The sequence below is a fragment of the Pan troglodytes genome, chromosome X (assembly GCF_028858775.2).
Source record: "Pan troglodytes isolate AG18354 chromosome X, NHGRI_mPanTro3-v2.0_pri, whole genome shotgun sequence".
Taxonomy (NCBI): domain Eukaryota; kingdom Metazoa; phylum Chordata; class Mammalia; order Primates; family Hominidae; genus Pan; species Pan troglodytes.
The window spans coordinates 153385593-153457037 of record NC_072421.2 but is presented as its reverse complement, the minus strand read 5'-3'; the positions used below and the strand labels follow the sequence as shown (position 1 = coordinate 153457037).

General features: G+C 46.1%; 2 protein-coding genes and 1 long non-coding RNA gene across 7 annotated transcripts in view; 1 reads left to right on the top strand and 2 right to left on the bottom strand.

The window, feature by feature from the left end:
* LOC129138842 (histone-lysine N-methyltransferase PRDM7-like) overlaps positions 1–1575 on the top strand; it is a 16877-nt gene extending 15302 nt beyond the window's left edge. The window contains exons 2-4 of the mRNA XM_054676893.2: positions 1–81; positions 483–550; positions 1379–1575. The exon at positions 1–81 is cut by the window's left edge and continues 191 nt beyond it. Of these exons, the coding sequence (XP_054532868.1) occupies positions 1–81; positions 483–550; positions 1379–1511 (282 nt within the window). The 3' untranslated portion in view covers positions 1512–1575. The remainder of the gene's footprint in view (positions 82–482; positions 551–1378) is intronic.
* A 41872-nt stretch (positions 1576–43447) lies between these two features.
* LOC129138843 (uncharacterized) lies at positions 43448–50213 on the bottom strand. 5 transcript variants are annotated; one of them, XR_010154854.1, is made up of 7 exons: positions 49033–50213; positions 47969–48116; positions 46411–46475; positions 46148–46320; positions 45194–46022; positions 44926–44994; positions 43448–43758 (listed from the first exon to the last, which is right to left on the bottom strand). It is a non-coding gene; the product is annotated as an uncharacterized LOC129138843 (long non-coding RNA). The 5 variants fall into 5 exon arrangements; XR_010154853.1 differs by lacking the exon at positions 49033–50213 and having other exon boundaries at positions 46148–46323; positions 47969–48294; XR_008542056.2 differs by lacking the exon at positions 49033–50213 and having other exon boundaries at positions 47969–48294.
* A 1302-nt stretch (positions 50214–51515) lies between these two features.
* IL9R (interleukin 9 receptor) lies at positions 51516–71164 on the bottom strand. The gene is made up of 10 exons (XM_063804777.1): positions 69434–71164; positions 65370–65470; positions 63840–63977; positions 63299–63410; positions 63004–63182; positions 62294–62439; positions 61396–61597; positions 60734–60839; positions 58990–59074; positions 51516–57301 (listed from the first exon to the last, which is right to left on the bottom strand). The coding sequence occupies exons 1-10, from the start codon at positions 69475–69477 to the stop codon at positions 56702–56704; spliced, it is 1713 nt and encodes a 570-aa protein (XP_063660847.1). The 5' UTR covers positions 69478–71164; the 3' UTR covers positions 51516–56701.
* Positions 71165–71445: the final 281 nt, after the last annotated feature.

Genomic DNA, 71445 nt, shown 5'->3' with positions numbered 1-71445 from the left:
CCACTGGGTCTGCACTCTGGCCCCTATGAGGGCCGAATTACAGAAGACGAAGAGGCAGCCAACAGTGGATATTCCTGGCTAGTAAGAAGAGCCTGCTGTTTCCCCTGTTCTGTCTTCCCACATCCCTTCTGTGCCTTTGGTGGGACATCACCTTCTACATGTTAGGATATAGGTAGGGATAACATGGTTAGCTCTGTGTACTCAAGGGTCTTTGCATGAACATGGAACTCCTATTTAGAGATCACAGGGTACGTGGGAGCAGAGTGGTACAAAGACAAAGAAGTGCATCCTCCCTTTTGGAGCTTCTGCTCTGATTGGACAAACCAACTCAGATGTGTAGATGATGACTAAGGTGCATGCCATGTGGTCTCAGTTGGCAGTTGAAGCTCTGCAGGTCCAAAGGCCATTGATGACCGTGGAGTAAAATAATTCTTCAGATTTTTACCCTCTAAAAAGTCTTTACCTTATTTTTTGAAACTCAGATCACCAAGGGGAGAAACTGCTATGAGTATGTGGATGGAAAAGATAAATCCTGGGCCAACTGGATGAGGTAAGGCCACTAGCTCTCTTAGTTTCAGAGAGAACCTCCATCTCTCACAAACCCAGACTTCCTTCCTTCTCATTATGCCTCCCTCAATGATTTTCACATCCCCTATTTCTATTTTTCTCCATACAATGCTGTTTTATACCATCAACTTTTAGAAATAAAAAATAAAAATATAGATATTATGATTTATTGGTATCAAAACACAAATATGTATGCTAGACAAAATTGAGGCACCAAGATAAACCTTGACAAGGTTAATTCATGCTTTAATTTATGTAATCCACATTTGTTAAACACTTAGTATGTTCCAGGTTAGAAAGTGAAGTTCACTACTTGAACAGAAGTGAGCTGCAGGATGACCCAGCCCCTTTCCACAATGGGCTGTCATTCTATCAGAGAATAGAAAAATGAATCAACTATTACTGTTCTATGTTATTGGGCCAAGAGAAAGAGACTTCTGAGTTTCTCTAGGAATCTGAAGAAGTCAGGTGAATGGCAGCTGAGTGAACTGTAGGGTGATTAGAGGAAGGCCTGTCAAAGAAAGATGGACTTGAGCTGAGTGTAGAATGATGTGAGCTAATCTAGAAGCAGAGCACGTGATCAAGCACCAAGTTCTGTGGTATAAAACAGAATTAATTTAGAGTTTAGAGAAGCTAGAGGTCAATGTGTTTTATGGCCAATCAAGGTGGAGGTAAGTCTGGAGTTGGGCTTTGAAAAAATGGCTGATTAGGCACAGCAGGGAAGCATTCTAGGCAGGATGAGCACTGTAGTCATCCTGCCTAGAGGGAACTCACTGCCTCTTTTCTTTCCCTTTGCCTGCCTTGACCCCAGGTATGAGAACTGTGCCCGGGATGATGAAGAGCAGAACCTGGTGGCCTTCCAGTACCACAGGCAGAGCTTCTATAGAACCTGCCGAGTCATTAGGCCAGGCTGTGAACTGCTGGTCTGGTATGGGGATGAGTAGGGCCAGGAACTGGGCATCAAGTGGGGCAGCAAGTGGAAGAAAGAGCTCATGGCAGGGAGAGGTAGGCATCACTATTACTCTTTTAAAAGGACAGGAAAGAAAGAATTATCCTAGAGAATTTTCATGATTGAACTCTTAAGTAGAGTAAAATGCCGTCTAAAGTCAGTAAAATTTTACATCAGTGGCTTCCAAAATTAAAGATTCATGTTATAAGCCTTTGCCTCTTTGGGACAGTTTTTATATTTTTAAATCTTTGTTCCGATTTTATATTCAAAGTACTTCATGCACAAAGTATATAACAGCATACAGTGCTCAAAGACTTAAAGACAAAAATCAAGTTCTCAAACACCTACCAGCTCTCCCAACAAGGTAGTTTCTTCTGGCATTTCCTTGATATTTCTTAATGATATGCATATGTTGTTATTCTTTCATTCATTATCTCAATTAGCTGTCGAGTTCCTACTCTGTGCCAGACGATGTTGCAGGAAGTGTAAATACAGACTGATCAAGACAATCAAAAAAACTGCTCTTGAACAGATGACTTGTGAATTAGGGAACCATATGAATACACACAGACATATGTGTAATATCAGACGGCGATTAGTGCTTTGAAGAAAATGAATCCAGAAAGAATACCTGGGATCAGTGTGAGACCTGGGATCAGTGTGAGAGCTGAGGTCAGTGTGAGACCTGAGGTCAGTGTGAGACCTGGGGGTCAGTGTGAGGTGAGAGTAGAGTGTTGCAGGGGATTGTCAGGGAAGGTTTCTCTTAGGAGACAGCATTTGAGAAGTGCAAGTGCCTGTGGGCCAAGGATTCCAGGCACAGGGTGCAGCTAGTGCAATGGTCCTGAGGCCAGAAAGAGTTCAGCTTTGGTTCATTTTTGGAAAATAGGCTGCCATGGGTCATCCCTTCAGAGCTGCTCCAGTTTCCAAGTGAGAGAAAACGGTGGGCAGGATGAAGGTGGGGAGCATGGAGGTAAGCCTGAGTAGGGATATATTTTGAAACAAGACTTCCTATTATATTTAAAATGGGTTCAGACTGAATTAAATAACTCAAACATGAATACTTGATGTGCAGCCTGACAAAGAGCATATTCTCATTGTATGATTTGTGGAATCTGAAACAGAAGCAGTCCATGCACCTAGTTGGCGCAGCAGGACCCACAGTCCTTTAGTCAGTGGGACCTGGACCACTCTGTGTTGGCCAACCTGAATCACACTTCCTGATGGAGAACCAGGCACATAACAGTCCTCAATTAAATATGTCCTTTTGAATGAGGATACTCAAATTCAGCCTAGCCTAGCCTGTCACTCACACACATGTACAGATCCCAGGGTCCACACAGATACAGATCCCAGAGTCCACATCTATCACATATATGAACATTATCACACAGACCCCTGCAGACACATCTGTGAGGCATATGCATTCCCAAACACACAGACAGACTCATGATAAATTTGTTCCTACCCAGCCGTGACTTCTAAATGCTTGGGGAAACCAAGACATAGTAGAAAGGAGTGTGCAATTATCATTTCCCATGATGCCGTTACTTAAGAACTCTTTGTGTCCGTCCTTCTAATGGCACCAATGCCTCCCATCAAGCCTTAAACCTCACCTAAATTATGTCATTGGGCTTTTTCATCCATAAATGAGCATATCAGGTGCCAAGGGAATCAATATGCCCTTTCACATGCCTTAGACCAGTGTCCAAAGAAAGATAAAATGTTATTCTATAAAAGCTTTCTCCCAGCATTTCTATTCCTTTACATTTTGTGCCATATACAACTATGGTTTTCTAATGATCTTATTTCTGACAGCTGTTTTTCTTCAGAACATCAACAGCTTCTTTCCTAAATTAGTTTTAGTATGAGTTCCATTTCTAATTAGCTCAAATTAAAGTCCTAGAGAGCAGCGAGGTAATATTTAAACCCTCAGGCTAAAATTTCGGAGTAGGCGCAGAATGTTGACTCTAAATGAGTTTTTCCTGTGACATAACACGCATGAAAGCAGGATTTCTTTCATGTGTGAAATGTCTTAAATCAGACTTACCCTTTGTGATTCTCTTTTAGCTTTAAATGTCATTTAAGAAAAAAAAAAAAGAAAAGAAAATTAAGCATGACATTCCCCAATATCCTCTGCTCACTGTGTTATAATCCCTATCACTCCCCAAGTGAATTGGAGAGAGTGAAGACACAATGAACAGAAACTTCCCTGATGCTTCACAGAGGAAGTGTTCTCCAGGACCACACAGCCTCCACCATGTCCATCTATGAAGGGCTGTGGCAAGCCATATATACAAAGATGCCTGTTTCCTGTCTTCTCGGTTAAAAACAAAAACAAAACACTGGAAGGAACCCCAAAGCCAAGCTGCCATGGGTTGCAGAGTGCCAGCCCTTAAGTAGTGTTGTCCATGGGTAAACAGGAGACGGAAAAGGGCAATTTCAAGAAATAACAAACTCAAGGCATGAATATGGTTATCCAAACATCAAGGGACTCCTTCATTTGCATTTGGATAATTGTGCAGTTATATGATTTGTTACATGGAGACCAGATGGAAGTAAGAGAGCTCATCCTCAACTTCCTGTACCTCTGGAAGTCTTTACACACATGCTGGAGAGATAGATGAGAGTTCATTAGCATCAAACCACCATGGATTTCATAATCAATTCCTAATATCTGAATAAGTGCAGAAAAGTCACAGGCATCTAGAAGTGTGGCCCAAGTCCTGTTCTTCAATTGGCCCACCCATTTCTCAAGATTTCATTGAGAAGATCAAGAAATCTAATCTTCCTTGGATGCAAAATGGAGGTGGTGAAAATTGGAAGTATGTCCTTCCTGGTAATGAGGCAATTTCAGTACATAGGAAGTGCTCTGAAATCTTTAAGGTATACAGTCTGACTCACTAGAACAAGAAAGGGCCCCCCACTTGTTGCCATTTTATGAGGTGACCACCCCAGCTGGATAAGAACTACAAGTGTCCATTGGGTCTACCTGGGTGTGGGTCAAGAAAGCAGAGTTGAATGCCCTGAGGTAAGCTGAGATTTTGGTGTTCAATGGGAAAGAATGTAAGAATTGACTTTGCCACCTACTGCCTGAGTGACTTTGTGCAAGATCCCAAATCCCTATGTATCTCGATTTTGTTATCTAAAAGATCACATGATGGAGGATGTAAGCAAGTAACACAGCCAGGACCCAGTTTACAGTGTCTAGCACCTAACAGACTCTTGACACGTTTCACTTGCCCTTGAGTCAATCTTTCCATGTCACTGAATATTCTTCCACAACACGATTTTAATGGATATAGTCGTCCATTGTTTAAATGTACCATTATTGACCAATGTAAAAATGTTCTTTTATCTCAAATTTTTATATGTAAAACAAAAACATGTTTGAGGGCTAAACCCACACTGTAGTATAAATTAAACTGGATGTAGGCCAGGCATGGTGAGTCACACCTATAGTCCCAGCACTTTGGGAAACCAAGACAGGAGGATGGCTTGAAGCCAGGAGCTCAAGAGCAGCCTGGGCAATACAGCAAGACCTCATCTCTACAAAAAAATAAGAAAAATTAGCTGGCCATGGTGGCGTGCACCTGTAGTCCCAGCTTCTTGGGAGGCTGAGGTGGGAGGATCCACTGAGCCCAGGAGTTTAAGGCTGCAGTGAGCTTGGATAACGACTGCACTCCAGCCTGGATGACAGAACAAGAACCTGTTTCAAAAAAGAAAAAAGAAAAAAAACCCTAAAAACTGAAAACTGGATGTAGTTTGCTAATAACTAAACAGCAAATTAATTGTAACATGCTTACATATCAACGATGTCTTTCTTCTTTAATCATAAACCTGCTCACTAAGAAGCTGCTGAAGTCCATGGTAGTGACAGGTACATGTCTGCATCCTTGTCCTGACCTGCATCTTCTTTGATTGTCCCCATCTGTGTCTCCTACTGGCACTGCCGAACCGGCTTGCTACCTGATCAATGTTGTACTGAACCGGACTGCTAACTGATCAATGTTGTTGAGCTCACTGCACAAAGCTGTTCTTACAAGGTAGATTTCTGCCTGGAATAGTCATACTTACACTGTTTATATTCCTTACTCCTGACCCATCCAACGCAGCACAAGTTCTATTTATTGCCATAGAAACATAGGTCATTTGGAAACACCTCCTTCATTTCTATGGAATGTTCAAACATTTCTGACATTTTGGACTCTGTTCTAGCCTCTTGTTAAATATATCCAGAAAAGAGACAAAGCTTTATGGGGGGGCTATATGCACACATATGCTATAGAATAAACTATCTAAATGCTTAAAAATACTTTCCATCTGGCACCGCACCTTAATAGGTAGACAGAAATTAAGTATGTGTATATCTATCTGTATAGATACGTATAAATATATATCCCCAAAACAAAAACTCAGTCTCTTACTTATACATAGGTAGAATATAAGTGAATATACATATACATTTATAGGTAGAACAAAAAAACCCCTCAGCCTCTTTAGGGCCATGTGTTTTCTCTGAGTAATTGTCACAATTAATTAAAATACGTGTGTATGCCTTTTTAGATAAATTCCATCAGACCAGTTTCTGTCTGGTTGGAAAATAATAACTGCCTATTTGCTAAGTGCCCCTGCCCCCATACTATGTTCCAGTGAACTAAAGACCTCTGGCAATCATAGATTTACAGCTCAGCAAGATTAAACAATTTATTGTTATTTATGACATCCAAGCTGGATCTTCTGTATTATATTCCACATTAGCATCTCTCACATTACATTTGGGAGATCCTGTCCAAAAAAAGATTATGCCTCCTAACCAAACATTCAGCAGGGCTGCAGGAACAGGCCCCCTGAACAAACATCCTGCCAAAGTACTTTAAAGCACCGTGAGCTCCCACAGCTGTGCATTTTCAGATGACTCAGCAGATTAGCGTGGAGTCTCTTAGCCTCTGCTTGGTCTGTTCCTTTCAGTGATCTCTCACATGGCCCAGTCCATTCGGTTTGAAAATCCTCATGAAATGAGCAGATTAAGATCTGGCTTCAGTAGAGGGCCATGGGGTGCGCATGGAGGGGAGAAGGTTTGCTCTTAACACAGCCTGAGCCTCAGAAAGGTTTCAGATGGAAAAGCATGGCACTGACTCAGCTCATGCTTAACAGGAAATAATGCACAGACCACACCAAAAAAGTCCTTTATGTTGTGTGAAAGTCTATGCCGGAGCAGCTGCTGCCACCTCATGTACTGGGATAGAGTATGCATGTGTGTGTTTGTGTGTGCATGAGTGTGAGTACGCACACAAATGTGTGCTGGGAGGGGGAGGAGATCACATCTTCCACAGTCGCCACCTCAGCCTTAGCTAGCAGCATGGAGAAATGCCAAAAGTCAAGAGGAAGCTGCACCAAAGCAACTGTGATCACCACATCAGCAGGCGCTTTCTGGTTAGTAAAGCTACTGGGACAAAAACACACACGATCTCGTCCTTCTTTTATTTTAATCAGAGCAAAATATTTTTATAATAATTGTGTTACATGAATAAATAATTCATAATGCTGTAACCCATGATCACATTCAATCCTCCCAACAACCCTAGAAGATATGTAGACAAGTATTATTACTTTCCCTATTTTTATAAATGAGGAAATAAACCCCAGGAGGCTAGGTGACTTCCCCACGGTCATATAAGTTGCAAACAGTAGTATCATGATTCAAATCCAAAGCTTCTCCTTTTGTCTTTATCATTTTAATTTTGAAGGTAATGCATATGCATGTATGATCTTTTAAATCCAGAGATGTATATGGAATAGATAGGAAAAGGGACTCTCCTTCCCCATTATACAGCCCCTCCACCCAAGCTATATACACTGTTGACTAGAGTATGTCCTTTCAATCCTATTTTCTATGCCTACATTATATACAGAAAAGCAGGATTACGTTACACACAATATTCCAGTCATTGCTGTTTTTCACCAACAAGCTATCATTCACATCTTTTTCATACTACATATAAATTTATATCCTCTATTTTAGTGGTGTATATTGTGCAGTTGTGTCATAAATTATGTACCTGTTCTCTGTTGAACATATAGATTTTTTCTGAGTTTTTCCTTAGCAAAATGCTGCAGTGAGTACCCTTGTACATAGATGTTTGTACATTTGTTCTAGAAAAATCTACAGTAAAGATTCTTAGATTAAGAGATTCCCAGGTTATTAGAAAACTACTCTATTAATTTAGATATATACTTCCAAATTGCCTGACCAAAAAGTTATGTCAATCTAACTTCTATGAACAGTATACAAACATGACAATTTTCCATCACCTACACCAACTCTGGGTAATTTCATCTTTTTTACAAGTTGATGGATTGTTTTAATTTATATTTCTCTGGTTATTAATAAGGTTGGCCACCTGTTCATGTGTTATTATTGATGATATTTGTATTGAATTGTTTGAATTTTCTTGATTTTGAAAACCTTTTTACATGTCATAGATATTAAATATTTGTTGTAAAACTCTCCTTCCAGTATTTTGTATGTGTTTGGTCAAGTAGAATAAACTCTCGTCCTCTGATTTCAGATTCCTTTGTCTTTCCATTAGAAATCCCTAAATGTAAAACTACATATTGATAGCTAAAAACCAGGATGTTTACTAGAGAAAAAGAATACAAAGGCAATAATTAAATATTATATTTATACAAAATACCTACTAGTACAAACTTAAAAAGAGAAAGTAAAAGTCAAATGCTTCTATGACTTCAGACTAAGAAAAAGAACTTTTGAGGTTGAATGTTCCTGAAATTTTTCTTTTCATACAACTACGGACATGACTTCAAAAGTTGATGTTACTAAAAATGTAAGATATGAAAGATATTTGAAGACTCAGAGAAGGTGGATTTTCATTTTAACAAGTCACATATATATTCTAGATATCCTCTTATTCGTAACTAAGAGAGTCAAATCAGATGAAAGAATCTAAAAATTTCCCTTTGACTGTGTTAAGTAGAAGTAGTAGAGGCATATTGGCCAATCTTGAGTGTTTGCAAATTGACTCTTAAGGCTATAGGCTGGCACAGGTCATTGAAGCCCTAGCTTTTTATCTTTAATTTTAAAATCCCCAAACAATTTATACTAATTTTTCTTGTCCATTATTTCCAAATAATCTTGTTTAAATGTTATTACAGTGCTTGCTCATGTTACTGTTGTCTAACAGAGGGTATCTGGGGCCTTAAAACTGAGAGGGTTAGGATTAATGATTCCAATACCTATGCTTGGACATCTCCAAAAGTGGGTTCCAGCTTCTTGTCCTCAAGTCTGTATAGAAACTAGCAAACTTCCAGAGTTCACAAAAGGCTCAAAGAGAACAGATGTTTTATAGAAAATTCTTAGAGCAAGTTTCACGCATAATGTTGCTGATGTGTGTCTGCCTTTTCAATAAACATCACTATGCTTTATCACAAGATTTAATAAAGCAGCTTAGTTAAAAATGCCATCTGGGTCTCTGGACACATTAAACAAAGCTTAAAATAACCACCCCAGCAACTGGGAGGACCCAGCTGTTCTCATAATCTGTCCCACTCCTTTTACTTCCCCATAAAAAGAGTGAATGAAGACCACAGACTAAAAGCATCCAGAATGAACTGACACAAACAGGGAGATAGATGGAGCCAAGGGCTCCTGTAAGTTTGCTATTGCTCACATAATAGATTTGCTAATTCCACAACCTGCGGATGGTGATTCAGAAAGGGAAGCAGAAAGAGGGAAGAGAGAATCATAGAAGGACTCATTCAAGTTTTCTAATGTATCACAAACCTGTCCTCCCTAATGTCTGGATCATAGCAGCCCATTCCATTCACCTATTCTGTAGTGAACTCCAGTAGAAAATACAAAGCCATCACCACCCAGTTCTTTCTCCCTTCTAGAGATGAGATATTAGCCACCCAATCCCAGATTCTCAGATCCATTCCGGGAAAGAAGCCCTAGGTATTGAAGCACAGCTTTCCCTCCCTCCCTTCTTTCTTCCACCCCAAGATTTGTTCCCCAGATAGTTCTAGTAAATGCAAAACCAAGTATATTCTCATTCTTTAGAGCAACCAGCTTTTCATGGCCAACTGGAATCAAATACAACCTGCACAAACATCTATCTGGAGGACACTCCCAAGGCTCCTACTGAGCCAGCCTTCTGCATACCACTGCATTTCAGCTTCCTAGTTCACAAGACACTGAGACATTCTTGAATTCTGCAAGGTGCACTGTGTGTTAATATCATTGCTGCTCATCATGTGGCCAATAAAGGGCATGACTAGTCAACAAATAAATTTTCTTTTGGCTACAACTTGCAACAAAACTGTAAGTTGTTTACCAAGGGGCCCACTACAGGTTATATTCAATACATACAATCAAATCATAATTATCTGAGATATATTCAGTTGACCATACACCTTTATATTTCAGTAAAAGGTCTTTACATTTCCCAGTGCTATCGATGTTACAAAGTGCTTTCATATGCAGTGCTTCATCTGATTTCCAGGATAATTAAATGATCCTGTCATACCTGATTTTTAGATGAGGAAACAAGTGGTTTCTGGGTATTTCAAGAGGCTAATGCATCTGCCCTCCAACTTGTATGTGAAAACCAAAAACAAAATTCCAAGGCCCCTCAACCATCTGAATGGACTTTGACTCTTTTGGTCAATATATGGCAGAGCTAGGAAAAGAAGGTGAGTCTTCCAGCTGCTGATACAGGGTTTTTTCTGCCATACTCCATTACCTCCAAGGCTAAAGTGAAAAGAGGGTGTGGTTATCACATGAAAAAATCTGGTTTGGATTTCCCAAATGTGTATGTAGTATTTGGTGATTTACCTTAATTTAACCTACAGTTCTTTTGGGTTGTAACAGTCTGACTCCATTTTTGAAAACAAAACAAAATCGATTTTAAATGCTGAATTATAGATCTTTGCTGTCCAGTACGGTAGCTACTAACCACTTATGGTTATTTGCATTTCTATTTTAATTAATTAAAATTAAGTAAAATGCAAAATTCAGTTCTTCAGTTGCTCTAGCCATATTTCAAGTGTTCAGTAGTCACATATGGCTAGTGGCTGGGACAATGCAGATTATAGAACAGTTCCATCATCAAAGAAACTTCTATTGAACAGTGCTATTATATAATGTCATCTCCAGAGAAAGAAGACTTTAGAAAAAGTCAGAAACGGCCGGGCGCAGCGGCTCACACGTGTAATCCCAGCACTTTGGGAGGCCAAGGCAGGCAGATCCCTTGAGGTCAGGAGTTCAAGACCAGCCTGGCCAACATGGTGAAACCCCGTCTCTAGTAAAAATACAAAAAATTAGCTAGGCGTGGTGGTGCATGCCTGTAACCCCAGCTACTCAGGAGGCTGAGTTGGGAGAATCACTGGAACCAAGGAGGCAGAAGTTGTAGTGAGCCAAGATTGTGCCACTGCACTCTAGCCTGGGTGACAAAGCAAGACTCCATCTCAAAAAAAAAAAAAAAAAAAGAAAAAGAAAAAGTCAGAAACATCTTGAGGCAGGCATAGTGCTGTCATCTGTCCAATATTGAAGATGATTTAAGAATAAGAAAGAAGAAGAGAAAAAGAAGTTGCCTTAGGTGTACCTACCCAGAAAAGGACAAAGGCATTCTTGTAGTCATTGTGTTGTATTTTAGCTCTTAAACTTTTTAAGAGATTAGAATAATTTGACACATAGAAGATCTAAACCACTGAAGAGGCTCTGAAGCAGATAAAAGTAGAAAGAAAATAAAAAACTAATTAGTTACAAACTAAGCTTAACCACAATTCGTTTAAACGATACTATTTACTCTTCACATGATTGGTTTTTCTTTTGCTTTATAGTATGACATAGTTTATATCTTTAAAGGGGAATTAAAATATTTCTGGGAATTTTTAAATGTAAGTTCACACAGCCACATAAAAACTACAGAAACAGATAAAACCTATCTTCTCATTTATTCCCTAATCCATTCAAATTAAATATAAAAATCCAAGCAGCCACAGTGATATTCAAAAAAGCAAAAGTGAGACAAAACAAAATTCATTTGTCACCTGTGGAGGTAGTTAACTCACCTAATCTTCACTCCAAACACCAGTAATTTTTAAAAGACAGAAATAAACATATGTTCTGCCTTCCCGGAAGGAACTATGTTTCAGGGTAGCCAAATAACCCAGTTGTGAAGAAAATGGTCTGCTTATAGAAAAATGCCAGCTAAAACATGTCGATAGAATTAGAGAATTAGAAATTCACCATTTTGAAACCCCTAATGAAATAATCAACTCAAGCAAGGATCATTAATAAATGCTAAAACAATCAAGTAACTATTGATACAGAATATAACTGAATATACACATGGTACAAAGTTCACGTCACAGACTACTGGCTTGACCCAAGGGGGAATATAACAGAGGAGATAGGCAGTGATCGCCCTAACCTTGCGATCATCTCACCATCACTAATGATGGGATGTGAATACACATTATTGCCTATGAAATAGTCTTTAAAAAAAGAAGTTGAACCTGAATCTAACTAAACCTTGCAATGGGCTGAACGTGTATGTCTTCCCAAAATTAATATGTTGACATCCTAACCCCAAAGGTGCTGGTATTAAAAGGTGGGGCCTTTAGGGGGTCATTAGATCATAAGGACAGAGCCCTCATGATTGGAATTAGTGCCCTTATAAAAGAGGCCCCAGAGAGCTAGCTAGTCTCTCCCACTATGTGAGGGCCCAGCAAGAAGGCCAATCTATGAACCAGAAAGTTGGTCCTAACCAGATATCAAAACCGCATGCTCCTTGATCTTAAACTTGCTAGTCTCTAGAACTGTGAGAAATAAATTTCTGTTCTTTATAAGTCATCCAGTTTTTGGTATTTTGTTATACCAGGCCTAAAAGCCTTTAGAACTAACTTCCAGTTAACCAGGAAAAAACAGAGTGAAAAGTTAAATGACACCATAAAAAGCAACCAGAAAATTCCAGAAGGGGAAATATTCTACAGGACCACTGACTAGTTTTTCAACAAGTCAATTTCATTAAATAAATACATAAAGAGTGAGGGTATTTTCCAGGTTAAAAAAGTCTTGAGCTAAATAATCAAATGCAATGTGTGTCCCTTGATTAGAAGAAACTAATTTGAACAAACCAGCCACAAAAGATATTTCAGGGAGACCAAGCTGGAAGGATCACTTGAGGCCAGGAGTTTGAGACCAGCCTGGGCAACGTAGTAAGACCTCCATCTCTACAAAAACAATAAATTAGCTGGGCATGGTGGTGTGCACCTATAGTCCTAGCTACTCAGGAAGCTGAGGCAGGAAGATCACTTGAGCCCAGGAGTTTGAGGCTGCAATGAGCTATGATTGTTTCACTGCACTTCAGGCTGTGTGAAAGAGCAAGACTTTGTCTCAAAAAATAAAAGGACATTTCATAATAATTGAGGAAATCTGAATGTGGACTGGGTAATAAATGATATAAAAAAACTATTTTTTATTTTGTTTGAAAAGATGATTTTGTAACTATACAGGAAAATGTTCTTATTTTTTAGAAATCTGCACTAAAGAATTTAGGGGTAAAATATCATTTTCTTTAATATACTTTCAAACACAAGCAAAAAATAATCATGACACAAATATAGCAAAATGTTTACAATCTATGTTCTATGTTTGCCTATGAGTGCCATTAATCTCATCTCTCTGCTTTTCTGAAAGTTTGAAAATTTCAAAGTTTTATAATAAATTTTTTTACATCCCATAATTTTATAATAAATTTTTTAAAGTTTGAAGCAAATCAACAACTATAGCTTCAAAAATATCCTGACCCACAATAAACATTGAACAGGGTATATTTCTCCCATTTCCTAAAAAAGTTGGCCCAGGAAGAAGTATGAGAGCTGCCATAGCTCTCCCAAGGCTCACTATTCTCCATCACTCCATGGGAAATCCCAAAATAAATTTTTTAAAAAGTTGTTTAAATTTATGTTTTTGATTCTATAATAATTTTATAATAAAATAATTTTATAATGTTTTTGATTTTATATTTTTAATTTATAAAAATTTTTATACATGTTTATGTTTGAAATGTCTATTTCAAACTTTATGAGATATTAAAATATAAGTAATATAGTTCATCATTTTAGAAATGCCATGCTTTTCTTCTCCAGCAATTACATAATCAAAGAGTAACTGTAGTTTTTCCTAGAACATTGCTTTGTAGGCTGGGCATGGTGGTTCATGACACTTTAGGAGGCCAAGGCAGGCAGATCTCTTGAGATCAGGAGTTTGAGACTAGACTGGGCAACACAGAGAAACCCTATGAGTAGTAAAAACACAAAAATCAGCTGTGCGTAGTGGCGTGCACCTATAGCCCCAGCTACTCAGGAGGCTGAGGTGGGAAGATCACCTGAATCTGGGGAGGTCAAGGCTACAGTGAGCCAAGACTGTGCCATTGCACTCCAGCCTGGGCAACAAAGTGAGACCCTGTCTCAAAAAAAAAATGAAATTTAATTTAAAAAAAGAAAATTGCTTTGTAAAATTAACTTTTTCAATCAAAACCAAGATTTTTCAGATATAGAGAATGCAGCCCACTGGTCAGATTTGTCAGTTCAAAGAGAATAAATTCTAGTTTCCTATTTTTCTAGCCTGCTTATGATTATCCAATAGGATATCAAAAAAGACCAAAGCCTTTGGGATCCAAGTTCAGTATTCCTGAGTTTAACTCAGGATGCCAAATCAGGAGACAAGCACATTCTCATCAATTTTCAATCATTCAAGACCAATTTTGCTTATAATTATCCAGTTCTTTTAGACCGCCTTTCTCCTGAAGCCAGCCTTATGGCTATTCACTTCACTTTAGCATAAGCCCCCAAGAAGGTGAACAAAATGAGGAAAAGATTGGTTAAAGTTGGCTGTTTGAAATTCTGAAACATGTCCACCATTCCCTTCACCCATGCCCGCCCCTCTTAGAAGTAGTCCTTTCAGATTATTTAAGAGTCGATGCTTCTATGTGGATTTTGTCATCTGTCCTTTATAACAGCTAGTAGGTTTACTTTGACTCTATTTTAAGCATATATTGACCTATGCTAATTATCTGTTAAAATAAATTCCACTCTTAGAGTTAATAAAGTGTGTTTGTCATGGAAGACCCATTGAAGTAAGAAGCTGAGGAGCCCTTATGGTAAAGTGGGACAAGAAATAATAAGACATAATAATTTTCCCATGCAAATCAACAACCATAGCTTCAAAAATATCCTGACCCACAACAAGTATTGGACAGGCAATGTTTCTCTCACTCCCTAAAAAATTGGCTCGGGAAGGAGTATGAGAGCTCCCATAGCTCTCCCAAGGCTCATTATTCTCCATCACTCCACAGGAACAGCCTGTCAGAGAAGAGTGAAAGACCATTTGTCAACCTCTCTTCAACTCCCTGATTCTAGCCAAACTTCATCAATCCCAAGTGAGGAGCCAGAGAGAAATCAAACCCCATATATCCAGCACCATTGTCTACTGGAGTCAAAAATCACAATTCCACTACCCACCCCAACACCACTGGCCCTGTTTCTCCCAATTGCTTTTTATTGTGTTTTTTAAAAAATCCTCTTTCCCCATCCCTGCAACACCGAGAAGGAGGAATTATAGTAGATAAATATGAAGCATGGAGATCCTTTAAAAATGTTTTTAATAATAAATGAGAAAATGAAAAGGAGAGGGTTGGGAAGGAAGGAGGGAATTCAAATGCCAGGGAATTGTTCAGTTTCGCTTTTAAAGATGTTAACACTCATTTATACATCTGCAAGACACTCCCCTTAAAGAAAAGTTCTATGAGTGTGGGTCTGGTTGCATGAATAAGGATAAAATTACTTTTTTAGACGATGTTTCCCACATATCATTCGGAGACCCCTGTAATTAGGTATCCCTCTTGTAGATGTCCTTGAGATGCTGCTGGACCTGGGAAAGAGGAAACTGGGATACGGGTCTATGCCAAAAGGTGCTTCTAGTTATAGGACAGAGAGGAAAGGGGCAGAGGGAGAAAAACCCGAAGTCTGAGAATCTGGATTGCAGAAGACTACCGAGGTCGTGGGAGAAGGGAGAGAAAACAAGGATGAAAAGCGAAAGGGGAAGAGGCATGAAATGTTGTCAAATGTCAAAAGGCATTTGGAGAGAAGTTGGGAATTGCATTAAGAAAACCACTGCAAATCTCATTTCAGACCATTTAGAGATATGCCCCCTGGGAACTGCGAGCTCAGGCTGTTTAGCATCAAACAAATGGATCCACTCCATCCCTACCCTAACTAAATAAATCATTCAGTAATTCCACTGGGTTAAAGAACCAAAATATTAAAAACCTTCAGGGCCTACTCTTGCCAAATATGTCAGGGATCGTGTGTGCGTGTGTGTGTGTGTGTGTGTGTGTGTGTGTGTGTGTGTGTTCTGAGACACCACTACTGTTAAATAGGCAGAGCTAAGACTTAGGGGACTGGCAGATTATTGCAAAAAGGGCACGGGGCAGAGGGACTATGTTGTGAGCCTGCGAAAGAAGTTTTTGTGGGGACTGTGGGCAGTGAACGCGTTGGGAACAGTATGGAAAACTGGGAGCTGCCTTGGAATCTACAGGGCCGGGTAAGAGAATGTCCGAAAGAAAAATGAGCAGGTGCGGGATGTGCGCAGAGTCGGAGAAGAGTCCAGGGCGCCCGGAGTGGCTCCAGGAACGACGGACACCCCTCAAGGCTTTTGGGGGTGGTGGGTACTAATAGAACCCAGTGTCCGGGGTGCACCGGGGAGGCTGCGAGCGCGGCGGGAGTGGGGCGCTGGAGGGTGAGGACGCGGGAGTGAGGAAGCAAAGCCGGGGCCGGGCAGGGGCCTCCCAGCTGGGCCCGGAGGCAGCAGGGGGACAAGGGCTAGGAGAGGGCGTGGCGGCGGCGCGGCGGGAAGCGAGGGGCATCCGGACACTCACCCCGTTGGCCGCGGCCATCTGCCCCACGATCTCGATGGCCGTCCTGCTAAAGTACCTGCCGTCGCTGCCCACCACCATGGTGCAGCCCTGACCGTCGCGCAGGTCGATGGACGATAGCACGCTCTGGATGAAGTTGGGCAGGTAGTTGCGCTGGCCCTCGAAGAGGCCGGTAGGTCGCCACAGACCCCCGCCGCCGGCCGGCCGCTGGTCCTCGTAGGGCGCGGTGGGCACTGTCAGCACCGGGATGGGGCTCCCCTCCGTGGCGCCTCCTGGCCGGTCCTGCTGCGGCTCCCGGGGCCGGAGGGAATCTGCAGCCTGCCGGGGGCCTCCGCCAGCCTGGCCGCGCGCCAGGACTCCGCCTGCGCCCGGGCCCCCTCTCCAGCAGGGCCGCGCCCTGCGCCCTGCGCCCGCCCGCCTGGGGACCGCCCGCCCCTCCTCTCCGCGCGGCCGCTCGCTGACTCCCTCGGCGGAGATTGCTTCTGCCTTCCTGTAAAGTTTTCTCCCGCCCACCTTCTCCGCGGCCAGACCGCCCGAGGTGCCCTCAGTTTCTCCCCAAGTTGGACTCACTTTCGGGGTGTCCCAAAAGCCTGATTCCAGGGCCTGCTAGCCCGACCCTGGTGACGCCTCCACCCGCGCCTGGCCCCAGCCTTCACTCGCGATCGCCGCCCTCCGGGGCACACCCTCCGCCAGAAAACAGCCGGCGGGCGGCGAGACTTTGGGCAGAGTCCGGGTTCCTCTCCGGCGCCAGGCCCGTCTCCCTGTCTCCCTGGGAGTGCGCAGCCTACACGCACCAGTTTCTCTTTAGAACAAGCATGGGGAGGGATTTGGGAGGGGGCTGAAACCTTTTGCCATCAGCGAACAGCCTCAGCCAAAAATAACCCTGGAAAGGCGAGCTAAGAATGGTAATCTCCTGCCAGCGCTGAAATCGGAGGCTGGGCGCTGCGTGTGGGGTGTGTGTGTGTGTGTGTGTGTCTGTGTGTGTGTGTACCCTCCCACCCCGACCATTTGTTGAAGGGAATCACCACTGTCAGACTTCAATCCAACAGGACCCACTCGAGCCATCCACACTTTCCCCAGCCTCCTCCAAAACAGCACACTTTCCGGTATGGACAATTCTTTTTTTTTTTTTTCACTTGTTTGTTTGTTGTGGTGGTTGCAACAGCAGCAACACAGACGACACATATTTCCCTATTCTTCTCGCCCTTCTCACCCTCCCTACCCAGCTCCTGCCTTAGAAACAGGCTTGGCCTACACTGTATCTGTCCACACTGCCTGAACTCTTCCCTGAATTAATCGTTTTCAATAGGAGGGGGCTAAATCCCTTATTAATGCCCTACCAGGAGTGAATGAATAAAGCCAAGTTAAAGGGGAACTGGGTACCACATACTGTGCTAGGTTCCTTTGCATGTATCCTTTCATTCTGCTGGAGCTAAAGATTTTCTGCCTCCTCTCCAGAAAACACACCCAAACTCCAAAACCAGGAAATTCTCCATAGAAAATAGGAGTGAAGAGAGAAAAGATTAACAGGATAAAACCCAAAGCAGGAAGAAAGTTCTGTCTCCCATTTCTCTCAAGAAATTTTTGGACCCACCAAGGCTACTGTCCTGAAATATCCTGCTGCTTCTCCTTCCCCAAATATTGTCCACTTCCTGAGAGTAAGGCTGACTTGCCACAGGCTTATAAAGTGTTTGGTCACAGTAAGACAACTGTGAGTAATAACACACATTGTATACTGTTTTGCAATTGATAAAAGGCTTTGCATCTGTTTTTTCTTTGGAGGCTGAAGAAAAGAAGAATGGTATTCAGGCAGTTCCCATTTTACAGATGAAAACAAGAGGACTTTTTCTGCGAAGTCAAGAAAGTGGTTGCAATGGTACTTTCAGCCTGTCCGAATTATGTATTGCCCCTCCCCTTTTTATTAATAACATTGAAGTGTGATGGGAAAACCACTGAAGCCGTCAGTTGAGACCTGCTGGGACTTTTTAGCCATTCTCTTCAACATAAAGAATGGGTGTTTTTGGAGGGGGTGAGAGGAATGGGGAAATGTTGTCAAAGAGTACAATGTTTTAGTTGAGACAGGAAGAATACATTTTGTTGAGATCTACAGCACAGCATGGTGACTGTAGTTAACAATGAAGTATTGTGTATTTCAAAATTGTTAAGACAATAAATTTCAAATGTTCTCACCACAAAAAAGATAGGTTTTGAGGTGATGAATCTATTAATTCTCTGGATTTAATTATTCCACAATGTATACATATATCATAACATCACATTATACCTCCGTAAATACATAGAATTTTAATGTGTCAATTAACATTTTTTTAAAAGAATAGTGTGGCCAGTCGGGGAGGTAGTTTTTTTTTTTTTTTTCCTCTAGTCTCTACTCAGTCTCCCAGATCCCATTCCCCATAAAGTTCCTGTCACCCAGGTGGAGTGCAGTGGCACAATCATGGCTCACTGCACCCTCTCCCTCTTGGGCTCAAGCGATCCTCCCGCCTACAGGTACATGCCACCACACCCAGCTAATTTTTGTAGTTTTTGTAGACATGGGGTTTCACCATGTTGCCTAGGCTGGTCTCGAACTCCTCAGCTCAATCAATCTGCCCACTTTAGCCTCCCACAGTGCTGGGATTACAGGTGGGAGCCACCAAGCCCAACCCGTAAAGTTCCTAACTTTTTATCTCCCTGGGAGTGCACAGCCTACACACACCAGTTTCTCTTTAGAACATACTTAAGAGTCTTGGCTTAGCATCCAACAGACAGAACTTTAACACTTCTACGGATCTGTGCACCTGTCTATGGTGTGGGGTTTTTAAGATCTCTTTCTAATGACACTTTATTTTGCAAAGCAGGACAGTTTCATTCCCAGAAGAGCAGGTATGGTAAATCCTTTGTTCCAGTAACGAAGACAATGATCCAAACCCTAAGCCTCAGAGAAGCCCAGAAACCCTCCAGGCCTCCATCTCTCTTCTCCTAGCACCTGCCTCTCTCTTGACATCAACATCATTCTCCCCTCTCACAGCCCAGCTCCTTCCACAGACCCAGGGATTAGGCACCAGCACCTCAGACTAGATTTTAGAGAATTACCATTCAAGAGGCAATCCTCTTCCCTTGGTTCCAATTTCAAGGTTCTCAAAGACTGGAACAGGGCTAGTTTGAGGCAATGTGCCCTACCACATAGCCAGAAAGAACCTTACAGTGAAAAGGAAAACAATTCTTCCAAAGTAAGGGGGTGCTGATCCCCAGAGGGAGGACAGATGGGCAACCAAACAGTAACTGGGCCACCACGTGCTTCACACTCACTGATCAAGGATTTCTAAAACCACTTTTCTTTTCTCTGAATTTATATAGGACTTTGTATCACTCATAAAGGAATGTCTTATAGGCTGATAACACCTTTCTATTCATGCTTATCCTTAACATTTAGGCTAGGATAATTTCCTAACCTCAGTGTCCTCACTATAAGATGGGAAGTATTATAATCCCTACCTCATAAATTGTTGGGACGATTAAAATACTTAGTAAAGTGCCTGACTAATAGAAAGGCATTCAATAAATGTTAGTTATTCATGGTGTCATCATCATTATATTTACCATTATTACTAATCTCCTGTATTGCAAGAATTACAGTTTATATTTTTGTAGACCATCACTGTAGCTAAAGGGTCTTTGGGCCATAGGTGATATTCCATAAAGGTTGGTTAAATTGATCTGTGGTTTTTGACTATGGAAACTCAGAACTCCCTCAAAATGTACAAAACAGATTTACCTGCTAAATAAATCTCTTCAAAGCTGACCCCAGGTTTAATTGAATTAATTCCAATGAATTTGTCACAATGATGGAGAAAGGAAACTTAGAGGGCCCCACAGTTGTTTGCTGGTAAAATGAGAAGTTTCGATTAGATCAATGTTTCCCAAAATATTTTCCTCAGAATGTTAGTGCCCCTCGAATCCTGCACAAAGCAAGAGTTTCATGACCAAGTAGCTTTTAAAACTCCTGTACACTCTACTCCCATTCTTCACAATGCACACTTTCATATTAAAAGTTCTGAGAGATCCTCAACAGAAGACATCACTTAACTTTTTTTTTTTTTTAAGACAGATTCTCACTCTGTCACCCAGGCTGGAGTACAGTGGCCACCACTCCTGGCCTAAAAATTTTTTAACCTGGTGCTTCCCAATCTAAACTCACAGGGACCAGTTTTCTTAATGAAAGAGAATCAGACTAGCTTGTAACCATAGCTGGTGACACTCCCCTGCCCCATTCCTTGTATGTCCTCAGTGGACTAGGTCAGGAATAAATAAATTTTCCTGATTCTCAAGGGCTGGTCACTCCTTTGCACTGAGCTCAAAGCTTCTCTGTAGCATGGGTCACAATGAATGGTAGCCCTGATAGCCTAGAGTAGCCTTTCAGCCTTCTCTGAGCCTCTAAAGACTGAGGATCCTTGGCATGAAATAGGAGCAACTGATAGACCCTTGCTTCCCCTGGGGACTCTCTTGCTCTCAAAAAGGCATCAGCCATCATCTCCATCTAGAGAATATACTAGCTGACTCAGCTTGACCAGCCTGTCCCAAAATGAGAATCTGGGTAAAATAAGTATTGAAACACTTCACTCCTTGTAGATTCACAAAACACATTAGCATATTAAAGACTATGAAGTTCTGCAGGAAAAAAAACCTATTTAACTTTAATCCAACATTGCCAAGTTTTATTTGACCATGGAAGATTTTTCCAAAACACTTACAAACAGATCAAGGACATTAATCTTTCATGAAACACTTTAGATCCCCAGGGTCCTCTCCAGCTACATCATTCTGTGATTTTCTTTTTTATTTATGATGCATTAAAAGATTAATCTCTATCAGACTTCCATTTAGAAATTCACCAGAATGTGCAAAGGCAGCAGGTAAAATTGCCGAAGGGTATTATACAAATACCCTCCAGTGATTTTTGAAACTTAAACTGAAATATTTATATAACTATATATTTCAGTTTGTATATTATATATATATGTATATACACACATATATATGTGTGTATATATATTTGTGTATGTATATCTATATCTATGTATATATGGCATTATATCCATTTTACAGATGCAGAAACAGAGCTTTAGAGGGGGTGAGCAATTGGTCCAAAGCCACACAGCACACAGGTAGTCATTGATAAAGGTAAAAACAAGAGTCGAAGCCTGAGGTGTAAGGACACAGAGACAAGTACACAAATGTTTACAAGTTACACATATGACACGTGCCTTTAACATGAATTTCTTGAACATTCATTTAGAGGCCTTACAATGAAGACATCAGAGTGGCAGCAAGTTCTGTTGGAATCAGGGGAGCGTGTTCTTCTATAATCCCCTGGCTGACAGGAAAGCACACTGATTTGGCCCATGGTAGTTATACACTCCCATTGAGTCAGGGGCCACTTCTATGCACACAGGAGGTGCTAAAAATATGCTGTTGACTCATTGCCTCTAAGAGCAGAAGAAATGCCAAAAGTATAGGACAAGAGGCAGAAAAGCACACGGAAAAATGTCATAGGGCAGTCCTCTAAGGAAATGTTAGATCCCTTTGAAATCTGTCCAAACACTTTCTTGTGCTGGGGAAAGTCAATTACATATTTCAAGCAACCCCACATGTCATACGAGTATCTTGTACATGTTTGCGTACTCGTGTCTGTGAACTTACATCTCAGACTTCAACTTCTCGCTTCCCACCCTTATCAATGACTGCCTGCATGGCCTTGGGCAAGTTGCTTTCCCTCTTCAAAGCTCAGTTTCTGCATCTATAAAATGGACATAATGCTACCTACCTCATGGGGTTAGTGATCACATTTAAGGAGCTAATATGTGGAAATTGCTTACACAGTACCTGTCACATAATAAGGGTTTAATAAGTGTTTGATGTAATTGTTTTGATTATTACTACTATTACTAAAATAATAATTACTACAATAATAATGATTCTTATTCTCTATATTAGTATTATCTTTGAAAATGGGCATGGATTATGTCTATGTAACCGTTTTGGCACAATATCTAGCATTATATCACATACAAATTAGAGAATTCATGTTATTAAGGATGAAAAAATATTTTTACTGACCCTTAAATTCTTCGTAAGTAACTGCAAAAGAAGCCATTATCCCAACACATGAAATAAAAAAAAAATTCAGTTCCTCTGGAGTTTGTTTTTGGAGGTAGCCACAGGATACCTAAATTTTTTTTTCTTTTCAGAGAGACCGAGGGGCTCACTAGGTTGACCAGGCTGGTCTTGAACTCCTGGCCTCAAGCCATCCTCCCACCTCAGCCTCCCAAAGTGCTGGGATTACATGCATGAGCCACCACATCCAGCCTACCTAAAATATTGAATGCTGTTAATAAATCTCCTGAGGCCAGCATAAGAAGGTGATGGGCAAAACTAATGCAGGTATGTTTTTCTGGCTTTTTCATGTATTGGGCCCAACTTTGAAAAGCACTTACTATTAATGGCTAACTTGCAAAATTTGTGATTTATTAAAAGCAGATTTTAATTGTTTTACCTAAAAATAATAGGCCTCTGATCTGCCAAAGATGAAGATTTAATTTCTAGGTGTTCCCCACAATACCTAGAAACATCAGTGTAATCGATTATTAAACACTTTAGAACTATTCTCATCAAAGTTCTTTATTATATAATACAGCAAAAGAAAAGTTTCTTTTCTAAAGGCTTCTCTATACTTTTTTTAATAGTTGAATTTCATTTCTGAAGGCTCCTAAAAAGAATATAATTTAGATCTTTATTAAAGAGGAAATATATTTTCCATGTTTAATTTAAATTACATTCCATCAGTCATTTGCAATCTTAGCCTACACGGAATTTTTTTTTTTTGGTAGTTTTTATGTTTGGGCTTTAGGAGGGGATTCCCAATAATCTCTATATAAATATTTCTAATCTCTATATAAATATTTTAACATTTCAATGTAAATTAGTTTTTTAAAGCTATTTTACCCATAAAAATAATGAATTTGCATGGCTGAGGGTGAAATAATGTGTTACCAGGACCCCTCAGTTTTGGGGGTTGTGAGTAGATCCCATCTTCATGTTCCTCCAGCCCAGCCCAAGCCTGGCTCAGGTCCTCCTCCCCCTTTTGTCAGGAACCACCATCCCCAGGGATTCTATGTGCCGTGCCTGACCAGTGTTCTCCATCAGAGTTTACCAATCTTTTGTTCATTCCCTCAGGGCACAGCTAAGCAAGAGTACACTAATTTGAAAATTAACTCAAGCAAATAGAGGAACAATATCCCCAACACACTGCATTTTAACATAGGGTTTCCTGGACACACTGTTTCAACCCAAGAGTTGGGCTAATAGTAGGAGTTCCATCTGCTAAAATACGGCTGTCAGCTTCAGAGGGAAATTCATGAACGTCTTCGTAGTTTGTTTTTACATTTCACTTGGCACTGTTTCTAAAATTTCCTCTGAAGCCAAAAAATAAGTTATTTCCCAGTACACTGGTCACTTTTCATTTATCATTGGATTGATTTTTCTAACTTGCAGTAGGAGCTAAATCGACCAGGGGGTTCTTATCCAACAGACAGCAGCAAAACTCTTTGTGTATCTGCCTTCCTTTCAACAAGTGTGACTTCCTCAATGGCATCATTCGTGAGCGTAACACAGAGCTCAGCAATAACGTTTCTTCACTAACCCTACCAGGTATCCAACATAGGATGTTACTTCCTTTCACTGTTTTCCAACTCCTGGCAGATATTAATCATTGGGATTTGGGAACAAGGAAATAGAATTTCTGAGAATGCTTGGGAATTCCCAAATTCATATGATTTTCATAACACTTCACTTACAAGTTTTTGAAAAATAATAAGTGACTATAATAACAAGCAAATAGTCGTTTTTTTCTGTAACAGGATTATATGAAAAGTTTTAGTAGTCTTCTGTTTTAAAAAGATATGATAACAAATGATGATTTATTATTATTATGAGCCAACATATTGTAACAAGATTATAAAATCCAATAGCATTAATAGAGAAAACATTAAAAAGAAATGAATATTATCACAAAATAAATGCTAAAGAAAAGTCCTTTAAAGATTGAAAGGTAACACCACAAATACTTAATGCTTTAATCATTGTTTACATGACATTGTTAAACAAGGCATCAATCATCCCCTCCAATACCATTTAAATAACATAACATTCTGATCTCCTGGCAAGATGAATAGCACTAGAAAGAAGCAACTGTCAAAATTGCCGATTTAAGGGCATATTTTGTTTCTAAAACTTGGCATTTCTTAGAAAACCTCTCATAGGATTTGTAAAACATATACTATGCCTATGAACACATTAATATTTATTTGCAGAAATGGTTCACTGTTAGCAGTGGACAAGGCCATGAACACACACTTGTAACACAGCAACAGATACAAGAAAGTCTGACTGAGGCTCCTTTACTGCTCCTGTCCTGTTCACCTTAACTTTCATCTCCACATGTCAGTGCTTCCTCATCTTGCTTGACTTGAAGTCAGTGCATTTCTTCAAGCCAGTAAGTTCTCTATACTGACTATTAAGCTGTAATTTTCACAGGAAAATTAGAATGTTCCTTCCCATTTTCCTAATTTCTCAACTGATTTTTCTCAGAATTCAGAATCCATAAATATTGAAATGCCAGGAGAGAATTTCCAAATGGAAATGCTATTCCCTTCGTCCATTTTCAGAAGAAACTGTAGCATAGTGTTATCCTTCTCTTCTCCAATTTTTTTTTTCCTGCAAACTTATGGTTATCACCTCTTTAAGTGCGTAGCTCACAATTTTGCCTCCCCTGCAAATGGTCCCAAAACAGTGAAGTGGGTCCTCTTTAGCTGTGTCTTTAGTACATAATCCTGCATTTCTGACCATATGCAGGGAGTGTGACCCAGGGAAGGATCCCTGACTCAATGGGATTTCTCTTGCTGTCTCTAGAATATGAACACCGGAACCCAGACGTACAGAGGCTGGGAGCCATTGTGGTGTGCTATATTGATGACGGCAGCAGTGGGTGGTGTGGAGGCAGTTAATTGACAGCTACCTGTTGCTGACATCCCAGGAACTGCCTGAACCTCCTCTTTCCCAGTCATAAGATATCTAAGATTCTGCAGTATTCTTCATTAAATCCTAGCATGGTTTAAGCTAGCCAGAATTAGGTTCTATTGCTTTCAATCAACAGAACCTTAGCTAATACATTGTTATTTCCTGGTCTTTGTTCCTTTAATTTTCCAGGAAAAGAAGGGAAAATGGCTTACTGGTTTTAAAAAGAGACAAGGGACAACATACCATTTATGCAAAATTTAGAAGCACTCAAAGGAAACTCTGGAAAGTTCCTGAGACATATATAGGTAGGATCAGCATAAAACTTGAACAGTGTATCTAGATCATGGTTGCCATGGTTGCCTTGACACAATGAACATCTGTATCAAGATCATATTTTCTTGGTGGGACAGAGAGAAGCACAAGGCGGGACTCACATTTACAGTAATCCTTATTTTCCAGGGACCATACAACCCAGTTTGTCCAGAGCTGTTCATCTTAAGTTTGTTATCCCACCATAATTATAAATAGAACCTCCTTTTTCTCTCAAGAATATCCCACTTTGGATGATAATTTCTGTGACTACCCATTAAGAATATTTAATAACTATAGAAAGCTGCTTCTCTATATTTTTTGTATGTTTGAAACATTTTATAACAAAAATATCTTTAAAGTTATCACCTACACAGAATATAGCTGCCAAATGCTCCTACTCTGCTATTCTAACCATGAATCCCTCTGGGGCCCCTTCCTCCTACGGCACTTGTGAGGATGAAATGAAATAAACTCTATGAAGTGCCAAACAGTGACCAACACTGAATAAAATACAGCCACCATAGGCGGCCTTCCCTTATGTTCACCAAACTCCTGATAAGTTATTCGGTGATGTTTTAATCTTAATATTTTATGTAGATTATACATTCATCTGATTCAAAATGCAAAAGGTACAAAAGCATATACAGTTAAAAGTTTCCCAACCCACTACCATTTATCTCCCTGGAGGCAACTGTTTCCAGATTTTTGAATATCCTTAAAGAATATCATATGTATGGAAAAGAAAGATTATATATTTTTACACATCTGTGTATGCATTTTCCTATGAGAGGCTCACAAAGTCTCCTTGAAGAGATATCATTATTACAAATACCCCTCAATTTACAATGGGGTTATATTCCAATAAACTTATGAAAATATTGTAAGCTGAAAATGCATTTAATACACTTAACCTACTAAACATCATAGCTTAGCTTGGCCTACCTTAAACACTCACATTAACCTATGGTTAGGCAAAATCATCTAACAGAAAGCCCATTTTATAATAAAGTGGGCTTTGAATATCTCATGTAATATAATGAATACTGTACTGAAAGTGGAAAACAGAATGGTTGTATGGGTACTCAAAGTACAGCTTCTGCTGAATGTGTATTGCTTTCAAACTATCTGAAAGTTGAAAAATCATAAGTCAAAATATTCTAAGTCAGGGATTGTTTGTACTTCTACTTTACATGATGAAATTGAGCCTTGAAAAGATTAAGTGACTCACCCAAGGTCACACTGGCAGTTAAATAGTGAAACTTGGATCCAAATTGTTCAGTCACTACATGTATTGTCTTGAAATTTGAAAAAGAGGAAGAGGAATTAAACTACTAAATTGAAGGAATATTTTAGGCATAGAAGAAGCAGATGCCTTCATGTCCAAGTGATTGTGAAAAGCCCACTTGCCCCAAAATATGTCTCCTGGTCATATGAAATTCCACCATTTCAGATTTTTACCTGGGGATTTAGAGTAATCTGCTGTTTTCCTAGAGCTCCCCTAAAATAGAAATAGAAAATTTTGGAAGGCTAAATATATGCTAACATTGGAAAACTCATTTTCTCCCCTTTGTAAGGCAAGGTACTGAAGGAGGGGGCCCTACGGGCTGTGCAGGGACATCCTGGAGGCATGGGGAGAAGAAACTGAAAGGCAAGGTTGTATGGAACAAAGAATACCGATCTCAGGATTCTCCCTTGAACCTGCCCTAACTTTGTTCAAATAGACTTAGCCACTGACCTGCTGTCAAAAGACCACAGCCAATCTGACTTGTTTTCAATATAATGATGAATATTGATTTGGTCCCTTCATCCAACATTCTCAGCTGGATCTTTTTTTGACCAAGGATATACATTACTAGGTGAGTACAGGCAGTTAATTCTTCCACACGGGACTTCGGAGTTTCTGAGTTAACCAGAATCGCCCACCTTAACATCTGCCAGTTTATACCCCAAGTCCTGACCAGTGCCCCCTACCTGCTATGCCTCATGTTTTCAATATAGCATAAAATCAGAAATGAAAGATGAAACATCATAGCCAATATCACAGAAATACAAAGGATCCTAAGAAACTGCTAGGTATAATTACACACTAATTGGACCATCTAGAAGAAATGGATAAATTCCCAGACACATAAAACCTACCAAGATTGACTCATGAAGAAATTAAAAAATCTGAACAGACTAATAGCAAGCAAGGAGGTTGAATCAGTAAGAAAATGTCTCCTATCAATGAAAAACCCAAAACCAGATGGCTTCCCAGATTAATTCTACCAAATATTTTAAGAAGAACTAATACCAGTCCTTCTCAAACTCTTCCAAAAGCTGAAGTGGAGGGAATACTTCCAAACTCATCTTACAGGGCCAGCATTACCCTGATTCCAAAGCCAGACAAGAACACTACAAGAAAGGAAAATGACAGGCCAATATCCTTGATCTACATAGATGCAAAAATCCTCAACAAAATCCTAGCAAACCAAATTCAATAGCACATTGAAAGAATCATTCACCATGATCATGTCATGGGTCAACATAAGCAAATCAATACATATAATATACCATATTAGAAAAATAAAGGATAGAAACTATATGGCCATCTCAATAGATATAGAAAAAGCTTTTGACAAAATTCGAAACCCTTTCATGGTTAAAAAAAAAAAACACCCAACAGATCACGTATTGAGGGACTGTATCCCAACAAAATAAAGGCCATATATGACAAACCCATAGCTAACACCATAATCAGTGGTGAAAAGTTGAAACTTTTCCTCTACCATCAGGAACAAGACAAGGATGCCCACGGACACCACTTCTCAGGGTAATTAGGCAAAAGAAAGAAATAAAAGGCATCCTAATAGGAAAGGAAGAAGTGAAATTGTCTCTACTGACAGCATGATCTTGTTATATATAGAAAACCCTACAAACTTCACTAAAAAAAGGTTAGAACTCAACACAAAGAAGGGAACAATAGACACTGGGGGACTCCAAAGGTGGGAGGGAAGGATGGTGGGAGCAAGGGTTGAAAAACTACCTATCGATTACTATGCTCACTGCTTGGGTGGTGGGATCATTAGAAGCCCAAACCTCAGCACCATGCAATATACCTGTGTAAGAAACCTGTACATCTACCCGCCTGACTCTAAAATGAAACATACAATATTTAAAAAAACAAAAACAAATAAATAAAATTTGAAAACTGTTAGAACTGAACTGATAGGTGAAATCAGTAAAGTTGTAGGATACAAAATCAACATATAGAGCCTTGAACACAGCAACATCCAGCTGTCTGACACGAAAGTCTCAGGGGCAAGAAAACCTCTATATGAACTCAGAAACAATGAGCTAAGTTGTGTTTATGTCTGAAAGGATGTTAAGAACTGCATTCATGTTACATCAGAGCCAAGAGAAAGAACCAACAGGAAACCTGTACCCAACAAACAGAAATGACAAGATGAAGGGAAAGCAGAGGTAAGGGCTTACCTTAGAAAGGGCAAGTGATTAGCTCAATATGCAATACAATGTTTGCTCCTGAGCCAAAAATTTGTACAATAATTTGGATATTACTTGCACAACCAGAAAAATCAGCCACTCATTAGGAAAATGTGTTTCTGTATAAGTCTTAGGACTCAGCTATCTATAATAACATGAAAAGACAATATTTTCATCCAAAATGAGCATTTTTGTTTGTCTTGGCTTGTTATTCTAACGTCAACAGCCTCTAAATAAACTGTTGAAGTACATGATATAACCACCTCTTTCTCCATCTTTCCCATTGCTCCCATAGGGTTTCAGTTGTGCAATTTCACCATTAGCAAAGCTTTTTGCTGAAATCTGGCTTTTCAAAGGGAGAGTATCCAGAAACAGAAGATGCTGATCTGGGAGGCTCTTCCTAATAGAACTGCTGCTTCAGTTTAGCTTGAAAAAGCCCACACCCAGTTCCTAATGACAAATATCTGAACACCGGGTCTTCCCATGAGCAAGACCATGCTATGCCTCCTGCTCGCTCTGTTCTATAAGCAACCCACAGATTGCTCCCTGTGAAGAGGAGCCTGCCAGGGGAGCAGCATTCCACCAGACCCTGATTTAGCAAGATATTTCCGTATCATTCCCCCAACCAGCTGGAAGTCCTCCACTGCTCTTGTGTAAAAATCTAACTCATCTCGCTGAATTTCCTGATTTAAAAGTCTAATTCATTTCACCAAAAGTGTGACAGAAGGAAACTAAGTACACCATCTCTCTCTTACCAAACCAAAGCTATTGCATGTGCATTCTGGGGGAAAAATATGGTCCAAATATGTTATGGAGGGGGTGCCAGCCCAGTGTCATCCTCTTACTATTGCCATAGGATCTTGGCTGATGGCATCAGAGGAAAAACAAGTTTATCGATTACTTTCAACCATTAAGCTCACTCCTCCATGAAAAATAAGTCACAAGTCCAATGTCTCTTATTAAAATAAGCACTGCAAAATATAAAGGAGTCACAGTTTTAAAATGGGACACACGTTCTCTAAGCGGTGAACCACGTTAGAGGTGCACTGTTTACATTGTATAAAGTCCCCTGGAGCCAGGGTTAGGAAGCGCATCTGTTCTTTGGTGTTCTGGGATGAAGGAGAAAGGAAAATGTGCTGCCAGAAGTGAGTGGGAAGGAGCCCATGAGATAAAGGAAGTAAATCCATTTGCTGATTGCAATAATAATGGTAATACACGAAGCTATACATACATACATACATACATACATGCAAACTTTCACATTTTTTACAAAAAAGAACTTAAGGCTTCCACACATGTAATCAGCCTTTATGAACTCTCCTGATTAGCTGCAAGGAAAATCTTCCTTTCTCCTTTTTCCTGCACCATCCTGGGCTCCCTTTTGACTTGTTTTTTTTTTTTTTTTTAACTTATAAACGATCAGCTCATATTCTGAAGTTTGTAGTCCCCTCCCGCCCCCTCTCTCTCTATACGGCTCATTTACATTGGCAGCTGTCGTGCTGCTAGGCATCCTCAAACCCACCAGTTTCCCTTTTATGTTTGAGCAGACAAACATGATCATGCACTAGGCATCACTGTGCCACTCAAAATGCTTTTTTGTTTTTTTTATTGCATCTGAGAGAAATCTCAAGGTTGCAAACCTGGAGTCAGAATTGTCTCCATGTGTCTCAGTGGGAAGAGTATCGTGTGAAGAAACAAGTTGATTCTACTAATCAAAAGGAATTTTTTTTGATATCAGGTCATCCTCCGAATGAATTTATATTACCGAGTGGAGGGTCACATGAAGAAAATGGTCAAACAGCACCACCTACAGCAAGAGCTGAGAAGTGCAGCGGAGCCGGGCTGAGTCAGGAAAGAAAAGCAAGCTGGGGCCTGGCTCAGCGCTCTCCCCTCTGCTCCTGTCTGCACGGAAAGATTAGGATGACCGTGGCAGGAAGCCTGTGCACCTAGTATGCATCACTTGAAGGGAACACACAGATTCCAGTAAACAGTTGGAAGGAAATGTTAATACCAGGCTCTGCTAAACAATATGAAATGACTCCTAGATGAGACAAGCGACTTTCATCAAAGTTTCCTGATACCTGAAAAGACAGCCCGGGGGATCCTGCACTACATGTGGTGTATGTAAATTAAGCGGGTTTTTTTCCCCTTTGTAATCAAGGCTCATACACAAACAAAATCACACTTTAGAAACGGCCTATTTCAACTTGTAACTAGCTTGCTTTCAGGGGCTCCAGGTCAAAAAGAAATAGAGCACAAAGACGCTTTCTCCTTAGGGATCATACACAAATTCACTCTGTCCGTTTCTTTCCCACATGGAGCAACAAAGCCATCAGACCTCTCCATCCACCCATCGGGTCCTTCCTGATTAAAGTGAGATAAATCACAGCCCTCTCTCTCCAGATGGCAGGTGACAAGAGGGGGATGCTTGCCTCAAGAAGTCCTCCCCATCCCTCTGCATTCATGCAAGCCCGAGCGGAGAGATGCAAGAAATTACGGATGCATTTTAATTCCCCAGACCCTGCAATTAAAAATGGAAATTTTTTGGCCACGCGTGTTGGCTCACGCCTGTAATCCCAGCACTTTCGGAGGCCGAGGTCGGCGGATCACCTGGGGTCAGGAGTTCGAGACCAGCCTGGCCAACATGGTGAAACCCTGTCTCTACTAAAAATACAAAAATTAGCTAGGAATGGTGGTGGGCGCCTGTAGTCCCAGCTACTCGGGAGGATGAGGCAGGAGAATCACTTGAACCCGGGAGGCAAAGTTTGCAGTGAGCCAAGATCGCACCACTGCACTCCACTCTGGGTGACAAAGCAAGACTTCATCTCAAAAAATGTTTTTAAAAAATGGAAGTGTTGTTCTTTCATTTGTAAATGTGTTTTGGTAAAAGAGGGGCAGTTTAAGCAACCCTTTTTATTGTCTACATTGTTAAAATTCATCAGACATGGACTCTTGACTCCGTTTTGCCTGGGCAGACCCAATTCAAGCATTTACAACAGCTATAACCTCCTCAAATCAAAAAGAGGAATCAGCATTATTGCTAAGTTCAAATAAGGTCTTGTTTTATTTCATTTTTATTTTTGAATGCAGCCATTCCTCCAGGTGCTATCATCAGGTAAGATTGTCAGTCCCGATTAGGTAAAGGTATTATTACAAAATGCAATTCTTAAAAATTCAGTGTCTAACTACACTTTTAATAAGCCTTTCCCCCTCCCCTGTGTATTCTCCCTTAGACACCCCTTCTCAAATTTAAAATCACAGAAACTAAAATATGATGCCTAAAGAGAGCCTAGCGACTGCCCAGTCCTCTAATTTGATGAGTGGGAGTACTGAAGCCCAGAGGAGGTCAAGTAATTTGTTCCCAATGTCTTAGATAAGAAGAAAATGACCAGCTGGGAAATCCCACTCATGTCAAGGCAGAGGCACAGGGCCACAGACTGTGGTTGAATTGTGCCACACTCCTACATCCTTCTTTAGGAATCACAGAACATTCCTGTGTTGAGTCGGAGTCACTGACTTCCTTTTCAGGCTGATTGAGTTCTGTCCTTACAGGCTGCGACAAGAAGTTTTGGTATTATGCTACACCAAGACCATTTATCTAGTTCAAGAAATGAGCACAGTCCTTAGAGCCCAGCAACTTTCCCCATTCCCCATGTCCAGTAAATGTAGCTTCTCCATTAGAAGCTGTCAGAATGGAGCCTTCTGGCTCATCTTGATTTTGATTTGTGCAAGAATGAATGGTTGTGCTAAGACAGCTTTCCTAGCTGATAGTGAGCAAAACTTTTTTCTCATAATCTATAAAAAAATTAAATTACAACTTTTTTCTCATAATCTGTAAAAAAATATTAAATTAAATCTGGCTCGTCTTGATTTTGATTTGTGCAAGAATGAATGGTTGTGCTAAGACAGCTTTCCTAGCTGATAGTGAGCAAAACTTTTTTCTCATAATCTATAAAAAAAATTAAATTAGAAGCACAGAGTTTATTTCATGACTTTTATCTTCCTGCAATTTTCTTGTGGGCATAAATGATTTGTTTTTATCCTGCCTGCCCCCCCAATCCGTTTTCCAAGAGACTAAAAGAGTATCTAGTGCAAAGTAGAGACTCAAATATTTTTTAATAAACAGTGATCCCAGCCACCCAGTGCATGTTGCCAAATGCCAACCCCATAAATGATCAAACACATCATCTCATTCAGCCAATCAAAATCAAGTGCTACCTATTTTTTTAAGTTTTCATAGCCCTTGGGCATCTGCTTTCTCAGCATTTCCCAAACTTGAGTCATTCTCATCCTGCCTTCATAATTTTGCTCTGTCAATTACCTCTACTATTATTTATTTCACATATTTTTAAATAGCCCCACTTTTGAAACTTAAATACATGCCTTTTAAAAGGAAGCTTTCTTACTACTATACATCAAAAGCCATTATTACTTGTTCTAAGTACTCATAACAACATGTTCACAACTATTAAAATTTAGTAATGTGCATCCACATACTCTCTAAATTCATGGAGCATCTGCACACACTTTAAGAAACAATTCTGCATTACTCACTCAATTTTCTTGACATCCTTCTGAGGCAGGACAAACCTTGGGCCCAAAGAATTGAGGTAGGAGTCCAAGCAAGTTGCCAGCCACATAAAGGCAAACCTTGGCTCGGAAGTCAGGACTACCAGCCCCTAGGTTATGGTTCATGCTCTTTCCTCTGCTCTCCAGAACCTCCTATCTCCAAGTGTAGTTAGCAGCCCAGATGCAGCAGCATCCTCTAGAGACTTGTTAAAAATGCAGAAGCTCAGGCTCCACCCCAGGCCTATGCAGACTGAATCTGCATTTTAACAAGGTCCAGGTAATTCACGTGCACATTAAGTTTGAAAAGGCCTGGTCTAGATCAGCGGTTCTCTAACTTAGCAGCACATTAGAACCATCTGTAGAGACTTTAAAAATACCAGTGCCTGGGCTTCACCTCCCAGAGAATCTGATTTAAGTGTCTGGGGCTTGCCCTGAGTCTAGGTATTTTTAAAAACTCCTCAGCTTATACAAAGCTGGCAGGGCTGGGCACAGTGGCTCATGCCTATAATCCCAGCACTTCGTGAGGCCAAAGTGGGCAGATTGCTTGAGTCCAGGAGTTTGAGACTAGCCTGGGCTAAAACCCCATCCCTACAAAAAAAAAAAAATACAAAAAGTAGTTGGGCATGGTGGTGGCACATACCTGTAGTCCCGGCTACTCAGGAGGCTGAGTCCTCGCTTGAACCCAGGAGGTCACGGTCTGGTCAACAGAGCAAGACCCTGTATCAAAACAAACAAACAAACAAACAAAAAATGCTAGCATCTTACCAGCTAGGGAGGCCTGTACAGCCAAGTTTTCCAAATGGGGCTACATTAGTTGTTCCAGAACTTTAGCTGCATCAAAACCACCTGGATGGCTTGTTCAGCTACAGAGGGTCTGGCCATGCCCCTAGAGTTTCCAGCTGAGGGTCTGGAATGAGGCCCGATGATTTGCATTTCTAACAATCTCCAGGCGATGCTGATGCTGTGGGTCCAGGGACCACATTTTGAGAATCTATGCTAAATGAACCGGACAAGATCAAAGCTCAAACTTATTCCAAGAACTTTTCAAGGCCCACCTGCAAGTTGTAGTGGAAGTAAGCATCTAACGGTGCAAAAAAGTTTCACTGTAGACTAAGGCCTTTTACCTGAGCTCTCAAATGTTCACATTTCTCTTATCAACCTAAATAACAAACAGAGAGAGGCTCTCCACAAGAAAAAGATATTCGTTTGGAAACAGAGCCTTGCAATAGAAATAGGCAAGCCAGAGTAAACTATATGCATATTCACGGAGGTAAAGGAAGACAAAAGAAAAAATGAGGAAGATTATATGATCATTTGGAAATGATTATCCTTGGCTACAAAGATCAATAACAAAGGTGATGCCAGGCCCAGGTTGGACAGGCAGTTGTTGGGCAAATATCCTTCAGAAGCATTGTTGTGTGCAAAGTTGCAATGGGCTTTGTGCAAGATTGTGTTTTTTGCAGTCTTCTGTGATAAGTTTTTGTTATCAGGCATACAAGCCCAAGAATCCTTTTTTGCATGGCCTTCCCTGGCTCTATTTGTCAGGGTTTTGGTTAGGGGAGGGGTATTTTTAACACTCTCAACGTAAAAAATGCCATAAGGTAGGTACCCCAATTGCTTGTTTCGTCTTCATAAAATAACTTTTCCACCCGAACAAAGTCTACACATAAATTGTAAAAATACCCTGGCATGCAGTCCCTGGAAAAGTCTGGAGTCATTCTCGGGGTTCCCACCCAGGTGGGCAAGCGTAGCCACCACAGATAAACACAAAGTAGGGGTACCCGCTGGGGTTTGGCGGCAGGCAGTGGCCCTGGTTCTGATATTTGGCTGAAAACACAGCTCCTCTTTGTCACCCTCAGGAAGCCATCCCAAACCGCCCAAGGAGTCCTTGAAGCCAATGTTACCACTAGGACAGCAAGTTTGCCTGAAAGCTATTTGCCTTTGCAGCAGATTCATTAAGCCGGAACAAAGAGAAGACCAATGACTAAAAGATTTCTCTCCTTTTAAAAATCATGCTCTTTAACTCATAGCACATTTTCATTGTCCATCTGGGCAAAGCCGCTGTCTCATTTTGCTTTTTCCCTCGTCTGTGATGCTCACACTCATCCTCCCTATCCCATCAGCAACCTCTCTAGTATGTTTGATATGTGTCCTTAAACTTTCTATCTTGGCCGGGGGCGCGGTGGCTGTAATCTCAGCACTTTGGGAGATGGAGGGGGGTCTATCACTTGAGCCCAGGAGTTTGAGATCAGCCTGGGCAACATAGTAAGATTTCATCTTTACTAAAAATAAAAAACAAAAAAATTTAGCCAGGTATGGTGGCCTGTGCCTGTAATCCTAGCTACTCGGGAGGCTGAGGCGGGAGGATCACTTGGGCCTGGGAGGTCAAGACTGCAGTAAGCTGAGATGGCGCCACTGCACTCCAGGCTGGGCAACAGAGTGAGACCCTGTCACAAGAAAAAAAAAGAAAGAAAAAACAACTATCTCTGTAGAAATAGGCAAGGTTGTTTGATATGCAAATGTGGCTTTAAATTACATAATAACATTATATCAGTAAGCCCACTTTTTTCTTATAGTTGCACTCAACATCATGATTTTAAGACCTAGGCATGTTGCTTTATATTTTACCTCATGAGAAGTCACCTTTACACATCTGTTTCTCACACTGAAATCAACATGCTTTTGAGTCAGTATTTAGGACTGAGTGAGGCTGTTGGCTGGAGTTAATCTGACACCAGATGCATTTATCCCTCTTTAGGACTGTAACGAATTCCTTTCCGCTCTGTTCGCCCATGCTCACTAGTTGGCATCACAGGTGTCATCTTTGAAAAAGAAAAACATCTCATCCCTTGGTTTCCTGACAACCACCCCCACCCCCTGCCTTGGCTCTTTTTCATGGAATTTGCACCAAACACCACAGAGAGAAACGTCTAACGTCTATGATTTATCCTTGCTTACACAAGATCACTCCAGCCTATAAAAAAGTATTTTTTAAAAATATGAAAAGTTACCCCAGTCTTGGATTACAGAGTTTCAGATAAAAATGAAAACATAGTAAAATTGCTTATCAGAGAGTTTCCTGTTCTTATTCGCCCTTACTCCTTTCGCAGATGTGAGTCATAAATCCACAACCAAATCCTCCCTCCTTCGAGGTCAACTCCTACTAACACCCATGAGGAAGGAATTTGGCTCATATAATAACACTTAATTAAAATGTATAATGTCCACATGTACATGAGAGATAAAAAGAATGCTTCTTCGGGTATGTTTCCAGCCCAATCTTTCAAAATACGTGAAGTATTTCTTAACCTACTATACCCTATAAATGATAAATATAAGATACTAAGATTTAAAATACTTTCAATAACACTTTCCTAGGCCTCCAGATGAGCATTACATAAGTTTATAATAAAATGTTTCAAATAGCTACCATGTATTATGTGTTTATAATGTGCCAGGCACTGGAGTAATGTGTTTTCACATTTTAATCCTCATAAGCCAAAGACATAGATTTTTTATCTTCGTTTTAAAGTTGAAAGACCTAAGGCTCAGAGATAAATTTTTAAAAAATCTTTAATCCCTTTATACAAGATTAGCTCATTCTCACAAGCCAAAAATAAAACCCAAAACTCCCATATCTCCCCATATAAAAAAATACTCTTTAACTTCTTTCTCCCTCCAGAACCCCTCCTCCCTCTCCTTTCTACCTTCAGCCAACATCTGGAAGGTTCTGTCTACATTCACTCCTCCATGTTAACGCCTCCCTCTTCCCCTCCTTTCCTTGCAACCTGGTTGCCTCTCACAGCAGTGAAACAGAAAGCTGTTTCCTCAGCCCATAACCAACTGTAACTTTGAATCACTGTGCACCCTTGGCCGCGGCCGCCTCCTCCTTCAATTTAACTCCCTGCCTTGATCTGCCATCTCTGGCATGCTCTACTTACATTCACTCCTCCTCTTCATGTGTTTCTGGGCTGCTTTGCCAACTCTTCTTCCTCTGCTGCCCTCATACATCCAGGCAGAGGAGCACAGCTTCTGCCTTGGCCTCCTGCCTTAGTTCTAACTGGTGTCCCCTGAGCATCTCAAGCCCCCAGACTGGAGCCTGTGTCCTGGGGTTAATTCCCTTCCCCACCTATGGAGGCTTAGCTCCTGCCCACCAGTGGGGTTATCACAAGTGCCTGCCTTTTCCTCACACTCTGCCTCTTACAGGGTTTCCGTAGGCTGGCCATTTGTGAGTTGTGTGACCCTGGACCTCAGTGTCCTCCCACAGAAAACAAGGAGCATGAACTAGATTTATCTCTGGTGTCCTTTCTAGGTGTTTCTTTCTTTATTTATTTTTAAACAAGATCTCACTCTCTCACCCAGACTGGAGTGCAATGGCACTAACATGGCTCACTGCAGCCTCAACCTCCTGGGCTCAAATGATTCTCCTGCCTCAGCCTCCCAAGTAGCTGGGACCACCACTCCCAGCTAATTTTTTTATTCTTTGTAGAGATGGGGTTGCAATGTTTCCCAGGCTAGTCTCGAACTCCTGGGCTCCTAAGAATTTTAACATTTGAGTTTTCTTCCAACAAAGAGGTGGAGGAAAATATAACTTTATATAAACATGTATAAACCCTGCTTCCCACTTTAATTAAGCCATAAATTCCTGCGGCAGCTAGGGATGTGAAGAGGCAAGTGAGAAGAGGAAATGTGCATAAGACTCCCAGCAGCTTGGAAGTAAACAGGGAGGACTGAAGTGACCCTGTTGCTCCGAAGGTGGCTGTTCATTAGCCTCCTTCTGTCCTTAGACCCAGCTGGAGCATTGCATGCACTGGCTCCCAGGTTGCAGGGGATGTCAGCAGCTCCAGCTCATCCGATTGAAGGAGGCCATGTGGCTTTCCCTGGACTTTCTGCTTGAACAGTGAATCCCTGTAGGGCCTGGATCCATTGCCCTCTTCTCCTCCCACCCCACCCAAGCACTCTTCTTCATGAGTTTGCTTTCTCCTATCTTTTTTTCCTCCACTTTTCCTTCAGAAATTGTTGATTAAGCACCTGCCATGGGCCAGACATTTTTCTAGAGGAACACCTCAATGAGCAGACAGGTTCTTGTTCTCATAGATCTTCCATTTTAGAGAGAAAGCTGAACGATAAACAAATAATACAGCAGGTGGTGAGGGGTGCTATAAAGAAGGATGAGCAGGGTAAGTGGGTGAGAAAATGTGCTACTTTGTCCTCTAGAGGCCAGGGAAAGCTTCTCTGTTTAGGTGATATTTGACAGAGATTTGAAGACACTGAAGGAGTGAGCCATTTGGATCTCTAGGGAAAGAGCATTCTTCCCCAGACAGAGAACAGCAAGTGCAAAGGCCATGATGAAGAAGGGAGCTTGGCCAGAGTGAGGGACACAAACGGCAGCCTACGGTGCATGCACGTCTTAAGAGATGAGGTTCCTGGTGCCCTTTGACTGCCTCAGAGATCCCGTGCTCACAACACACAGCCCCAATCATCCTAAAATACATCTATGCTATAGAAACTTGTCCCAAAATATCCTTGCATAATGATTTACCTTCTGGTATCCCACCCATGAAAGCAGAAATTTCCTGCTTTCTCCTAATAATTACTAATAATTCTCCTAATAATTACTAATCTGTCTCCTCCCCCAAAATGTAAGGCCAAGAAGAGCAGGGACTTGGCTTATTCATTCACTGCTCTATGTTCGGCTCCTATTTCAGTGCTAAAAACCAAGTGGGCCCTCAATAAATATTTTTGTGAATTTATATATTTATTTTATTTTTTGAGACAGAATCTCTCTCTTCCGCCCAGGCTGGAGTGCAGTGGTGCGATCTTGGCTCGCTGCAACCTCCGTCTCCTGGCTTCAAGGGATTTCTGGCTAATTTTTGTATTTTTAGTAGAAACAGGGTTTCACCATGTTGGCCAGGCTGGTCTCGAACTCCTGACCTCAAATGATCCATCCACCTTGGCCTCCCAAAATGCAGGGATTACAGGCGTGAGCCACCGCACTTGGCCAGCCCTCAATAAATATTTATTTTCTAGGTGAAATGGGGACTCTAACTATGCTACATGGTAATGAGGCAGCTGACTTTCTTGGAAGCAGAAGACCTAATTCTAGATGTGGTGACATAAAAGCAATAAAGGAAGGACCTCTATAAATCACTTGTGGAGCTGAGCCTCAGCTCTCAAAGTGTTAGATTAGAACTAGGGATGGCAAAATCCTGTTACAGGCACAACAACTCACCCCCTCCCTTCCATGCCCACTAGACTCTCTAATGAAGCGTGGCTGTCTCTCTCTGGAAAAAACTACGGAATTCTTCCCACCCAGTGCTCCTAGCAGCCACAACCAAAGGGTCAGAGGTGACCCTTACAATGAACCCAATTTGCCATCCCTCAATTAGATGTTTAAGATTCCTTTCCACTTTAATATCCTGTGGTGCAAATCTAAGCAAGCCTGCTTGTTTGGCCACATGGAGGTACATGTTCCTGCAAAATCAACCCCAAGAAATCCTATTGCTCACAGGTAAGCAGGTAACCCCTGCTTCCATAGCAGAGGCAGTCACTAGTAGTACTTGCTTCAATTGGGACAAATATTTTTCACCCGGAAACTAATTCAAGGCTACCTTTTTCAGACTCCTTCGAAGGCTGCTAGAATTGGTCCCTTGAGTAAGCTGAGTGTTGTGGTGCCCCTGAGTTCCCATGCCATAGAAGCTCGAACCTCATTCATTAATATACTAGCCCTAAGGCTTGAAACCAGCCTGGCCTGGCTTGGAGGCTTTAGATCACTCTCTAGCTTCTGGCCAATAAGAATGAGCTTCTAGGCCAGGCATGGCGGCTCACGCCTGTAATCCCAGCACTTTGGGAGGCCGAGGCAAGTGGATCACTTGCATCCAGGAGTTCAAGACCAGTCTAGGCAACATAGTGAAACCCCATCTCTACAAAAAAATACAAAAAATTAACCTGGCGTGGTGGCACGGGCCTGTAGTCTCAACTATTCAGGAGGCTGAAGTGGGAGGATTGCTTGTGTGGGGAGGTCAAGGCTGCAATAAGCTGTGATGACACCACTGTACTCCAGCCTGCATGACAGACTAAGGCTGGAGTGCAGTCTCCAAAAACAAAACAAAACAAAACAAGACAAAACCAAAAACCTGCAGCCTGCACCACTCCTACTGGTAGGCTTGCTCTGATATCAGCACTTCAAGCAGGTGATAACACTATGAGGTTTATTTTTAATTGCTACGTGTGGTGGTTGTATTTCCTCAGAATAAAAACGCACTTCCTTCCTCCCTTTGAAGTGAGATGTGGACCTGTGATTTGATCTGGCCAAGAAAGTGTGACCGAAAATGACCTGGACACTTCCAATGGGAGCTTTAAAAGCCAGTGCACAATTTATCACTGATCCTTGTTCTGCTTCAGTCATCGTAGAAGCCCAGGTCAGGATGGAACTCCCACCAGCCTGGATTGCTGATTAAGGATGCTCCATGTTAGAGCAAAAATATAAGTTGTTTTAAACCACAGAAATTTGGAGGTGGTTTCTTATTGCAACATAACTAGTCTCTATTGACTGATACTCCATGGTGTAAGATTACTCATGGGATTTTTCTAGCTCAGAGTTTCTCAATTTTGGTAGGATTGACGTTTGGGGTTAGTTATTGCTTTCTTGTGGGGACCATCCTGTGCATTGCAGGATGTTAAGTGGCATCCCTAGCCTTTACCCACTAGACACCAGCAGCACCCCATCCCAAGTTGTGACCATCAAAAATCCCTCAACAGTATGATTCCACTTATTTGAGGTACCTAGAGTAGTCAAAATCATGGAGACAGAAAGTCAAATGATGGTTGTCAGGGGCTGGGAGAAGAGGGAAATGGCGAGTTAGTGTTTAATGGGTACACAGTTACAGTTTTGCAAAATGAAAAGAGTTCTATGGATGGATGGTGGTGATGGTTGCACATCAGTGTGAAGGTGCTTAGTGCCACTGAACTATACACATGAAAATGGTTCAAATGGCTAATTTTATGTTTGTGCTTTGCCACAATTTTTGAAAATGGAAAAAAAAATGTCTCCAGACATTGCCAATGTCCCCTGGAAAGCAAAATCGCCCCTGGTTGAGAACTAGTGTTCTAGCGGTAGTGCAACACATTCAATTGTAAAATATGTGTAAAAACGTGGGCTTAGGGCTCAGCCCTGCTTTTTGCCATTGAGGGTTAGAATCTCATCTCTCCTAAAATATTTTTTATCCACTCAGATTTTAGGCCAGGATCAACAGGACAATTGAACGGTTTGATCTAGAAAAAGCCCCTGTCTATGGACCCAAAACTGGTGTGATATGAATACACTCTGTAAAAACTCTTACACTGTTTTAAGCTTTACATCTGATAAACAGAGCACAGTAGAGACTCCACTTGGGATAATTTTTCCTGAAACCTACTTGGTTTTCATGCTGTTTCTGCAGTTAAGGTGCCTGGTCTTAAAATGTGTTGAAGCAAAAGAATGGGAAGAGCCAAGGGACACATCAGGGAGTTTCCAAATGACAGAACTGCAAACCTGCAGGGCAGTCCTCTGCTGAGGAAGAGGTAGCTTACACTCTGAATGCATCTTGAGGAGTATTCTCCATACCTGAGGAATAAATTAAGGCTAACAAGGGGGCCTAAATGGTGATTGGCTCTGCTCTTGACCAATTGAATTCCATGGTCGGACTGAGGCAGCAGAGGGCTTCTTACACCCACCTCCACCACCATCACCCTGCCTAAGTCATCTCAGAGAATCCTCTTTCTATCTCAGTATTGGGCCTACATTCTTACGCTTCAGCCCTTTTCCATAATGACCCTTCCAGATTGCCACACTCTAGAACCACTACAGAGGGTGGCGTTACTGCTGTATGGACACTTCATCTCAAAGTGAGGGGCCAGCTCACATGATTTGCAGGGTTCCTTTCTCTGGCCTTCTAAAACGTTCTCCAGGTTGAGGCTGAAACTGCTCCCCCAAAGCCCCATAATAGGCATGAACAGATTATCCTCCTCTTCTTGGTTCTCATGGCTAGAATCCTTAACCAATCCTCTCCCCACAAAGTAGGGTTGATTTCACAAGCTGTTATTTCAGCTGCTCGTTCTGCCATCTGCTCTTGAGTTGCTTGGTGAACACCTCCAGCGTGCTTGGAGCCGCACTGTCACACTTCGCCCCAATCAGCTTCTGGCCCCCCACACTCAAACACATCTGCATTGGCACACCCCTCCCACGCCCCAGTTCTGCCCACAGTGGATCCATCCATCTGCGCTCCAGGCCCCAGCCCCTTGGGAGCTTGCGCTATCAATTACTTGCACTTAGTTCAGAACCTTTAGCCACTCCATGTCCATGGTTATTTCATTTATTCAATGTAGTAACATGTTTAAACCTCTCCCGTCCTGGAAAAAAAAAAAAGTCCTACATTTAACCCTATCTCCCTCTTTAACTTAAAGTCATCTGTAATTTTCCTTGCCATTTATTTACTCCATGTCCCAGGCTGAACAGTATCCACACACCCCCAAAAATTCATGTTCTCCCTAGGAATCTTAGAATGTGACTTTATTTGGAAATAGGGTTGTTGCAGATGTAATTAGTTAGGAGTGGACCCTTAATCCACTATGACTGGTGTCGGTGTCCTTAGAAGAAGAATAGAGGGAATGCAGAGGCACACACAGAGAGGAGGCCATGTGATGATGGGGGCGGAAACTGGGGTGATGCATCTACAAGCCAAGGAATGTCAGGGCTTGCAGGAAACCCCAGAAGCGAATGGAAAGGCATGGAGCAGATTCTTCCTAGCATCTTCAGAGAGAGCATGGTGCTGCCAACACCTCGTTTTGAACTTCTAGCTTCCAAAACTGTGAGAGAAAAAATTTCTGTTGTTTTAACAAGACACCCAGTTTCTGGTATTTTGTGACAGCAGACCTAGAAACTGAATATACCCTTTAAACCACCACCGTTTTCCTTTTGGTTCCAAGATTCTTTTGTGTATGACCTGCGAGAGCCAAATCCAGTCTTTATTTGGCCTCTCTGGAGCACGTGCAACTCATTTATTCCTTATTGATGCTTCTCCCCCACATCCTTCTCGGCCTCCTTCATTGCTTCCTAATCTCACAGCCAGCTACCGCATACTGGAGTCCCTGGGTTCATCACCACCTTTTCCCACTCTGTTCATGCTCCACTGCAATCTCATCCAAATACCAGCTCTCCTCCCACCCCCATGCTGATGATTCCCCAAGCCCTCTGGCCTAAGCCTCTCTCCTGAGATCTACTTTGAGTTCCCCACTGGCTCCTGGACATTTCCACCTAGAACTTGTACAAGCACTTCAAAAACTACATGGCTAAAATGGAAGTCATGGTCTAGAAGCCTCCTTCCCAAATAAACCTGCTTTTCCTCCTGTAACCTGCATGTCAATGAGAGGCTTCACGTTCACACAGGGGCATAAGCCAGACACCTGGCATCTTCTTGGGCTTCTCCTCTGCACCCTTGGCCATGGTCACTGAAGCCAAAGGACTCTGCCCATAGGGTTTGGGGAATGTATCCTCTGCATCCCTGCTGCAGCTGCTTCAGCTCAGCCTCTTACCACCTCTTGTGGCTAGCGGAGACCTCCACTACACCAGACTTTCATGCTGCTCTGGGAGCACTTTCTTATACCACCTTGTTTTAAGCCATTCCCCTGCTTCGAATGCTTCAGGGTTTCCTGGTCACCTGCAGGATGATGTCCTTAGCATTCCTCCACTTGGAATAACAATGCCTTGTAGCATCTGGCTTTCCGGAGTTTAGAGTGGAGGGGCTCTGCATTCAACTCCAGGACCTACCACATACTTGGTGCGTGGCCCTGGGCAACATACTTACTCTCTCTGTGCCTCAGATTCCTCACCTGAAAATGGTGATAATAATAGTACCTACCTCATAGGGTTGTTGTAAAGATTAAATGAGCGAATATGTTCAGAGTACCCGGAACTGTGTCCAGCATGTCGTAAGTGGGCACTAAATATTAACTGCTATTGCTGTTAAGTATTACCTTTCCCCACTCATTTCTGTACAGCTTCCCATGTGCGTTGTTTTCCAGCCAATCAGAACACTCTTCCATCTTAGAAGAAAAAAAAAAAAGCCCTACCTGTGTTCCCCTGGCTCTTGGCCTTGACACACACTGTCTGGAATACCTTTCCCACCACCTCTCACCCCATGCTCCCTGTGAACATACTTCGACTCATCTTTTCTAACCTAAGTGCCCTCCCCTGCAGTCAAGCATGCTCTTCACTGAGCCTTCGTAAGGCCCTTGTGCTCACCTCTATTGCAGCACAGATCACACTGCATGATAAAGGACCATCTCCTGTCTCTCTGTCCATCTTTCAGAGTTTGCTGTATTGATCTTAGTGATGTCAGCACGTGGCACTCAGCTAGACAAAGAAAGCAGGCTCAATAAAGGCTGGTAGAATTAAGTAAAGAATTGTATAAAGGCATTAAATAGAGATGGGGTACAAATATGTCCCAGGCTGCCTGGGATAGTCCTGGTTTAGGCCATGGTCCTGATATAATTACTAACAACACCCTCTTTCACTGTCAAAAATATCTCCTTTGGACAATACATTATAAGGTCACTCTAGGTATTAGAGCTGTGATTCTCACCCTATCAGGCCCAATTTTCTCTTTGCTTAACAGCTATTTTAGAATACCCTATGCACTATCTTTAAATGGGATTGATAGGCAATAGAAACTGCCAATAACAGAATTTCAAAAAAACCAATGTAATACCCTAAATAGAATGCTAAATGGAAAATGAAGGAGATTTTTTAAAAAGTAGCTTAAACTAAAATTATGTGTGCACTATTTTGACGTGTAAATGCTTAGGTCTTACACTTCTGGCCAAGATGGAGTAACAGAGACCAAAATTACTTTCTGACCTAAAACAACAAAAATACTGGACAAAATATATGAAACTATGGCCCTCAAGCAACAAAGGGAATCAATCACTGGAATCAAGCATCAAAGGGCAGTGATCCTCAAGAAATGAGAAACAAATGAGGCTAGCCCCACAATTGACCTCCCAAACACCTTAGAAAACTTTCCAGGCCACAGCACAGGAAGAAAGAATGCAGATGGAGCTCAGAGATCTTCCTGAGTTGAGAAGACAGAACTGTGAGTCTGGGAAGGCCAATGTGGCTAGAATTCATAGGGCAGAATATTGAGGAGGAGAGGGCTGTACAGAGACAGAGCTCTGGAAATCTGAAGATAATACTTACCCTCCTTGACTGTTTAACAGAGTAGTGATCAGAGTATGCAGGTATGAAAATCGCCTGAGAGGCTGGACCCGGTGGCTCGCACCTGCAATCCCAGCACTTTGGGAGGCTGAGGTGGGTGGATCACAAGGTCAGGAGATAGAGACCATCCTGGCAAACATGGTGAAACCCCATCTCTACTAAAGATACAAAAATTAGCTGGGTGTGGTGACACACGCCTCTAGTCCCAGCTACTCAGGAGGCTGAGGCAGGAGAATCTCTTGAACCTGGGAGGCAGTGGTTGCAGTCACCCGAGATCCAGCAAAGCATGGGCAACAGAGCAAGACTCAGTCTCAAAAAAAAAAAAAAAGAAAGAAAGAAAAAAGAAAACTGCCTGAGAAGGAAAAAGAATCATCCACAAAGAGAGCCAGCCCCTCTTCCCCCACTGGCTCTTAGGACCCCCATCGCAGTGGGGGAGGCACCCCCCGCGAGGCCGGGACTGAGAGGCTGTGCCTCTTCCCCCACTGTGTCCTGGGACCCCCATCGCAGAGGGGGGAGGCACCCCCCGCGAGGCGCGGTCTCAGAGCCAGCCCCTCTTCCCCCACTGGCTCTTAGGACCCCCATCGCAGGGGGGGGAGGCACTCCCCGCGAGGCCGGGACTGAGAGGCTGCCCCTCTTCCCCCCCTGTGTCTTGGGACCCCCATCGCAGGGGGAGGAGGCACCCCCCACGAGGCGGGGTCTCGGAGCCAGCCCCTCTTCCCCCACTGGCTCTTAGGACCCCCAACACAGGGGGAGGAGGCACCCCCGGCGAGGCGGGGACTGAGAGCCAGCCCCTCTAAGCCTTCTGGCTCTTAGGACCCCCATCACAGGGCGGGGTGGTACCCCCCGCGAGGCGGGTACAGAGAGCCAGCCCTTCTTCCCCCCCTGGCTCTTGGGACCCCCATCGCAGGGGGGGAGGCACCCCCCATGAGGCGGTGACTGAGAGCCAGTCCCTCTTACCCCACTGGCTCTTAGGACCCCCGTCGCAGGAAGGGGAGGCACCCCCCGCGAGGCGGGGACTGAGAGCCAGCCCCTCTAAGCCTTCTGGCTCTTCGGACCCCCATCACAGGGCGGGGAGGCACCCCCCGCGAGGCCGGGACTGAGAGGCTGGGCCTCTTCCCCCCGTGTCTTGGGACCCCCATCGCAGAGGGGGGAGGCACCCCCCGCGAGGCGGGGTCTCAGAGTCAGCCCCTCTTCCCCCACTGGCCCTTAGGACCCCCATCGCAGGGGGGGGAATCACCCCCGCGAGGCGGGGACTGAGATCCAGACCCTCTTCCCCCCGAGGCTCTTAGGACCCCCATTGCAAGTGGGGGAGGCACCCCCCGCGAGGTGGGGACTGAGAGCCAGCTCCTCTTCCCCTCCTAGCTCTTAGGACCCCCATCGCAGGAGGGGGAGGCACGCCTAGCGAGGTGGGGACTGAGAGCCAGCCCCTCTTCCCCCCCTGGCTCTTAGGATCCCCATCGCAGGGGGTGAGGCACCCCCCGCGAGGCAGGGACTGAGAGTCAGCCCTTCTTCCCCCCCCTGGCTCTTAGGACCCCCATCGCAGGGCGGGGAGGCACCCCCCGCGAGGCGGGTACAGAGAGCCAGCCCCTCTTCCGCTCCTGGCTCTTAGGACCCCCATCGAAAGGGGGGGAGGCACCCCCCGCGAGGCTGGGACTGAGAGGCTGCCCCTCTTCACCCCTGTGTCTTGGGACCCCCATCGCAGAGGGGGGAGGCACCCCCCGCGAGGCGGGGTCTCAGAGCCAGCCCCTCTTCCCCCCCTGGCTTATGACCCCCATCGAGGATTCTAAGATCCTTAGGACCGACCTGGAGGGCTGTGGGTATTAGGTGTCCAAGAAGATAACTCAGATCTGCCGACGACCGCAGGTAGCTTACTTGGGATTTACTATTCGACAGGTGTCCGAAAGCAGCCCGGGATCCCAAAGAAAGCAGGTCATTTGCAATCTTCCGGAGCCTAAGGGCAGAAGGCTGGTGAGAGAATTCCTAGGAGCTGTGGGGTTTTGTAGACTGCGGAGCCCAAACTTTGCAGTATTAGCCACGCCTTTGTATGACGTCACAAAGGGGGCGGGGACCGGGAACATTTGGAATGGGGATTCCAACAACAGCAAGTCTTTCATGAGTTAAGCGAAAAACTTCTGGAAGCCCCAGCCCAGGGGCTAGCGGATCTCACAAAGCCTTTTCCATTGTATGCATCAGAGAAAAGATGGCAGCTGGACTTTAAACCCAAACTGTGGGGCCCTGGCTGAGGCCGGTGGCCTACCTCTCTAAACAGCTAGACAGGGTTTCTAAAGGATGGACCCCCTGTTTGAGGGCCTTCGCAGCAACTGCCCTGCTAGTACAAGAAGCAAATCAGCTGACTCTTGGGTAAAACCAGAACATAAAGGCCCCGCAAGCTGTGGTGACTGAAAGCCAGCCCCTCTTCCCCTCCTGGCTCTTAGGACCCCCATGGCAGGAAGGGGAGGCACTCCCCGCAAGGTGGGGACTGAGAGACAGCCCCTCTTCCTCCTGGGCCCTTAGGACCCCCATCACAGGGGGAGGAGGCACCCCCCGCGAGGCGGTGACTGAGAGCCAGCCCCTATTCCCCCACTGGCTCTTAGGACCCCCATCACAGGGCGGGGAGGCACCCCCCGCGAGGCGGGTACAGAGAGCCAGCCCCTCTTCCGCTCTTGGCTCTTAGGAACCCCATCGAAAGGGGGGAGGCACCCCCCACGAGGTGGTGACTGAGAGCCAGCCCTTCTTCCCCGCCCAACTCTGAGGATCCCCATCACACGGGGGAGGCACACCCCGCGAGGCGGAGACTGAGAGCCAGTCCCTCTTCCCCCCCCGGGCTTATGACCCCCATCGAGGATTCTAAGATCCTTAGGACCGACCTGGAGGGCTGTGGGTATTAGGTGTCCAAGAAGAAAACTCAGATCTGCCGACGACCGCAGGTAGCTTACTTGGGATTTACTATTCGACAGGTGTCCGAAAGCAGCCCGGGAGCCGAAAGAAAGCAGGTCATTTGCAATCTACCGGAGCCTAAGGGCAGAAGGCTGGTGAGAGAATTCCTAGGAGCTGTGGGGTTTTGTAGACTGCGGAGCCCAAACTTTGCAGTATTAGCCACGCCTTTGTATGACGTCATAAAGGGGGCGGGGACCGGGAACATTTGGAATGGGGATTCCAACAACAGCAAGTCTTTCATGACTTAAAGGAAAAACTTCTGAAAGCCCCAGCCCAGGGGCTAGCGGATCTCACAAAGCCTTTTCCACTGTATGCGTCAGAGAAAAGATGGCAGCTGGACTTTAAACCCAAACTGTGGGGCCCTGGCTGAGGCCGGTGGCCTACCTCTCTAAACAGCTAGACAGGGTTTCTAAAGGATGGCCCCCCTGTTTGAGGGCCTTCGCAGCAACTGCCCTGCTAGAACCAGATGCAAATAAGCTTACTCTTGGGCAAAACCAGAACAGAAAGGCCCCCCATGCTGTGGTGACTGAGAGCCAGCTCCTCTTCCCCCCCTGGCTCTTAGGACCCCCATCCCTGGGGGGGAGGCACCCCCGTGAGGTGGGGACTGCGAGCCAGCCCCTCTTCCCTTCCTGGCTCTTGGAACCCCCATCGCAGGGGTGGTGAGGCACCCCCCGCGAGGCGGGGACTCAGCCAGCCCCTCTTCCCCCGCTGGCTGTTGGGACCCCCCATCGCAGGGGGGGAGGCATCCCCCACAAGGCGTGGACTGAGAGCCAGCCCCTCTTCCCCCCTGTCTCTTGGGACCCCCATCGCAGTGGGGGGAGGCACCTCCCGCGAGGCGGGGACTGAGAGACAGCCCCTCTTCCCCCCCTCGGCTCTTAGGACCCCCATCGCAGGGGGAGGAGGCACCCCCCTGCGAGGCGGGGACTGAGAGGCAGCCCCTCTTCCCCCCCCCCGGCTCTTAGGACCCCCATCGCAGTTGGGGGAGGCACCCCCCGCGAGACAGGGACTGAGAGCCAGCTCCTTTCCCCCCCTGGCTCTTAGGACCCCCATCACAGGGGGAGGAGGCACCCCCCGTGAGGCGGGGACTGAGAGGCAGCCCCTCTTCCTCCGTGGCTCTTGGGACCCCCATCGCAGAGGGGGGAGGCATCCCTCGCGAGTCGGGGAATAAGAGTCAGGCCCTCTTTCCCCACTAGCTCTTAGGACCCCCATCGCCGGGACCCCCCTTGATGCGGGGTGTAAGAGCCAGCCCCTCTTCCCCCCCCTGGCTTTTAGGACCCCCATCGCAAGGGGGTGAGACACCCCCCGCGATGCGGGGAGTAATTGCCAGCCCCTCTTCCCTCCCTGGTTTTTAGGATCCGCGGTGGACTCGCAGCCTGTTTACGGTATTCGGAGTGATATCATCTCCCCCTCTGGAAATGATAAACTATTTCACAGATGGGGGTACACCCTCGGTGTGCAGAGGGTATACAGCCGTCTGTTTTGGGAGTAATATCATCGTCCTCCTCCCTGAATATTAAGAACAGTATCATAGCTGTGTTTCTACTGCAGGTGTGATTGGGCGTCACATCCTCCTCTCCCACGTGGAAATTAGAACCGATATCAGTGGGGGCGTGCACACCTTCTGTGATATTTAAAGTGACATCATCCTCTTCCCTCCAGGATCATGAGAACAATATCCCTGGGGGGGTGTACACTTTCTGCGATATTGGGAGTAATATCTCCCCCTCCGCCTTGGAATATTATTAAGGACCATCTCACACGGGGGTGTACACTTCCTGCCATATTGGGAGTAATATCGACCTCTCGGCCTCTGAATATTAGGAACAATATCACAGGGTGGGTGTACACCTCCTGCTCTGTTATGGGGAGTAATATCTATCTATTACGGGGAGTAATATCATCCTCTCCCTTTCAGGATGTTAATAACAATATCACAGGGTGGGTGATCACAGCCTGCGATACTGGAATTATTATCATTCTCTCCCCCTCGGGATACCAGGAACAATATCACAGAAGAGGTGTACACTCCCTGCGATTTTGGAAGTAATATCCTACGCTTCTTCTGTGAATATTAGGAGCAATATCACCGGGTGGCTGTACATTCATTGCTATGTTGGGAGTCATGTCATACTCTATCCCCTGGATATTAGGATCAGTGTCACAGGGTGAGTGTACACCCACTGAGATATTAAAACTAGTATCATGCTCTCCATCCCTGGACATTAGGAACAATATCTCGGGTAGGTGTACACCCCCTGCGGTATTAGGAGAAATAATACGATTAATTATTAAGCATCAATCTTAATATTATTAATTGTTAAACATCAGTGTTAATAATTATCAATGGTAATATTAATTAATAGTATAACGTTATTAATCATTAATGATTATTTTAATTGTACGATTATGCATGATTAAAATTATCTGTATTAATGTCATTTTTCAATAATATTAGTTCTTAATCCCTGGGCGTGAGGACTGTGAGGACGGAGTTTTCTCTCCTCAGGACCCACCCAGGAGGGGCCACGGCTTCGAGACACCTGGGGACACCTGGGGCTGCATCCGCGATGAGGACATCTCTGGGACACCTGGGGCTGCATCTCCGGGACACCTGGGGCTGACCCTGGTACCGGGAAAGGAGGAGGAACACGGAGACGCCCTCGTGAGGTCGGGGACCAGCAGGCACCACAGTCTAAGGCCAATGAAACAGGCGCCCCTGGATTAGTGCTCGGTGTTTGTTTTGTTTTCTTTTGAGAAGGAGTTTCGCTCTTGCTCCCCAGGCTGGAGTGCGATGTTGCAATCGGCGCACTGCAACCTCTGCCTCCCAGGTTCAAGCGATTCTCCTGCCTCAGCCTCCCGAGTAGCTGGGATTACAGTCATGCGCCATCACGCCCGGCTAATTTTGTAGTTTTAGTAGAGACAGGGTTTCTCCATGTTGATCAGGCTGGTCTCGAACTCCTGATCTCAGGTGATCCGCCCACCTCGGCCTCCCAAAGTGCTGGAATTACAGGCGTGAGCCACTACGCCCGGCCAGTGCTTTGTGTTTTAAGGCTCTTTTGTTAACGCAGTGGAAACAACACAGGAAATGGAAAAGCAGGCACATTATCATTCTCAGGCCACTGCATTTAGCCTGGGCGACAGAGCGAGACCTTGTCTCAAAAAACAAAAACAAATGAAAACAAAAACAAACCATTTTGTGTGTCTAATGGAAGTGACCTCGTCAACAACAGTCTTTTGTTGAGAAAGTCTGTTTAATTGGCAGTGTATTTGTAATGTTACATAAAATGACGTCTGCTTTATAAGCATTCTCATTCCTATATTAGATGAAATGTATTAACTATATCAAGCTTTGATATTATACCATAAAATTACTTGAAGAAAGTCACTACTCTTTTTTTTCCTTTACCTTGACCATTTTAAATAAAATCATATTTCATTAAGGTTAGTTAATACTGAGCTGTAAATATGTATGGTCCTGGGGTCTTTTCTTTCTTTTTTCCTTTTTTTTTTTTTTTTTTTTTGAAACGGAGTCTCGCTCTGTCTCCCAGGTTGGAGTGCAGTGGCGCAATCTCGGCTCACCGCAACCTCCACCTCCTGGGTTTGAGCAATTCTCTGCCTCAGCCTCCTAAGTAGCTGGGATTATAGGCACTTACCACCATGCCTGGCTAATTTTTTTTTTTTTTTTTTTTTTGTATTTTTAGTAGAGATGGGGTTTCACCATCTTGGCCAGGCTGGTATTGAACTCCTGACCTTGTGGTCCACCCACCTCGGCCTCCCAAAGTGCTGGGATTACAGACATGCGCCACTGCTCCTGGCCTCTTTTCTTTTTTTGACATGGAGTCTCACTTTGTTGCCCAGGCTGGAGTGCAGTGGCGTGATCTCGGCTCACTGCAACCTCTGCCTCCCGGATTCAAGTGATTCTCCTACTTCAGCCTCCCGAGTAGCTGGGATTACAGGCCTGAACAACCATGCCCAGCTAATTATTTTTGTATTTTTCATAGAGATGATAGGGTTTTGCCATGTTGCCCAGACTGGTCTCAAACTTCTGGGCTCAAGCAGTCTGCTTGCCTCAGCCTCTCAAAGTGCTGGGATTACAGGCATGAGCCACCACGCCTGGCCTGTCTCATTCCAATAAGGAATTATTAGCTTTTTCTGAGCACCACTGTGTGCAGGTGTCTTGCTCAGGTGAACTCACAGCAGTCTGCTAGGTATGGCTAGCGCCCTGTGCAGAGGGGAGGGCCAGGCTTAGGTGACTGAGTGACTCACCTACAAATTACACAGCCTCCAGTGGCTTCACACTCAGGTTCCAGCCCAGAACCAGCTCTCCAGGGCCCACTCAGGGAAAGTTTATGAGTTGAATGAAGACGTGTCCAGGCCACACAGGAGAGGCATCCCAATTGTGGGTTCGTTTATGTGATCATGAGGTAGCCCAGGTCACACATGGAGCCTCATGAGCCACACAGCCCCTGTTATAAATACACTAGCCCGGGGCTCCCCAGAGCCCAGCTCCAGGAAGTGGATTCACACTAGTATTTTTATACTTGGTTAGAGCTGAGGATGCCTGTACCTCGCTTCCGTCCACACCCCTCCCACTCTCTGGATGCTAAAGATACATTCCGGGGCCTGCCTCGCCCCCACAGACCAGGATCCAGCTCTGCTGAGGCTCCCCACAAAACCCCAGAAGCTCTGCAGGCATGCAGGGTGGGAGGGCTGCCTATCTGAGCCAGAAGGGGCTTTTGCCTTTGGGGGCATCAGGCTGCAGGTACTTCTTTCTGCTCAGGTTGCAGGAAGCATGAGAGCACCCAGGAGAGTTGCTCCCTGTAGCTCAGGGCCCGGGGAGCTAACAGTCTCCATTTCATCCTGCCTTCAAAACTTCAGCGCTCCCAGCCCTAAAACACTCTTGATGCAGGAAAGGTGAGCCCAGAAATTGGGGTTTAGCACAGGAGGGATTTTGGCTTCACCCAGGAAAGAATTCAAGGGCGAGTCGGTGGTATTAGAGAGCAACTTTTATTTAAGCAGCTGTGCACAGTGGCAGCAGAGGTACTGCTCCTTATGGAGCAGGGATGCCCCATAGGCAGTGAGCCCAGAGTAGCAGCTCAGAGGCAGTTCTGCACACATATTTATACCCACTTGTAATTATATACAAATTAAGGAGGAGGTTATTTAGAAATTTCTAGAAAAGGGGTGGTAACTTTCAGGTCATTGCCATGGAAAGGGGCAGTAATTTCCAGCTGTTACCATGAGAACGGCAAACTCACTTGGCACCAGTGGGTGTGTCTTATGGAGGGGTGCTTTTGCCTGTTTCAGCTAGTCTGTAATCTGGTCCAGAGTTCAAGCCCTGCCTCAGGAGTCAGGTCCCACCTCCTATCTCAGTCTGGTCACAGCCCTAACTAGGCAGATGATCCCAATGTCAGCCCAAAACCCAGCAGTCAGGCCCTCCTGTGATCTGCCTGGGGCACCCAGGAAGGGGATGGGGCATGCTGGGATGGGCCATGATGTGTGGGGCCAGAAGTCAGGCCCTCTAGGTTGAAGTCCTAAGCCCAGTAGCTGTGAATGTGACCTTATATGGAAATAGTGTCTTTGCAGATGATCAAGTTAAGATTAAATCGTTAGGGCCAGCCTTAATTCACTATTATTGTGATTTTAAAAAGGGGAAATTTGGACACAGAAATGCACACAAGGAAAAATCCCTGTAAAGACTGGAACTTTGGCCAGGCACGGTGGCTCATGCCTGTAATCCCAACACTTTGGGAGGCAGAGACAGACGGATCACTTGATATCAGGAGTTTGGGACCAGCCTGGCCAACATAGGGAAACACCGTCTCTGCTAAAAATACAAAAACTAGCCAGGCGTGGTAGCAGGCGCCTGTAATCACAGCTACTCCAAAGGCTGAGGCAGAAGAATTGCTTGAACCTGGGAGGAGGAGGTTGCAGTGAGCCGAGATTGTGCCATTGCACTCCAGCCTGGGCGACAAGAGCAAAACTCCGTCTCAAAAACAAAACAAAAAAAAGATTACAGCTTTGGTGTCACAAGCCAAGAAACTAACAGAAGCTGAAGAGAGGCCTGAAACTAATCCTTCCCTAGTGCCTTCCGAGGGAGCATGGCCCTGCTGAGAGAGTATAAATGGGACTCGGCCCACCCCCACTAACGTGTTGTTCCATACATGCCCGCTGACCACCAGACCTTGCCGCACCACCCTCCAGGTGCCATACTCGCTGGCCAGACCTTGCCAACTGTCTGAAATAAACTAAGATAAGCAGCATCCCGCCATAAGTCTTACTGACGGGAGTTGACTGTATCACCTGCTTGTGCACAAGGCCAGGAGAATGACCCTGGTCTTATGATAATACTAAAGTCCTCACCCAGGGAGGGGCTTATCTGCCATTTTCTGATCATGCAACGTATGTGTTAGCATGCGTCTGAGCACCCTTGACTCCACCCCATACGTGCAATGACACTCATGTAGCTCATAAATTATGTATGTCACCCTCCTTAAGACACCACAATGCATTCCCCTTGGGGAGTCAGCCAAGAATTCTTCCTCCTGCACTGTCTCTCTTCTGCCCAAACTTTCGGGGCATAAGACTTAATAAAGTCTTGTCTGGGAAGCTTCCTTGGCCTCATATCAACTTCTGTTTCATGGGAGCCCAAGAACATGTGGTTGGGAACACTGCCAACATCTTTATTTCCAACTTCTGGACTTCAGAATTGTGAGACAACAAATCTCTGTGGTTCTAAGCTAACCATTTTGTGGCACTTTGTTACGACAGCCCTAGGAAACAAATGGAGGCACGTTCTGCTCCAACTGCCGCTCTCTCCAGACCACAGCTCCTCCCCAAGCCCACGCCATGAGAGGCTGAGGACAGAAGCAGGACCCTTCACAGGCCACCATCACTGCTGGATGGTCACCCCCAGCCCTGACTGTCTGGAAGCTCCAGGCTCAGCTCTCAGTTTCCTGGAGCAAGTGGGAGGATGAGGACAAGGAGGAACGAGGGCACTGGCCTCCCAGGAATTGTCCCTGAGCCTCCATCCTGCTGTCCTGAAGCTGCCCCTGAACCTCCAACTTGCTGTCCCCAGAACTGTCATTGAGCCTCCACCGTGCTATCTCTAGAGCCCGGAAAGCCCAGGGCTGGACAAACCCCACCCCTCACTCCTCCTCTGGCCCCTTGTCCCAGCCATCAACACTTTGGAACAGCCATCAAGCCCCTTTTAATCTCTAGAAAGGTGCCTCAGTAAGGCACAGAGAGGTCACACCAGGTGGTCATGGTGCCTTGCCTGTGTCCACTGGGCCCAGGCTGGCCCTTTAAGGGTATGAGGGCAGAACAGCTGAGAGACCACACCCCACTTCTCAGAGAGGTCAGGGATAAAGAAAAGGGACAACGGAAGGAAGAACTTGTGGCCAGGATGCTGAGGGTAGAGGTTCCTCCCCACAGGCACTGAGCAGAGGGGTTGAGGGGGGAGCCTCCAGCCTCCATCCAGACAGGACCTCTGACCGCTGCTAGGGGCCCCTTCTCAGGAGGTTCAGTCTCAGACAAGGGCTCCAGAAACTTCAGTCCATTTTCCCAAAATGGACATGATGCATCTGGCGAGTCAGGGACCTAGAATGTCCAGGACCGAGCCTTGCTGAGGACAGAAGGGAGCAACATGCCCTGGAGGTCCTCATGCAGCCCGGACCTCTGGCAGTGACCAGCCAGCACCCAGGCAACTCCTTGCTGGGTCTCCAGGCCCTGATGGTCACAAGAAAGGCCACAGGCCAGGGCTGGGATGGGCCCAGGGCTCTGTGTGTTTCCTGGGAGGGCTGAGAGGTGCCATCCCCCATAGCAGCCCAAGGCACAGTAGTTGTTGTTGTTGCTGCTGCTGCTGCTGCTGCTGCTGCTGCTGCTGCTGCCCTCTGAGTCTGGGGGAGCCAGCCTAGTGGGGGACGTGGGGGCCCAGTCCTCCTGTGGCAGATAGGCAAGCGTCTGTACCCTCCACTCCGTACATCCTGCTGGCAGCACATCCTCTGAGCTCAGGTTCCCCGGGAGCCTGGTCCCAGGGCCCTCCTGTTCCTCCTCCAGGGCCACAGATTTCCAAGGATGTGCTGGGCCACAAGTGAGCAGTGCAGTGGCCTCCTGGACGCAGGGCTCCAAGGCTCCTCGTGGGGTGCCAGCACAGTCCTGGCTCAACAGCACACCGGCCCTGTGGGCCCCCATCCAAGTCTGGAACAGAGCACGGGAGGAGGGAAAGGCTCAGGCAGCATGTTTAGAACTCATCACGGGAGCAGCTGCCTCCTTTCTGGCAAGCCTACTCTCCCTCCTCCTCCAGAAAGCCCTCCTGAGGTCCATACCCAGAGGCCAAGCATCACCTGTGTCTTGAACATTCTGTTTTTCCTCCATGTGCCAGCCCAACCTCAACATGGGACCCGGAGTCCCTTCAGGCCCCTCACCACTCCGCCAGCACAGGGTCTGGTGCTCACAGCAGTTTGAACCAAGGTACAGATGGTGATATCTGCCCAGGACAGAGCCAACTCCTGACAGCATGTGCCTCAGAGCCTTTCAGCGGCTACAGAGACTGGGCACTCCCACCACACACACACACACACACACACACACACACACGAGTCGCTGTCAGGACTGGTGACTTTCAAAGCGCTGGGCTACGGCCAGCAGACCTGGATCCTTCTGTGCGGCCACAGGAGACCCCCGCCTCCAAAAGGAAGCTGTTCCCTTGGTGGGACCAGGAGCCTCCCTCCCATGCACCACACACACAGCACCCTCCGTCACTGCACTGCTCCCTGGAGACCAACCTATGGCACCAGATCCTCACCCACGGGTCTAAATAACCCGTGGCAGGTGTCCTAGTTCTCTAGGGAACAGCTGGTGCCCGCAACAGGATGACAGTCCAGGGTACAGTCACAATCTGACCTGCTCAGCCTTGTCATCAGCTGCCCAGGCTCTTTACAGTCACATCTACCACCTTGGGGAAAGAGGGAGACTCTGCCAAGAGCCAGATGCCCGGTTCATGGTTCAAATTATATTTTTGGACAAAAATCTTGAAAACTAGGCTCCTCATTGAGAGAGAAAAGGATTTTTCTGCATAGTAAGCTGGAGCCGCAGTGTGAAGGGGACATCCTTGCTGCACAGGGCCCAGGGATGCCCTAGGGCACAGGGAGGGAAGATTCTGGAGAAGAGTGGTCAGCTTGGCCCAGACCCCAGGGAGGGGCCCTCACTGCCTCTTGTCCTTTGCCCAAAGTGAGGAGTCTGAGGGGAAAAACCAGAGACCACTCACTGGAGCTCTCCCTCTCCCGCTCCTCCCACCCAGGGGGCATGAACCGACAGCTCAGCAGGGAGGGGAGGGGCTGATGCAACCCCCAAGTTGCTCACTGGTGCCTGGGCTGTAGGAGCCCAACATGGGCGGAAGAGGGGGAAGTGAAGGGCCCACTCCTCAGCTGTGGTGCCATCATGTGATCCGGGGAGACCAGGGGACCAGGCAGAGCAGGAGCCCAGAGGCAATGAGAGCCCCAAAGGCAGCGCACACACCACAGACCCTTCCCCACGGCCACAGGACAGACACCTTCGCAGAAGGAGGAGGTGAGACACATGGTGGGTGCAGACAGCTGCAAACCAGAGGGGACAGAGATAAGTCATGGGAAATTTACATTTTTTCAATCAACAATGGAACTAGAGACCTGAGAACAAAAAGAAATCAGTAATGGAGAATAAAGCTAGTTTTTCCCCACTTGAGACACAGCGTATAAATTGAAATTCACTGAATATACAAAAAAGGCTCCAAGCACTGACAAGCCTCCCATACTGGCCACCAACTCTCATGAAAGCCAACATCTTGGGCAGGCCAGAGCTCTGGGCAACCCCTGCCCCCCATGTCCTGCCGTGGTCTCTGCACACACCTGGAAGTTCCCATTGTGCACACTGTAGAGGGGCTGGAAGAACACCGCTGGAGAGGGCACGTTCTGGTAGAAGATTCTCTTCACCCTGAGGCCAAGAGAGGCCAGTCAGAGGCCTATGGCGACCCAGGTGGCCTGAGGTCACTGCAGAGGCTGAGCTTCCTTCCATCAGCAGGAGGTCCACCCAGCTCGTCCCTGCCACTGCCTCTCTCCCATCTCATCACATTCCAACCCACTCTCAGGGCAGGACCCAACTGGGCCTCCTTGCCTAACGGCTGCATAGAACTGACTTATACTGAGGCGCGCGTCCTTTACAGCATGAGCTGCAATGGCGGGTTCAGAACGGGGAGTTGTCAGCTAGATCCTCAGCCCGCAGAGGGAGCCGCACCTCCAGGAACTCTGTCTTTGCCATCAGCAAAAGGTCTGTGGCTCCCACCCCACCCAGTGTCTCCCTGAGCACCAGACTTGCTGCCAAGGATCCACTGACCCTCCCACAAGGATGTCACCTGGGGCTCCAACCCAACAGGTCCAAATAGACTTCACCAACCTCCCCGCAAGGCTGTGCCCCATTTCCCCACCTCAGGGGTCACCACTCATATCTCATCCACCCACATGTCCCTTCTATTTCCCCTCATGAGACCCTGCAATTCCCTCCACCTTGCTCTATCTCCACTTCTTTCACTGGCTCACGCCAAATCGTCTCCCTGTGGGCACCCCACTGGCCCCCATTGGCCTCCAGCAGGTCCCCCATGTCCCCTTGTCCCAGCAATCTATTCCTCAAAACATAAACTAGGTTGTGTCACACAGTTTTACACTTTCCTTTGCTCCAAGGAGAAGCCAAGCACCCTCCCGCTTAGCCCCACCCAACACCCCTCTCCCCACACCCTCTTCCTCACATCCGCGGCCTGACATGGCCCCTGCACCCTGTCTTGTAACCTGATGTGTGGTGCATGAGGCGTGACGGTTTATTTAAGGAGGGCCCTTGTCCATCTTGTTCTGAGAACAGGGTCCTGAGCACACCAGATGCCCCAATTGTCCTTTCGTAGAACATGTGAACAAATGAACAAACCAAGCTCCTCCAGAGGCAGGAGACTAGGACCCCGGGCTCTTGATCTCGGTGACTCTGGGTCTGGTCGGGACCAAGCTGCCCTTATCTTCAGCCTCTGCCTCAGATCCCCCTTCCCTGCTCTCCCCTGGCAACTTGACAACTCTCTACTGGCCCAGAGTGGAGACTGGAAAAGCCCACCCCATCCAGGACCAGGCAGTGGAGAGGGGAGGGGAGGAACCAGACAAGGCTGGCCCTTGACGCCCACCCACCACACACTCACACCTGCACACAGACACACATCTGCACACATACTCACCCACCACACACTCACACCTGCACACAGTCACACATCTGCACACATACACTCACCCACCACACACTCACACATGCACACACACATCTGCACACATACACTAACATGTACACTCTTACCCACTCACACATGCACACAGTCACACATCTGCACACATACACTCACCCACCACACACTCACACCTGCACACAGACACACATCTGCACACATACACTCACCCACCACACACTCACACCTGCACACAGTCACACATGCACACAGTCACACATGCACACACTCACACCTGCACAGTCACACATCTGCACACATACACTAACATGTACACTCTTACCCGCTCACACATGTACACACACACACACACACACACACACACATCAGCTACCTACCTGGGCGACAGCTTGAACAGGACGTAGGTCAGGCCAGTCAGCAGGAGAAAGATGGACACAGCAACAAGGGTGTTGTCTGGCCGCCCCCAGGGTGGGATCAGAGGGCCTGTGGACAGGAAAGGCCCAGGGCTGTGAGCAGCCTCAGTGCCAGGAGGCTCCCCACAAACCTACCTGGCAAAGGTGCGCCCTTTAGTGCCCTGGGCCAAAGTGGAAGGTTTGTGATGGGCCTTGGAGGTTTGTGTCACCTGCTGAAGGACCTTGTGTGAGCCATGCTCCTGGGCCTCACTCTTCCCATCTGCCACACGGTGGGTCATAAGTTCCGTGGGTGGTCTCAGCACTGCATTGCACAAGGGTCAGTCCAGCCCTCAAGGACACTGAGGTCATGTCCAGCCTCCAGGCAGGAGCACCAGCCCTGGTGTGCAGCCCTGCCACCCTTACTCCTAACAGGAGCCACTGACTACGGGTTCCCAGGAAACCCCAGAATTGGCAGGTGTTTGTGTCCTCCCTATAGACCTCAGACCTTCAGAGGAAGGGGATCAACTGAGGCATGGCTGCCTCGGGGAGGGGCTTACAGGAGGGTGAAAGGGTGCAGGGCTGAGGTGAACAGGGGAGAAGACGCCCAGCCCAGACTCTGGAAGTGCAGCAGCCACAGCAGTGCCCACCTTGTCTCTGGGGAGCCTGGAAGCACACAGGCTGGCTCCACTCACTCCACTGGCCTGTATAACGCTCCTCCTCTACCACATCATCCTCCAGTGTGGCCATCTGGACACGCAGCCTGGCCTCATGGATAAAGCCAGGGTCCAGCTCAAAGGCTTCAAGTATAAGCCAGGTCACCCCGACAATGTGATCCCTGTGCTGGGCCTGCTGTGGGGACAGTTGGCAGGTGCTGAAGGTGGGGCTGGGTCCCTCAGCCCTCGAGAATACACACATGCATTATATGCTCATATAACACACTCTTGAACACACTTGTGTCAACACACAGACACACTCACCACATTCACGTGCACACACACACACAGAAGGCACACACACTCACAGACACAGCTGCGTTTGCCCACAAATACACATATGCACACACAGGCAAACATGTCTACAGGCACACTTTCACACTCATCACACTTGCATGCACACTCATAAACAAAAGTGTGTGCACAGAAGCAACTCACCACACTCACATACACACTCATACACATAGGCATGCCCATGTGCACACTCACACAAACGCAAGGCACAGGCACACTCATATGTACACTTACATATAAACACACAAACATATGAGTGTGCACACTTACATATGTGCACACATAAACACATACATGCACACTCACCACACTTATGTGCACACACTCACAGAGACACAGGCGCACTCACCCTACTCCCATACACACACATAAAGCATACACATCTGCATGCCAGCATGTGTGTGTGCACACACACCCCGCTCTAGTTCCTCCCTTCTCATCACTACAAGTTGACATCTCCCTATGTAGAGTGGGGAGTCTACCCTGGACTGCTGTTCCCAGGAGAGAGGACCCCAGGGAAAGCCAGCCAAAGTGTTACCTCCCAGGCCTCTTCCTGCTTCTTGAAGGCCAGCTCATAGCTGAGAAGTGTGGTCATTGGCTCCAAGGCAGGACTGATGCTCCAGGTCAGGATGCAGTGGCCAGAACTGATGTTGCTCTGCAAGTCAGAGGGCGGGTCCAGCTTAACTGGAACAGAGTGAATCCATGTGAGGCTGAAGCCCCATGGATCTGGGTGTGTCAGTCAGAACACACAAGACTGGGGTCTGAAAGACTCCCAAGGGGAATGGTCAAGGCCCTCTCAGACCAGGCACCTCACTGGGAGACTGGTCCAGAAAAGCCCCAGGCGGGACAGGACAGCAATGACTTCCTCTGGCCTCTGCAGCTAGACTAGGTGGTTTCTAAATCTTGCTTTCCCTTTCCTTCACAGTCTGCTGCTGGAAGCTTTTCCCAGCATCTTATTGGAGTCCTTCCTGGTATGACTGAAGTGCATTTCACATGACTCAAGTGCCAGCCCCTGCCCCAACTAGCAGCCGTGCATGTTTATTTCCTGCCAAAACCCTGCCCCTGCAGTAACCATATGGGCCCTCCCCTCCCAGGGGCCAAGCCTGCCCCCAGCCCTGGATCTCACTCGGCTGGGACTGAGAACACTCACTGGGCCACTCACAGGCTGCAAGGCCCTGCTCCAAACCCCCAAGCAGCCAGGATGTTCTTGCCAAGCGGCCCCGCCCCAGACCTATAGCCGCTGCTCACCGTGTCTCCGGGGCAGGTACTCCGGGTCCACCAGGCTGACCTGCTCCCTCCCAGACATGCAGTGGTGGAAAGTGATGGTGAAATTGTCAGATGGCATGAGCACTGCCTCAGGTGGCAGCACGACGGTGCACTCACTGCCCCGCAAGATGCACTTATGTGTGTCGCCAGGAGCCTGGTTGCTGGAAAGGGCATGTGTCAGCACCACGGGGCTGCTACACTGTCCTGGCATAGCTGCTTCAATCCTGGGGACCTCACCCTCATCCCTGTCCAGGTGGGCATGGCCCTCCACGCTCACCTGGTGAAGAGGAGCCAGGGGCTGGAGCCCTGTCCCAGCTCTGGGGCAGACCAGTGGCAATCGATCCTGAGAATGTTGTTGGTGAGGCAGGTGAAGGTTCTAGACCTTGGCCCTGGAGACAGTGACCGTCAGGAGCCCACGGTAAGTACTTCAGGCCAGAGCTGAGCTCGGGGGTTGGGGAGGATCTGACAGCTGACACCCTAGCAGGGCAGTCACCAGTAAATGATCCCAGAATCTGTCCAGGGAAGCACTGGGAGGCCTGGGAAGTGATGGGCTCTGACCTGTGGTACACGGGCAAGTCAGATCTGGAGAGGCGTCAAGAGAGTGAAGGAAGGCAGACTACGGTCGGTCCAGGGAATGAAGGTAGGGAGGTAAAAGTAGGGAGACTAGAGACTGAGGTCCAGGCTGACCCCTAGAGGACATATCCCAGCACAGTTTGGGCCAAACCTTTCCCTAGAGGCTCGACATCGGACAACCCAGTCCCCCAAACATGCCCTAGTTCTCCACCCACCTCATACAGACATTAGTGCCCAGCCCTCACCTTGTCCTTCCCCTGTGACAGAGACTCCCAAGCAGACACAGGTGCAGATGCAGGTGCAGGCCAGGAGCCAGGTGCCCATGTCTCGCCTCGGGGCCTCACTCTCCAAGGTCCAGCCTGCAAGGGACTGGGCTGAGGGCCCTGTGCAAATCATCCCTCTCTGGAGGGGTGCTCCCCATGAATTGCTCCCCAGCAGAGTGCTCCATGGGTCCCCACCTGCACTCACACAGTGTCCTGTGTCCTAACACTCACACACTGTCCAGCGTCCTGGACCACTGTCCAGGCTTTACTGATAAGGAACTGAGCTCAGAAAGGCCATTTGACTCAGCCAAAGACTCATGGCTGCAGGGTGTAAGGAACACCCTCAAACTTAGATCCTGGCCTCTGACTCAGCTAGGTCTCCACATCTGCCGAGAAGACTCCTCTCTGGGACAGTCATCCTCTGCCAGCCCATCCCCCATTCCCGAGCCCAGGCCCCATCCTGCAGGGGAGTCAGGGTTGGGGGAACTGGTCACTACCAACAACCACCATAGGTACATTTTCTACTTTAATTCTCACAACAGCTCTGTAAGGGAGAAGCACTGTCCCCGTTCACAGGCAAGGAACTGAGTCCCAAGGAGGGGAAATGACTTGCCCAGGGTCACACAGACAAATTCTAAGCAAATTTTTTTTTTTTTGAGACAGTCTCCCTCTGTTGCCAAGGCTGGAGTGCAGTAGTGCAATCTTGGCTCACTGCAACCTCCGCCTCCTGGGTTCAAGTGATTATCCTGCCTCAGCCTCCCGAGTAGCTGGGATTACAGGCATCTCCCGCCATGCCCAGCTAATTTTTTTTTTTTTTTTTTGTATTTTTAGTAGAGACGGGGTTTCACCATGTTGGCCAGGCTAGTCTTGACCTCCTGCCCTCAAGGGATCCGCCTGCCTAGGCCTCCCAAAGTGTCGGGATTACAGGCGTGAGCCACCAGACCCAGCCTCTATGCATTCTCTCTCCCTTTTGTCCTCTTAAATAAAGACCCATCCAAGTGTTCTGCCCCAGAAAGGTGGACGAGGGTGGCAGCAGGGTATCCGTGCAACAGATGGCACTTTCTGAACTCTGTTGCACCCCTGTTCCAAGGCACCTGCAAAGAAGAGCAACACCAGAAGGGCAAAGCCCCCCGATGCTGCAGCGTGAGGCCTGAGCCCCAGGATCCCTAGGGGAGCCAGAGGTTGGCTAGAGATGAGGGGCTGGGTGTCAGGAAGTGCTTGGGTGTGGGAAGGCCGCTGACGCCCTATCACCCCATTTGCAACTCCAGATGGTACACCGATAGCCCCTAGGCAGGAAGCAGGGCCACCCTGGTTATACAAGACTGATTACTGATAAGGAGGAGGAAAAAACCAGACACGCACACAGACTACAGCATGCATGCCCTTAAGGAACCCGCACACCCCCAATGGGCAGCAGGCACTAGTCTAACCCCACTCTGCCCCACTCCCGGCAGCGTATCCAGGTACCCACAGGACAGTCCCCTGTTAAGACTGATGATCAGGAAGCCTCACCCTTTCCTAGAATGGAGTGTGCAGCCTGGAACCACCAGCCGCAGCATGAAACACCGTGGCAAGTTCTCTGCAGCAGTGTCTGTCCGTTCTTGCAGCAGTTACTGGAAAGGTGGGAATGGGGAAGGCAGTCAGCCTGCTCTTGGGATATGTGAGGGCAGGGTTGGAGTCACCACCAGGACCTGGGGAAGCACAGGCACAACAGCCACAGCTGAGAGCTGACGCAGGCCCCAGAATGGACAACTGCTGCCCCAGCAGTAGAGAAACACCCACATCTATGTAGAATCAGGCCAGGCCAGCCACAGGCTAACCCAGGAGTAGATGGCTTGAGAGCAGGGAGTGGGATGGCTCCAAGCTCAGCAGGCCTCGTTTCTAGACAGGGAAGGGGGATGGTAGGGCAGGATCCACATGTGACACCTGAGAGCTACAAAGTAGGACCGGAGAGTTGGGTACAGCGACAAGGGGGTATGGCCATCTGAGGGGAAGTTCTCTGCTTTTCCTCTGCACTGAAAAGTTACATCTGTACCTGGTAAGCTGAGCAGGGCAGGGTCACCACCCTCCTACAGATGAAGAAACTGAGGCTCAGAGACCTGGGACCTGCCCAATACCTGGCTCCTGACACCTCTCTTCTTGGCCCATTCTCACCAGCTTCCACATAAGCCTGTGAACTTCCCGAGGGCAGTGCCTGCGAGGCACCACTCAGCACATGCCCCAGCAGAAGGCACCACAGTGCTTTATAAATGGGGTGGAGCTGCAGGCAGAGCTGCCTTCCCCCATCCTTGACCACAGGGCCAGGCAGTCAGGGCAGGTGCATACACCCCTACTCGCAGGCTCCCTGCTCCTGAATGTCACCAGGGAGGCCTCACCACAGCTCAGACAACACCTGGTAACAGGCTGGTTGTGAGAGCAGGAGGGGAAACCAGTGTCTGCCACCTGGGACAGAGCTGCCCCGACACCCCCAGTCCCGCTGGGGAGCCTGGCTGACATCACTGCCCAGCACAGTCTATCCCGCCTTGGGTCTGTGGACATAGCCTTCAGCCCATGATCACTTTGGTCTGTTCTCAGAGCCCCACCCGTTCCATGACCTCAGTGTCAAAGTCTGGCCCAGATGCCTACTAGGCCTCATAGCCTGCCTGCCCTGCTTCCCTGGGCCACTGTGAAGCTGTGGGCTGCCCTGCAGCTGGAGCCCTGCCTCAGATCACAGGCTCTGCCACACCCACAGGAGGGTCTTTAGACAGCCTCAGCCCTTCACCTTTCCTGGCCCTCATGCCCTGAACACTCACCTAATACAGAGCAGGCCACCATCATGGAGGCAGTCCAGGCAGCCCTGAGCATCTCTGTGCCTCGAAGCACACTCTCCAAGTTGCCCTCACACCAGCTACTGCATCCACTTACTGCTACACAGAGACTATTATGCATATATATATGTGTGTGTGTATATATATATACACACACACATATATATGTGTATATATATGTGTGTGTGTATATATATATACACATGTATATATGTGTATATATGTGTGTATATATATACACATGTATATGTGTGTATATATGTGTGTATATATATACACATATATATGTGTGTATATATGTGTATATATATACACATATATGTGTATATATATATACACACACATATATATATATATATATTTTTTTTTTTAGACGGCGTCTCGCTCTGTCGCTCAGGCTGGAACACAGTGGCGTGATCTCGGCTCACTGCAACCTCTGCCTCCCGAGTTCAAGTGATCCTCCTGCTTCAGCCTCCCAAGTAGCTGAGATTACAAGCATTTACAAGCATGAGTCACCATGCCTGGCTAATTTTTGTATTTTTAGTAGAGACAGGGTTTCACCATGTTTGTCAGGCTGGTCTCGTACTCCTGGCCTCAAGTGATTCACCTGCTTCGGCCTCCCAAAGTGCTGGGATGCCAGGCATGAGCCAACACGCCTGGCCATATTTTGTCTTTTTTAATGGGGGCAGGGAAGGGTCCGGTTCTTCTGGACCATTCAGGAGGCTGGCAGCCATACAGGTGGATAGGATGGAAGTTACTATTGAAGTGGACACCTGTCCAGCAAGGTCTTCTGTCTGCTGGGGGAAGAGGAAGAAATGCAGACCTTGGTACCCCAGAAGCAGCTGGAGCCTGGGGACACGGAGGCTGTGCCAGACAATGGCGCTGGAAATGGGAGCAGGGGCCAGCTCCCTCTCTGGACCACATGAGGACTTCCTTCAGCACAGTGGGAATCCCCAATGCTGTTGGGCACAGAGTATGTGAGGTGCTGACAGGGGTGGGGATGGGCAGGAGGCAGGAGGGATGGGGTCTGAAAGGCCAGCTGGAGGCAAGTACAGAGACAACAGACACCTCATAGAGAAGGTGCAGGGAAGGCAGGGTGGGAGAGAGATGGCACCAAGAAGCATTTCCCACACACTTTCAGAGAAGAGGATGAGGGGCAGTGCTGCATCCGTGAGGTAAATGCCTGTGGGAACGCTGGGCCACAGCTCAGGAAGAAGTCAGGGCTGGACTTGGCACTGCAGAGGTGTTGGGTGGACAAGGGCACATACCCAGGGCAGAGGGGAGCAGGCAAGGGTGGGTGGGAGAAGTACAGAGAGGCGTGGAGGAGACCCCTGCTGCTCTGCTTCCCACTGTCCCCTCTGCCATCTTCCCTCCCCATCACAGGCCTGGTCCTTCATGAGGCCTTTCCCCAGTCCCCTAGTAGGCCTCCTTAGCTGGACGGAACCCCTGAGCCCGAGCACAGGCAACTCTCCTTCTGCACAGCCCTGAACTGACAGGGCCCAAGGGTTGAGCAGTGGCCATGGGCCAGGGCTGGAGTAAGGATATTGGCACAGTTCCCTGGGAGTCTGGAGGTGAGACGGGAAAATGATGTCCGTGCTCTTCCTGCTGTCTTGGTGAAGAGGTACCCACGTCGCCTGCTCTGCCCAAAACACCCCTCCCACAGCCTTGCTGCCCCACTGCAGTTGAAGGTCATCACTGTGCGTTGTCCCTACATGAGGCTCCTTGAGGCAAGACCCTGTTTGATCATGTTGCATCCCCTGCACCCAACTCAACTGTTTGATAAATGTTTTCCAACCCCCGCCCCACCTGCAGAGGCTGCCCTTGCTTCTGGACGGTGTTCATGTTGTGGGTACCCAGGAGCGGGGCTCTGGGATGCTACTTGAAGACACGCTGAGAGGATACCCACTCTTGATACTGTCTCAAACTCTGTCTCAAAAAAAAATTAATAATAATTAAAACGCCTGCCCTGCCTGTCAGCTGTAGCGTGACAGCTCTGGGAAGAGGGTGAGCCCAGAACAGCATAAATCACAGGAAGAGAAAATGGGGGCAGGGAGGGGAGAGGAGGATCCAAGCAGGGCCCACATCCTCCAGCTCATCACAAGAACAGACTATCCAGACCCCAGGAAACTGAGAGGGTGATGTTCTTTCCAAAACAAACCCTCTCCTCCCCTTCCTCTGCTTGGCTGGGTTGACCCTCCCTCTGGAATCCCACCCTCACCTGCTGCCCCACACACAGCTCCAGTGGGGCATACCCATCCTCCTGGCTCCTCTTCTGCCCTAAAACACCCAAATGCCTCGGGGTTGGTAGAAGCTTTCCCAGCCCTGGGCCTAGACCTCAGCTCCACCCCATGGCCATCACAACTGAGGCCCAAGTATGCCCATTCTCACCCCACAAAGGCACCCCCACAAAGGTCAGTTCAATCACTGAGGAAGCAGAGTTCCTTCCATAATTAGAAATTCTGCCTGACAAACTCAGTGCCCTTCCCTCCATCCAGTTGGAGCGTGGCCACACTGGCCACAGCAGAACCCATGACCCCTACAGGACTGGAAATTAGTTTGTAATCCTTGAGGTCAGGGCTGCAAATTTTGCCATCTCTAAGAGATACCCAAGGCCAGGACACCAGAGGAGGTAAAGCTAGGGTGGCGCTCTCAAACGCCACGCTTCCACAGTGGCTCCCTGGGCCCCGAGTTGGAGGGCCACATGTCCCTCTCTGCCTTCTGAATTTCATGCTGACTTGAGAGGTTGGGAAGCCCAAAGCACAGACTCACCTTCCCAGATGCATCTGCCCAGTCCCATCACAAGTCTGAGGCATCCCCAACCTGGAGGTGATTTGTCACCCAACTATCTCTGGGTGCACAGCAAAGACCCTCAGCCTGATTCAGGAGATAACTGCAGCAGTTGGTGACATGAGCCTTGCACGACAGGTTCACACAGGCCGCCCACATCTGAAACCACAAGCGCATTACAGAGCTGCTCTCCCGAGCAGAGCTGAGAAGTGTCTGTCACCACTAATCTTCTAAGTCAGGGAACTGTGAGACATGACAACCTTACAGTCCCCATGACATTGAGAACTGCCAGACATGGACTTCAGTGATTTGTCTACTGACTGGCAAGTGAGTGTCCACTGTGTTCTTCCCAAGAAACACCACTGAGATGCATTAAACTGACCCCAGGAGGCAAGAACCTGTGCAGGTGCAGAGCAGTGCCCTTGTCCCCTTCTACACTTTGCCAAAACCAGAGGTGCAGGTTCTCCTTCCACCAGCTAAAGCAACCTGTGAGCATCAGGGGTGGGGAGAGTATTAAATATAAAATTAATGCAGACTCAGTTGAAGAAAAACAATACAGAAGAAAAATTCTTTAACAGGGTCCCCTTTCACCTCCCCCAAGAAGTAGCCACTGTGAGTAGTTAGGCACAAGTCCATGCAGACACTTTTGCTTTTTGGGGATTTTGTTTGTTTGTTTGTTTTCTTTTCTTTTTTGAGATGGAGTCTTGCTCTGTCGCCAGGCTGGAGTGCAGTGGCGCGATCTCGGCTCACTGCAACCTCCGCCTCCTGGTTTCAAGCGATTCCCCTGCCTCAGCCTCCTGAGTAGCTGGGACTACAGGCGTGCGCCACCACACCCAGCTAATTTTTTGTATTTTAGTAGAGATGGGGTTTCACCATGTTGGCCAGGATGGTCTCGATCTCCTGACCTTGTGATCCTCCTGCCTAGGCCTCCCAAAGTGCTGGGATTACAGGCGAGAGCCACCTCGCACCCGGTCTTTTTTTTTTTTTTTTTTTTTGACCGAGTCTTACTCTGTCACCCAGGCTGGAGTGCAGTGGTGCGATCTAGGCTCACTGCAACCTCAGCCTCCCGGGTTCAGATGATTCTCCTGCCTCAGCTCCTGAGTAGCTGGGATTACAGCCACCTGCCACCAAGCCCAGCTAATTTCTTTGTATTTTTAGTAGAGATGGGGTTTCACCGTGTTGACTGGGCTGGTCTTGAACTCCTAACCTCAAGTGATCCGCCCACCTAAGCCTCCCTAAGTGCTGGGATTACAGGTGCGAGCCACCACGCCCAGCCAGACACTTCTTAAGCTGAAACAAATACCTATTTCTTAAAGACTCCTGCTGTGCTGCCACTTTGCAGCCTTCTTGTTCCCCTATGGTGTTGCACCATCTTTCTAGGTCAGCACATAAAACCTACCTCATACCTTTAATGGTAGTATACACCATGGTTTAATAATCCCTGCAATGTCTAGGCCCAGTGCCTCACACCTGTAATCCAAGAACTTTGGGAAGCAGAGACCGGAGGATCTCTTGAGGATCCCAGGAGGTCAAGATTAGTCTGGGCAACAGAGTGACACCCTGCCTCTAAAAGAAAAACAATAATAATCATAATTTCTGCAATGAACATTTGGATTGTTGCCTGTATATGCTATTTTATTTATTTTTATTTTCATTTCTTTAGACACAGAGTCTTGCTCTGTCACCCAGGCTGGGCTGGAGTGCAGTGACATGATCATAGCTCGCTGCAGCCTCAGACTCCTGGGCTCAAGCATATATGCTATTTTAAATGAATTTCATGAATAATTCTGGGCATGGATCTTCAAACAACAGAGTGAGTCCTACTGTAGGATAAATTGCTAGGGGTGGAATTGTGGGGTCTTAGGGTTAGCATTTTAAAATATTGATAGATGCTGAGATATGGCCCTACATAAAAAGTGTTGCACAGACTTTTGCTCTCACCAACAATGTAAGAATGCCTGTAACCTTCACCAACAGTAAACATTATCAGTCTT

What these genes read in the sequence shown, in the direction of transcription:
- IL9R (XM_063804777.1), bottom strand. Translation starts at nt 69,477, where the DNA reads ATGCCTCAGACTTGTGATGGGACTGGGCAGATGCATCTGGGAAG. An exon ending in TGTCACAGGGGAAGGACAAG is followed by an intron (nt 63,411 to 63,839) that starts GTGAGGGCTGGG and finishes CACTGTCTCCAG; the next exon opens with GGCCAAGGTCTAGAACCTTC. An exon ending in TGCACAATGGGAACTTCCAG is followed by an intron (nt 57,302 to 58,989) that starts GTGTGTGCAGAG and finishes GCTCTGTTCCAG; the next exon opens with ACTTGGATGGGGGCCCACAG.